Genomic DNA, 62973 nt, shown 5'->3' with positions numbered 1-62973 from the left:
TGTCCCAGAGGTTCAGGACTACCAGCCACCCTGCACATATGGTACTGGTTTTATTGATATATGAATAAGATTAAACATGACACCTGTGTCAAGTGAATCCCTAGGTACTATTTAACTAACACTTAAAGCAGCTGCTTTTGAAGGATTACCTTCAGGTGCAGGCCACCCAGGCAGAACAATATCATCACCCTAAGCACTTTCCCAGTTGTTGACAAATGGGAATTCTTGCCTTATAGCAAGCATAATCACACTGTATTAGGAAAAGCCAAACACTGGTGCATTTAGGGCCTGGATTCTTTTTCTCCCCGTGAGAAGGCTACAGAGAAGGCAGCCTGGAGTGACTATTCGTAGTCAGCAGGGCAGCTAAGTAAAACACAGCAGATTGCTTCCTTTCACTCCTGCACTCTTCCATCTGGGCTCTTGGGGCAGTAATTCTTTTTACGGGCATTCGGAGAAGGAACATGTTCCAGCTTTGATATAATCCAATGTTGTGGCAATAAACTGAGCTCTACAGCAATCAGAGGGCTAGTTTATTTTCAACCATTGCACAGGGCACACAGAAAAGGGAGGCAAGTTTGGGGTCTCTTTAAGAGCTCTGGTGCCTGAGAACATTTACCAGGTTTGTTCTTACCAGCACTGCAACCAGGGATAAAAGTTTAAGCTAAGTGTATAAGAAAGACAGCAAAGAGAGAGGGAATAGACACTGTACTATATATCCAATTATGTTTTAAAGCGGCTAACCTCATCACCTTGCCAACAAAGGTCCGCACAGTCAAAACTATGGTTTTTCTAGTAGTGATGTATGGAAGTGAGAGCTGGACCATAAAGGAGGCTGACCGCTGAAGAACTGATGCTTTTGAATTGTGGTGCTGGAGGAGACTCTTGAGAGTCTCCTGGACTGCAAGGAGAACAAACCTATCCATTCTGCAGGAAATCAACCCTGAGTGCTCACTGGAAGGACAGATCCTGAAGCTGAGGCTCCAATACTTTGGCCATCTCATGAGGAGGGAGGACTCCCTGGAAAAGACCCTGATGTTGGGAAAGAGTGAAGGCAAGAGGAGAAGGGGGCGACAGAGGACAATATGGATGGACATGAACTTGACCAAACTCCGGGAGACAGTGGAAGACAGGAGGGCCTGGCGTGCTCTGGTCCATGGGGTCACGAAGAGTCGGACATGACTTAATGACTAAACAACAACAGAGTAGTCAGTTGACTAGATGGGTGGGGTATAAATTAAGTAAGTAAGTAAGTAAGTAAGTAAGTAAGTAAGTAAGTAAGTAAGTAAGTAAGTAAGTAAGTAGGTAGGTAGGTAGGTAGGTAGGTAGGTAGGTAGGTAGGTAGGTAGGTAGGTAGGTAGGTAGGTAGGTAGGTAGGTAGGTAGGTAGGTAGGTAGGTAGGTAGGTAGGTAGGTAAATATTTTCCAGATGTGCTATGAATGCTTACCCTTTTTTAAAAAAAGCATTCTTCAAATATTTAATACCTGTATACAGCACATGTTTGGTTTTTATGAAATATTTGGGATCTAACATATAGTGTTTGTATAGCTGACATGCAGTGGTGGATCAGTGCTTGTCAAAACTTTTTATCATGAGTGGAAAATGTCTCCATTACAATGCCTGCCATGGACATATTGTGTACGTATTACAGCAGACTCTGAGGCATGTGTGGATGGATGGATGGATGGATATTCACTTCACATAGGGCATAGCACCAGCAGCAACACACCCATGTGGCTATGACTCTTCTCTTTAATCCCTCCAAGTTTGGTGAAGATTGGTTTCTCCCAAGCCAGCTGCTAAAGGGCACTTTCCTGGAGGGGACTCACTTTTTGAGTGTATAACTCAGATGTCTGAAACCCAATCTTCACCTGGAGGGATTTTAGAGAAGAGTCGGAGGATTTATCTGTGCAATTTTCATATCTCTAAGTGTCGGGGAGGGGGGGCATTTTATAGCCAAACAAATTGACAAATCAAAAATTACTAAAAATTCATTCGTTTGTATTCATTGGGGCATTGATTTGTACAAATATGAACTGCTGAATTAGGAATTTTGGGGGGGAAATGTTGATTCATTTTTAAATTCATGCCCATCTCTACTCCTGACCATTGGCAGGTAGGGCTCTCGGAACCTATAGTCCAAAACAACTGGGAAGAGCACCACTTGTCCACTCCATGACTAGATGAACTAGTGATGTGACCCAGTATGTGTACCACGTACGCAACATCTTACGGCATTTACAATCTGAAATCAAGTCATTTGACACATTTGTTTGGTGGAAGTAGCTAGAGTAATCCTAGGAGATGCCATCCAAAAAGAACTTTGACCACACGCTGTTATTATATTGCAACACTTCCTTCATCATCACCTCCTCTTTTTTCTTTTAGCCTGCCCTTGTTGCTGCCTGTACTGAACGCTGATGCAGAAAAATGATGGTGACATCAGGTTTATAAAGGCACCGCCTCCAAGTGTCAACACTGACAGACATCAAAAAGGGAGGGCAATGAGCTGTGCATCCTAATGTCCCAAGCCTTGGTAGATTATTATTTATAAGTTAACGATGCCTGAACAACATAGGGAGACAAGTCTCTCACCTTATCTCTCTCACTTTTCAAGGCGCAGGCTCTCTTTGTTCAGATTTTATAATAAATGGATGTGTTTGGTGTGTTGTATTGTTCCCCACCCCCACCCTACTCCATCTTCTGTTGGATATTCCTGGACAAACACTTCCAGACAAAGCCTTAAAGCAATGTTAGCAGAGCTGCACTGTCACACAAGGATGGTTATTTTCCAGGGCGGGGAGGGGGGAGGAATATAAAGCTTCTTATAGATTCCCCCTTTCCAATATTTAAGAGGTCTTTACGGGATCTCCCTTTTCTTGTGGCAGTTTTTGGAAGCCATGGAATAGGTGGGGAGATGATTTAAAGCCAGAAAATTGTCAATGTGGATCTCAGTTCAAGTCCCAGGCCCAGTGATCATTTTATGGCTTTAAATCATTTGCTCTCCTGTTCTGTGGCTCCCAAAGATTGCCCCAAGATGGAGTCCTAATATCCTCCAAGTCTTGTGGGGGGATCTTAAAAGTTTTTATCACCACTAAACAATTGCAGCATGGCCACAGATGATGACAGCACCCTTATTGTGCAGTGCCTAGTTGCCCAACAAGAGTCCAGCCGTCATGTAGATAGATAGATAGATAGATAGATAGATAGATAGATAGATAGATAGATAGAGAGAGAGAGAGAGAGAGAGAGAGAGAGAGAGAGAGAGAGAGAGAGAGAGAGAGAGAGAGAGAGAGAGAGAGAGAGAGATCCTGGATTATAATCCTCTTCTCCAGACTGAAATCCATGAAAACCCACTGTGAAATACATTTTTCAGTTTTTACTTTACTTTTAGCTTTTATTGGTGAAATTGGCTAACACAACTGCCTCTCTGAAAATGTCAGACAGTGCTTTGGCATCTGCTTTCTTTCAGTCCCACCACCTCCAGAGAAATGTTAGTGAGGATATACCTTTTAGTGGCCATTCCCAGACTGCAGAACTCCTTGCCACTGGAGATTAGGTTGGCCTTGATAGCCTTCTCTTGGCACGGGACCTTCCTGTTTAGGCAGGACCATGGCGATGAATTGATGGCTAAGAACAGAGCCTTTAAAGGACATGTTGCATTTTCTGCTGTAATTATTTTTAACCAAGAAGTGTTTAAAGGTACTGTATTTTAGTATAATTGTTTTAATTATGTTTTAATTTGTACAATGTATTTAATAAAAACATGTACTTGCTTTTTTAATTATACTGAAAACTGTCTTGGGTCCTGATTTTTGGAAGAGGAGCACAAATCAAATAGCTAAATAAAATCATGATTAAGTACTCTGGTGAGTTCCTCTGGTGACAGTAAAATCACACAGAAGGCAAAGAAAAGTTCTGCTCAGGAGTTTGGAATCCATTTCTAACCACTATGGACAGAAGGGAGTGCTTTAGCCACTCCCCCCCTTCCATTTCTGGCTATGTGATTAGTCAGGAATGGAGACTCTCCTTATGAGTCAGAATCTTTACCTTCCAGGGTCCCAACTCACACGGGAGTATCCACAGTTCACAGAGCATTCCCTCTTCAGATTCTTATCTGGAAGTGTGCTGGACCTAGAAACGGAGAAGGAGGGCTCCTTTCTATCCAGATTCACTTACACCTGAATAGCACAGGTTGTGCATTCTCCAGGCCCACCATCCAAGAAGTGGTATCTTGAAAAAAACCCCACTAATATTCCTTTATTGGGAAGTTGGGGAAACTATCACTCCTATGCTGATTGAGAGATGTGGTGAGTAGACCTGGGAGCTTCATGTTTGTATCCTGGGGGATACGAATATGAAGCTCAGGAGCCACAGAGGTCCATTCTCACACACATACACACCCAGAACCAGCCCGGTCCACTCACTGGGCTTTTCACAGCTCATGCATCCAACAGTGATGACATCACGCCAATCATGGATGTAGTTCCACCTGTGCTGCCCCACCCCTCCCCACAGCCAACCGCTCCAGAGAGGAGGTGGGAAGATGAGTTTCCCCACTCAGCTGCTGAGCGGTCGGCTGAGGGGAGATGCAGGGAAGCACCAGCAGGACATCCATGACCGGCGTAATGTCACTGCCCTTGGACGCATGAACTATGAGGAGCCTGATGGGTGGACTGGACTGGTTCTGGGAGGAGGAAATGGACTTCTGTGGCACCTGTGGTGCCAAACTTCATATTTGTATCCCCCGGGATACAAATACGAAGCTCTCCTGTCTAGTTATCATCCTACAACTAATCTATCAAAGCTCTGTGCCAGACTAATTAGATCTTTAATTTGATCAAACTAATTCCTTTGTTCTTATGCTAAAAGCACAGGCTTTGTTGTGTGAACTTTCTTAAGGCTTTTAATTTTCTTTTACTTCTATTAAGCAAAAGGAAATGAAAGGGAATGGCATTTATAGGGCACAGGGTATCTTTATCCAAGAACCATTTCAACATTATGTGATTTTTTTTTTTTTAAAAAAGGAATCACCTGCTAAAATTGCCACTTGTACAGCTCTTAAGTGCAGTTTTGTGCTGGTAATACACTGGTTTCTAATTAAAGGTTTGTTGTTGTTGTTTTAATCCCTGTCCCCAGTTTCCTCCTTCAATGCTATATATTTGTCGGTTAAAAAATCTCCGTAATTCACAGTGAAAAACATACTGTGGAAAGAATTTTCAGATCATTACCAGTTTTCTGAGAACACTGCCTGTTATTAACTTGCTGGAAGGACATTAAAGAGGCAGTGGGGATAAATAAGTACTATGCCTTTCAACCAGTGTGCTTAACACATGGCTTTAATCTTCTTAATCCATCCAGAATTTAAGGAACAACAACATCAACAAGGCAAATGCCTTCCTGGAGAGACTACACATCTGAACTACATGGTAATTGCAATCTAGTTTCAAATTGGGCGCCATATTGCCCTGAGGTTCTATACAGGGAAGTTTACCAGCAGTTCCTCAGTACTCTTATTGCAGTACTTTGGAGCAGAAATCCAGAACTCCACTTAACTAATTCAGCAATTGGGCCTTCAAACTCAGAAGCTCTCTCACCTATCACACTTTGAAATACCACACCTAGAAGTAAGGCACATTGCCATCTGAAAATTAGGAGTTAAGACCATTCCGTCAAGTATCTAAAATTATGAAATTGTGATTTTCTTCTAGGATACTGTTCTTCTAGTTAATAGGAGAGATTCTAGATTTCACAGGAGCCAATGAAAACATTTTGTTTCCTTCTCAAACATGGCCAGAATCCTTTGCAGTATCATGAGAATTTTGTGCCAGACAGCAAACAGTACTTTGGCAGATTTGTTGATATGATTTTTCACTGTGAAGGTAAAAGGTTTGAAAATAATTCATGGAACGGTCAAGGTAAGGTTCTCATCTCTTGTGAAGGTTTCATGCCTTGAAATCACCCTGTGAGGAAAGAGAGAGAGAAGTCACTTAAAGTGTCCCTGAGAATGTTACAAAGGATTTGTCCCAAAGGGGAATCTAATCATACCCAACCTGGGTAGTACCATCGGTGAGCTATGAGATTCATTTTGATAGGTGTCATGTTACACTTGTATGTACGGACTCCAATTTAAAAGGCATTGATTATGATATTGGCAGGGGCGCATTCTGTTTATATTCCTTGCCTCCTAATTTCATGTGGGATAGTCTGAGTAGGAAAACTATGACATCCAGGCCCAACCGAAAGAACTCCTCTGCCTCTGCTTTCTGAGAGCACTGAGCACATATATCCCATGAGTCATTATTGTCGAAGGCTCCTATGAGCTGGCCTGTTCCATTGATCTGCTCTTGTTCCATACTCATTTTGAGACTCATAAAAATAGACCCTGAGGAACAACAGCAAAGCTGAGGGAGTTTAATTTCTTTACTATGACAGGTGGAATTATGATTGAGGCTTACAGGCCTCCTTTCCAAAGAGAAGAATTTCACCCACAGCATGCCTCCTATGATCTCCATGGGTTTTGACTGTTATGCCAGCTTTGAAGGCATGCTGATAATCCCCAGTGGCTGTTCAGGATGCATAACTGGGGGAGAGGACTCTTTCTCAACATGAGTCAAAGAGAGCCGTTCATTAAAACTGATAAATGACACTTCTCCTTTCCACTTCTCAATATTTCCAGTGCAGAGAATGGTGATCAAAGCGCAAGAAATTAGGGTGTTGACTTGGGATAATTAGTTCCCTTCTTAATGTGTGCCTCCAAAGGGATCCTGGGTTGTCCTCCCTGTCATGTGAACATGTACTCGACATTAGCAGATAGTAATGTCCCCCCCCCCCGACCCATTTGATGTCTTGAGGTATATTTACTGGCTCTTAAAACTCAGGAACTCCCTCTGTGGTTAGAAATCTGAAGTAACAGGAGGTAGGGAACAACACCCTTTAATTTGACTAGCTTGGAAAATTCTAGTGCGGAGACAATAATAATAAAAAACTGAAGATAAAACACCAGTCATCTTGGAATGGTGGCTGGTGCGTTTGGCGAACGGCAAATGTCTAACAGTGGTAGGTAGGTAAGCAAATGTTAAAAGAAAATTAGTATGTCACACTTTGTGCTTATGATAATGCTATGTTCTTTTGTTGCCGTTTTTCATGCTGGGCATATTAATGCCTTCCAGGTAAGGAGATGCAACAGAGAAAATTAATAGAAAGACAGAGCTTTAGAGAAGGCCTGATGGAGCTGCAAAAATGCCCTGTAAACAGTGAGTTTTATAAATGCCATGCAAAGGGATAGCACAGCAACCCTTACCGTCCCATCTGAAGACTGCATGGTGGGAGAGATGACAGCTTTTGTCTCGGGAGACTGAAGCTAGCAATAGGCAACTGGATGAAGTAGGAAGAAAACATAGAGATCATTACATTAAGGCTCTGCAGTGACTGAGATCACTTCTCAGAAAGTCAGAAGTAGACAATACGTATAAGAGTTGCAATATAAATTGCAACCACACTGACAATCCTTTGATAATAATATTAAGAAGCAATTGACCAGGTGTCAGTTGGAGGCAGGGGTCAGATTGGGACCACTGTGGGCAAGAAAAGTTAGTGTCTCCTATTTTCCATGGCAATGTATTCATCACTCCCTGTACATACTCTGGTGCTTCCCAGCCTTGGGTCCCCAGAGATTCTTGGACTAAAACTCCCAGAAGCCTTCAGCACTAGCTGTGCTGGCCAGGATTTCTGGGAGTTGTAGTCCAAGAGCATATGGGGACCCAATGTTGGGAACTACAGCTTTAGAACGCAGGTGTTCAAAATGCAGCTGTTACTAAGCCTCAGCTTTCTCCAGGCTACGGTGACTATGCTACCCAGTTTGCTAGGTTTTACCTAGATTTTAAGCCTGGCCCCCAGTGCTTGTTTAGACCATCTTCTGGCCTGGATTCCAATCTTGTTTTGAAAAAGCAATCTCTAGCCCTCATAGAACCAAAAGTATAGGTGAAGCATGCAATTAGCATGTTGGCCGACTGTTATGCAAGCGTCAAACTTTTAACGTGGTTAACCAATGAGTGAAGCCATCTGTGGTTTGACAGAATTTCACAGAAATATGAATAAAGAATCAATCCTTTGCTGGTAAATGTTGAAGAAAGCCTGGAACAAGCTGCTTTGCAGATAGCTATAATCTTTCACAGAGCCACTTGCAAATGGCACATAGAAAGAAATTAAGGCACCAGAATGAATGCTGGTTGGAAGATTATGGAAGGTGGAGTCCAAAGTCGGAACTCATCCAAGTTCTGTATTAGGTATCTTATTGCCCTTTGAGAAAAAGCAAGTTCCATTTAATCTTCTACGGACTTCTGGGAGTTTAGCTGGAAATTTAGCAGCTTCTGCTGCTGCTGCTTCTTCTTCTGCTTCTTCCTCCTCCTCCTTTTCCTGCTACTATCATCATCATCATTAGCTTGCTGAACTTATGGGTTGCTATGGATTTTAAATTTGTGGGGAAATGTTTAAAAATGTATGGAAATTATAACCCCCCCCCCCTTTTGAAAAACTAACTGAGCTTTGTATTTGTTTTGGGGTGACTCTTTGAATTGTTTGCTCTGATATACACTGCACTATTTATTCATTTTTATTTATTTAAAGTGTTTTACCCTGCCTTTCTCCTTAAAAAGGATCCAAGGGGGCTTACATCATTAAAAGGGAATATATGTAAAGCTAAAAACTGTAAGTATACAAATACCGGAAAGGGTCAAATACCACACTGCAACATGGTAAGAAAAAACAACACCAAAAACACATTCAAAGGCACAATAATCCATGTAACAAGCGCACTCTGGCAGCCAGTCACTGAGGAAAGTTAAATGGCTCTTACACCTCTGTAAATATGTGTAAGGGATTGATGCATCTGCTCTCAGAACTCCCAACCACCAAGGCCCGTGAACATTGTGGCTGAAGAAGTATGGATGGTGTAGCTGAAAGAGTAAATTTTCCAAGCTCTGCTGTGAATTTCATTCCCTGCGACTATATAACCCACCGGAGTGAAACAAAACAGCAGCTTGTGGCAGTGGATTTATATTGAGAAGTGTAAGCAAAATATGAGAAATGCCACACTGGGCTGGTACTTGCTTATGTGCAGCGCTGCTGTGAGGGAATGAAGAGTTGGGGAATACAGGGGGAAAGGAACTGAGGGGAAGAAGAAAGAAAAAGAGGATAATTTTTACACATGTGGGATTCAGACATGGCAAAGTAAGAATATATTCTAGTCATACTGAAATGTTCAGACTCTTATCTCTGTCCAAATGGTACTTTTTATATCAGTAACACAATTAATGGTAAGAAATGATAGCCATCACATCAGCATATCACAGGATGCATAGCAAAATGTCTTTCTTTCTTTCTTTCTTTCTTTCTTTCTTGCTTGCTTGCTTGCTTGCTTGCTTGCTTGCTTTCTTGCTTTCTTGCTTTCTTGCTTTCTTGCTTTCTTGCTTTCTTGCTTGCTTGCTTGCTTTCTTTCTTTCTTTCTTGCACATTTAGACCTTTTTGGTGTTTTGCCCAGCTCCTAATCTTTATGCATGTGGTATTATCAGTTATGTAAGTATGTCACACAGGCAAGCTTTCTCCTCATGTGTTATGCTACTCTTTTACAGATGACTCAAGAACAGCCAACCATGCACGATCAGGCCTGATTTGCATGGGCTGCAACACTGCCTGAAGCCTCCCCAAGGAATCATCCATCTTCTTGGCAGAGTTATGTACAATCTCCCCACTACTCAGTGGACTACATCAGGGTATGGCAGTTGGGGAACTCCATCATTTTCTCTGCCTCAAGTGAGCTCATTACAGGCACAGTGGTTGTTTCACTTCAATCCACACATCCCAGGCTTGTCCCTGCCTGATTCCAACATGTCTCCTTTCAATGTTGCTACAGTGGACTACTGTCTTGCAGATATATAGAGGGATGAGGCAGAAGGATCTCCTGATCTGCTACTCACAATGCAAGGCAGTCTTTCTTGCTGTTGCTTTTATACCTCTTACCCAGTTCAGACAGTTGCAGAGTCTGGAACAACAGAGATTTGCAAATTAGCTATGGCAGAATAAATTCTAATTTCTGTCGTAGAATAACTCCTTTTTAAAAAGATATTGGGGAAAGGGTGCATTGTCACTGTTAGGTATACAGTACACCAAGGTATCCATCTATACTACAATAGTACTATGGAGGGACACTTGAAGTATCTGATTTTTTTAGCATTCCTATAGGAATTGGTCCAATCAATCTTTTCTGGACTAGGTTGGACACTGAAACTTAATCATTAGAGCTGTGCATCAGATTCTGAAAATTCCCAAATCACTACCTGAATTGGCTTTATTCAGACTGGAGTGAACAATGTTGTTCTGGAGTGAACAATATTGAATCTGCAGATTGCCTTATGTCTGGAGCATAAATTCAAGTAGATGGAGAACAAATTGCTTCAAACCTTTTTTATATTTCATTTCATTTCATTTTTTAAAGGAAACTTTAAAGGTTGTCTGAAGTGTGGCTGGTTATTTTCTTCTCTTTAGGTCAGGCTTGTCCAACCTGTGGCCCGTGGGCTGCATGCGGCCCAGGTCGGCTCGTAATGAGGCCCAGTGCAATTTTTTATTTTAAAAGAAATTCCAAAGTTTAAAGTTACACTGCTGCCGCTTGCGGCTGGAATGCGGCCGTGGCATGTCACAACAGTGGGAGGGAGGGAGGGAGGGAAGGAGCGGGAGAGGAGGGGAGGGGGGGCTGCGTGACTGCATTGTGCCGTCCCCGTCAATAAAGCCACTGGAGTCAAAGCTGGCAGCCTCTGCTGTCTGAGATAGCAGCTGATGGTAAATGCGCTGCGGAGGACAGCTAGGGCTGCCCCCCCATGCAGCCCAAACCAAATTTATGTGCGGCCCAAACCAAATTATCATCTTCTAATGTGGCCCAGGGGAGGTGAAAGGTTGGACACCCCTGCTTTAGGTTCTACCGTGTCTCCAGATTTCATATATGTCAGCTCTGTAACAAATAGGGGTGCATGTCAAAGCCCCAGACTGACTTCCAGATCAGATAAGGGGGAGGAGACAGTTGTCTCAGGCAATGGATGCTGATGGGCACAGACAGGCCACATTAAATCCTCCGCACCCCTCAACTGCCCTGCTGCCTTCAGTTCCAGGCAGAGAGTACCATCCCATCGTTTCTTTTGGTGAAAGGCTTCTTGGCTTTTGTACATTAAATGGGGTGGGTGAGTACCATCCTGTCCTTGGGCTCAGCTGATAGAGGTTTTGGACCAATTGTGTGCAGCTCTAATGACAGGTAGGAGACTCGGAGAGAGGCAAAGCCAAGGTCTCCTCATGCCTTCCTGTATAGTAATGTACAGCCCTTCTCAGCCAATGGCAGTTGAGACACATGTGCATCAATAATTTCTTCCAGGCTCTGGGTCCTTTTTTTAAAAGCCAGAAAATTAACAGAGTTGGGGATACTAGGTTGAGTGGTTTCCACCCAGACCCCTTAATAGTCAAGTGTCCTGCTGCTTATATAGTGTTTAAAGCACTCTTTGGGCAGTTTGCAATTTAATTATGCAGGCTACACATTGACCCCTGCCAGCAAGCTGGATACTCAGTTTCCTGACCTCGAAAGGATAGAAGGCTGAGTCAACCTTGAGCTAAGTACTGGAGCTCCTCAGGATCAAACTCTGGTTGTGAGCAGAGTCTTGACTGCAGTACTGCAGTTTAGCCACTCCGCCACGGAGCTCCTACAATAGTAACAATGAGCCTTTGCCTCTCTGCAATTCTCTGCGAGCAGAATTTATGCAGAGGTTCCCCACAGGCATTAAATAAAGTGCTCTCTAAGCCAGGGCCTTTTCACTGGTTAAAATCTTCCTGTAAGGGTTACTCATTGATTAATTCAGCACCAGTCCTAGCAAAAAAAAAAAAAAAAAAAAAAAAACTCCTGTGTTTTGTCCTTGTGTATTCATCTGATTTAGTTGCTTCTTGATGAGTAAGTTGTGTCATTTGTTAATTGCCCTTTGAATAACATCCCTTAATTTTTGCAATTTCTGTTGCTGTGGAAAAACAACGAATTATTTATTTTCTCTTCTCTCCAAAATCTCTCCAATTTTTATAAAGACAGAAAGCAATTATGCTTCTCTGTATGATGGCCCCAAAACATTCTTCTGCTTGAGCCACAGCCCCTCAGTCCCAAAGTACCCTGGAACAGTAATTCTGGTAAGATTTTAAGAATATCTTTAAACTGCCTTTCTCCTTTACTAACAGTGAAAATGTAATAACAATAATAACAACAATAATAACAACAATAACAATAACAATAACAATAACAATAACAACAACAACAACAACAACAATAACAATAATAATAATAATAATAATAATAATAATAATAATAATAATAATAATAATAATAATAATAATAATAATAATAATAATAATAATAATAATAATAATAGTAGTAGTAGTAGTAGTAGTAGTAGTAATAGTAATAATAGTAATAATAGTAATAGTAATAGTAATAGTAATAGTAATAGTAATAGTAATAGTAATAGTAATAGTAATAGTAATAGTAATAAAATAAAATAAAATAAAATAAAATAAAATAAAATGTCTGTTTTTTCATGGATGATACCTAACATATATGTTGCCTGAGGTAGCCACCTCTCTCTCCATGGTAGGGCTAGACTGCTGATGTGGGAGAAATGTAAAGGTATAGGCAAAGTCTAATCTTCTGAGGGCAAAGATAATACATCATTAGAAGGAATTCCTTAAGTGCTGAAATTGGCTTAGTGTCACAAGAGGAACCTGTAACAGCTCCTGGAGATTGCACATTAGTTTGCTTGGTTTTGTGATTAGTCATTGGAACAGAAGTGCAAAGTTCATTTGTAACTGTCGAGCTCAGAAATGAAGATCTACCTGCATCATGTCTCTGGAACTTTAGTGGATTTCAGTTTGTAATGATGGGCAGTCTACAACACATAGTTTGACCGTGAGCAAAACTTGGGAATGTTGAAGTTCTGGGACAATAATTCCAACTTTATAATCTGATATGATTGCTACATGTGCTATTTGGATGCTTCCAGATAAATAATTGCTAGTTGTTCAGACATCGGTCAGTTTTATTGTCTATAATTTTTGGGTTATAACTTAATAAGTTCCTATCAAGAAAATTCCTATCAGATAAATTCCTCACATATACAGGTCTTATCAATATCTTTGCTCTGACAGGGTAGTATGGACAACAACCACAAAAAAACCCTACTTCGTTAGATAATAATGCATGTTGTTGTTGTTTAGTCGTTAAGTCGTGTCCGACTCTTCGTGACCCCATGGACCAGAGCACGCCAGGCCCTCCTGTCTTCCACTGCCTCCCGGAGTTGGGTCAAATTCATGTTGGTTGTTTCGATGGCATTGTCCATCCATCTCGTCCTCTGTCGTCTCCTTCTCCTTTTGTCTTCACACTTTCCCACCATCTGGGTCTTTTCCAAGGAGTCCTCTCTTCTCATGAGATGGCCAAAGTATTGGAGCCTCAGCTTCAGGATCTGTTCCAGTAAGCACTCAGGGTTGATGTCCTTCACAATGAATAGGTTTGTTCTCCTTGCACTCCAGGGGACTCTTAAGAGCCTCCTCTAGCACCACAATTCAAAAGCATCAATTCTTCGTTGGTCAGCTTTCTTTATGGTCCAGCTGTCGCTTCCATACGTCACTACAGAAAAAAATCATAGCTTTGACTATTTGGACTTTTGTCAGCAAGGTGATGTCTCTGCTTTTTAAGATGCTCTCGAGGTTTGTCATCACTTTCTTCCCAAGAAGCAGGCGTCTTTTAATTTTGTGGCTGCTGTCACCATCTGCTGTGATCATGGATATACACATATAATTTACAAATTTTCCAACCAACATTTCTTCCAACCCAAACAGAAGTAGTTTTTTACTGCCACACAGATATGTAGCACAGAAGAATTCATTATGAAAACTACATCTACATATATGTTGAGATACTGGATAATTTGCATGCTGCCATCTGAACAAGAAGAAGGCATGAACTGGAAGCTTAATTCTGCACATAACTTCTTCAAATTAAAATGAGTCAGAGAATTAAAACAATGGAATTGAAGAAGAGCCATAAGCACACGCAGAGAAAAATCACTCCTTATTAATCCTATTTGGTGAATAATTTCACATTTTAGTTGGCATCCTGTGAATATAATTAATCTCTAGTGTTGGTTTTTTATATACAGTACCTGAATGAGAGGGTCAAGCATGACATAGTGAGCAGAGGGACAGGCTAGGACTCGGGAGGCCTGGCTGTGAATCCCCACTCAGCCCTGGAAGCTCATGGTGTGGGATAGAACTGGTAAAGCCACACCTTAAATATTTCACTAACCTTGAAAAGCCTTTTCTTTTTTTTTTGTTCATTGTAAGTCGGTGATGGCACAGTGCAACAATGTGAATTCTAAATGGGGTTTAACAGGTTGATTTGTTCTCTCCGCATTTCTAAATATTACTGGTTGTTGCATGCAATTAGGCAGTTGTGATTCTAGAATTATATTGCTCGTTGAAATTTTATGATCAGCTCATTATCAGCAGGAGCATTAGTTCAGCAACATCCATACTGCTTCTTTCATGATGGCCACCACTTCTACAAACAAACAAACAAAGATGTAGTATCTGACTACCCACTTACGTTGCCACTTACGACCATCTTGTAATGGCTGAGATTCGTAGGGGCCACTCTGGTAGAAGAAAGGCTCAGAGGACTGAACTAATGCTGAACTGATTTCATGAAAAAGGATTTGCTGGCAACAAAACATAAAAAGAAGGGGGAGAGAAAGGCCAGCAAGAGAGAGAGAAAACGGGCCAGCTATTCAGAACAGGAATAAACCCAACAAACCATTCTTTCTTTTTCTTTTTGCCAATCACGACCAATGAAAAGACATGTGTAGCTATTCTTTCTATGTATTCATGAAGGCTTTTGCTGGGATCTAATGGTTGTTGTGGGTTTTTCAGGCTCTTTGGCCGTGTTCTGAAGGCTGTTCTTCCTAACGTTTCGCCAGTCTCTGTGGCCAGAGCAGAGAGTGCTGTCCTCTGAAGATGACGGCCACAGAGACTGGCGAAACGTTAGGAAGAACAACCTTCAGAACATGGCCAAAGAGCCCGAAAAACCCACAACAACTATTCTTTCTATCTTTGCTTATTAGGTTTCTGGGGCTAAGAAGAAAAGATGGGAGAAACAGGAAGGAGAAAACAGGAGGGCTACCAAATGGAAAATCTCAAAATGAGGCAAGGTAATTGCACAATAAAAGCCCCATCAAGAAGCACCTCTGGTTATCCATACAACCTTATGTGCTCGTGCTGCATAATCAGGGCTTGGCTAGATCTTTGATTACGTCTCCAGCTAGTGTATGTGTGTGTGTGTGGGGTGAACGGATAGGGCTCTTCCTTCATGGATTAGCTGGTGTGATAAATTTTTTTAGCTTTTTGACTGCAATGTAGTATCCTTCAACCATATTTTCTTTAAAAAAAACCACAGAGACATAAATGTCTTTTAGTACCTGTCATTTACTCTGTAATCTAGGAAATTCTTCAGTGTAACCCTTCAGGATCCAATTGGATGTCAGTGACAATATTGAGAAATAACTTGAATACATTTTCCTGGAAAGGTGAGTCCAGTATTTTTAGTAGTCAGGGCTGCAGGCTAGAAGCAAGAGGCTTCACAACAGTCCAAATTCTTGCACATGATCTTAATACAGTGGGGTCTTGACTTGAGAACTTAATCCGTATTGGAAGGCGGTTCTCAAGTCAAAAAGTCTGTAAGTCAAGTCTCCATTGACGTACAGTGCATTGAAAACCGATTAATCCCGTAACAGGCCGTTTTTGTTCCATTTTGATTCTTTTCTGGTCTGTAAGTCAAATCTCAGTCTGCAAGTCAAACCTAAATTTTGCGGCCAGAGAAGTCTGTAACTCAAAAAGTCTGTAAGTCAAGCTGTCTGTAAGTCAAGGGTCCACTGTATTTTAACATTCTAACATGCATTATAATATTGTAACATTTAGATAGCAGGCCATGACTTTCCAATTCCAGCAGACATTTAATTTTAATTGGTTATTTTAACTATTCGTTCTATCATTGGCTTTCTAATATTTTTAGTGGAATCAGTTGTATTATTCTTTTGCATTGGTTATTGGTTTGAGATTTTATGATTGTAAACTCTGAGATAGATAGATAGATAGATAGATAGATAGATAGATAGATAGATAGATAGATAGATAGATAGATAGATAGATAGATAGATAGATAGATAGATAGATAGATAGATAGATAGATAGATAGATAGATCTTATTTAATATTCAAAACTACCATTAATGCTTCTAAAAGAATAGCAAATAATGGTTGATGCTTTTTGAAGGCTTCTTCTTTTTAAAAAAGTTTTACACTATTAGCCTATGCAGGTCAGCTGAAAAGTATGTCTCACTGAGTTCAGCAAGACTTACTCTTGGGTAAAACGTGTATAGAACTGCAGCCTTGTTTACAAAAGTAGAACACATTCACCTATAGATTTGTGGGCACAGATAACTGGGATTTTGATACTACATTTTTTTTTCTGTTGTGTAATCAAACTGAAAGCTGAAATCAATATTTTCTTCATACCTGACCTTTCCAGAGAAATTATTTATTGGTGGAGAGCTCTAGAGACAACTCATTCCCAATAGAAAGACTCATCAGCTTGATCGCTCTTTAATTAATCATCTTGCACTGCAACAGTGAACTTTGTTAAGATTGGGAGGCACTAGCATAGGTGTAAAACCGCACCATCAAAATGCAGATCGATGTGCCTGATTGCCAATGTGCAAGAGATTGATAAAGAGGAGATGTGTGGGGACAAAAGGCTCTTAACAGTTTATTACTTTCCTTTCCCTTGTCATGTCTCATCAGCCATCCTAATAGGTCGTAATCCTCCACAAGTAACACAGCTATCACTCCCCTAGGAGTGGGCCATGGTTCAAGGAACGGCTCTCAGGGACCTCTTAGTGCAAATGAGAATGTGCAGTAGCTGGTCTGAGTGCAAGAAATGGACTGTTGACGTATGTTTATTTTTAATAACCATCTACCAATGGTTTCAGGCAGCTGGAAACATATTATCAGAGCCATTATGTGTTGACGTTGTGTCAGGGATAATGTGACACCCTGTCATAAAGTTTTGCTGGGGGGAAGGAGGATATTTGCAAGCTGTAGGCCCAAGCAAAGCAAGTTTTATCTATGTTACTTTTAACTATGCGATTATAATGACATTTAGAGACCCACCCATTTCAACTACCTAAGCAGGTAGCAACCTATTAATTGTCCTATCTTCTTCCTCCCTGTATTAGAGAACTTGAACAAAAGGTCTTATATAGACTTAGACTTGGGCAAGGCTCCAAAAGAAGACCATGCCAAAGTGGAGGGGCAGCCACCGAGCAGGTCTCTCTGTTGCTTTGAATTCATGCATATTAGATGTAAAATGTATCCACCTATTTTCAAAATCTTAGACAATGGGGTACTTTAGCATACGCTGATCATGTACTAATCTATAATTTAAGGCTGCATTGTAACAGGCTGCTCTGTTGAGGTTCTTTGATTTAAAAATGCAGGGAGATAAATTAATTAGGAGGGGTGCCTTTAATAAATACTGTCAGTGTTCTTGCTTATATTATTTTATATATTCTATACATATCTCTATGTGCTTTCCTGCAGACTTTTAATAAAATATCCTGGTTGAACTCGGTTGATTTTAAAACTTGCACTGTCCCATAAGATGGCACCACATTGACTTCTAAAGAAGGTAATAAAAACTGTGTTTGGACTAGAACTCAGAGAAGTTACTTTTTGACTGTATGTCCCAGAATCTCCCATCCAGCATGATAAGTAGACATACTAGCTGGGGGATTCTGGGGGGATGTATTTGCAAGGAGGGAATTTCCCTCAGCTCCAGCTGGGCTTGGCAAGATCAGCCTGGAGGTGAAAAGACCAATTACACTGCAGCCCATCCAAGCAAGCTAGTCCCATTTGGAGCTTTACAGCCCATCCTTGAATTGGCCTTTGATGGCAGTTGGAAGGTAGTGCAGACGAAAGGCTGTTCACTTCTCTCCCAAAATTCTTGTGTTGATCAGCAACAAGGTTCTTTTGTTGATCAGCAAACAATGTCTGCTTCAGATGGGTACAAAGTCGTTTGGGTGTGGAGTTTGTTGTGATTCATCTGTACCTTTAGTTTTCCTAGCACGGTGCAATCTACAAGCCACTGAGCATAACCCATGATTAGAAGGGACAGTATTTTGTTGATCACCAGGGTTTTTTTTTTAGCTCTAATATCTTGATGCCAGCACTTGAACACCTGCTTCACAACTTGGCTGAGCAATGATGATCTTGTACTTTTGGCATTAAATGGCCCAAAGTCAGAAAACAAGTGCCTGCCCACATTATTTTTTAAAGCAGCTGTTCAAACATGTGTATGGTTTGATAGCTGTTCCCCTGCAAATGACTACTTGGTAATCTAATTGTTGCAGTTTTCTAGTATGGAGTGCAGGATCAAGCAAAAAAAAAAAATCTATAATACTAGAGCCCCATGGTGCAGGAGTTAAACTGCATTAACGCAGTCAAGCCTCTGTTCACCATCTGAGTTCAATCCTGACAGGTTCAGGTAGCCGGCTCAAGGTTGACTCAGCCTTCCATCCTTCCAAGGTCAGTAGAAAGAATACCCAGCTGGCTGGGGCAGGGCAAAGTCTTGTTTGCACAATTATGTTGTAAAACACCCAGAGAGTTGTCTAGCACTATGGGGCAGGATATAAGTCAAAACAGCAACAACAGTTTATGGTCTCAAATTGCACCTTCCTCCAACTTGTTCACAATAAAGGTTCCTTTTTAACCTTATCGTCTTATCACATTTGATAAAACCTTGGAATTCCACAAACAGCCAGAGGAAAGGAATAGACCTCCCTGACACTGAATTTAAGAAGGAAACAAAGCTACAGAGAAGTGTGACCCTTTGGTCTTGTTTCTCTGTAGTGCTACGGTTGAAAAACTCTATAGAGCCAAACCGAAAACTGACACAGTTCACCCTTTGCTGTTAATTCTACATTTCGCTTTCAGCCCGGGCTTTTATTGTCTGCTCATAAATGGACTGAGACCACCCATCTGTTTGCAGGAATCTCGGTTTAATTCCATCTTGTGTGAAATAACATGACACAACATGGGAGATGGGAAATGTTTTCTAGAAGTGACTAATACGTATATCAGTTCTTTATTTATTTGGATGAGCAAGGCTACCTGGTTTCAACACAACCTGCTTTATAGTAAAGCAAGCTTATGATCACAGACTTGAAAAGGTAACATTAGGAGGCAAAAGGTGGAATGAAGACCATCAAGAGCAGTAAATATAGTCTGAAGAATTTTTAAGTGTCAATTCTGAAATGCTTGCTTCTTTATAAAACCCTGGATCTATTTAATTTAATGATCAACCCAATCAAATTGAGCCTTTTGCCTTCCTAATCTCTATTGTATTATTGTTGTTGGCTGTAAAAAAAAAAAAACTTTCAATAAATTAATGTCATCTCTAGCAAGCCGTCTCCTTTGAGAATAACCAGGGCTTTGAACTGCTGCTTCTACAGTACCAGGTTGATGTTCAGAGGCATTCCTTTGAGCCTATAGCCTCTTATCTCTGGTTTTGACACCTTAGGCAGCTTGTCACCATCCCTGCCCGCTACTCTTTGGAGCCTGTGTGTTGTCTGGTGGGAGTGAGAGCAGCAGCTTCTTGGAGATTAAATGTCTCCATGCTCACCTTAAGAAATGCCAATCATGCCATGTTGTTTCCACTGATATGCTTGTCACTATATTCGGGGGTGGATGGGGAGGAAAGAAAGAGACAGGTTCCCTGCCTATTACAGCAGTGCCGGCTTAATATGTCTCTATATACAGTACTCAGACAGTGTGCATCCAAAAAGCCAGGTCAGTGGAAGCTACATAGAAGGAGGTATCCAAACAATATTAAATGGACATTATTCTCTCTCTCTTTTATTTTTAATTACACCCCTTGGTATATGGAAACAGCAGTCAATACATTTTCATATGCAAGCCCCAGGAAGGTTATATATCTGACACAATTACGTAGTTTTACATCTCTGGGGATCAATCTAGGTATGTTGAAAGAGAAATTGACTCCTTTATATGCTTCCAGGGAGGTAGCTTCTACCACCAATAAATCAATGTTCTTCCACAGCAAGCTGCACTGTAGTCGACTATCCAAATTATTGGTGGTATTTCCCTTTTTTCTTTACGGCCATTCTATTGGCAAGCATGACACCCTTGTCGTGGGCTAAGAAAAAACTCTAGTACATATATATTGTACTAGAACTATAAACTGGAAGACTTAGCTGGGGGAAATCATGGTTCTTAAATAGTAAGGGCTGGGGGGGGCTGTTGTTTGTTTGATTTATATACCACCCCATTAGTGCAAAAGCACTATTCTGGATCATTTGACAATAAGATAAAAACATATATCGTATTACATGATCAATAGACAGAAGGTAAAAAAAACTGTTGGCTGTTGTTGTTATTGTTTTTAAAGAAATACCCTGTACCGTTTTAGCACTATAATCCTCTTTCAAAAGAAAACCACCAGTAAAAATAGTGCCTGCCTGTCTGAAGATTATGGCAGTCCTGGCCACCACCAGCAGCCCCACCCCCCATTTTTAAAGGAAGGTTTTCTGTAACCCAAAGCATCACTGCAGAGTTATAGTCAGGTTCAGTGGGCCATTATATCGATTCTTCTTAAAAGTAACTTCCCAAATCTTGTTCTAGGGTGTCCTCTCCCTGACACAGACTGCTATCCTCAGTCCCTGACAGGGCTTTAATTCACTTTCTGGCTGTCACAAGTGTAAGAAATTATGCAGATCAGGGTGCTCATGAAGTGGTGAGAGATTTATGCTATCCCTGAGCTCTTGGTCCCTGCCTGCGGACTCTACTATTAGGCAAGAGTTCCATGAATAGTAAATCTGTCCACACATTTTAAAGCCGAAGAGGCAACAGATCTCTACTTACAAGGTTCATGGGTGCTCTCTAGCTTGAATGTAAATGATCAAGCAACCAGAACGGATACGTGCTTGTTTCAGCCGCCAGCAGTTTACTGTGGGGTTCTCACAGTGAGAAGAGGAAAGGGACAAGTGGTTAGATCCTCTGGGTGTGAACTGGTGTTCCACACTGTAGCCAGAAATTAGCTGTTGGAACTATCATGATTGCACATCATGATGTGCAATTTGAGAAACCTAGCCTGGCGTAGTGACAGGTAGATTTAATGTTGTTACTAATTTACTGAAAGTACAGGAAACCTGGCTGTGGGGAAAATAATGCAGATGGCTTGTAACTCCAGGGGACAATGGGAAAGCAAGGAAGCCATATTAATATATTTAGGGCACATTCCTTTACTAGAGTTATTCCAGCAAAGGGTTTTTACAATTTGGCAGAAGACCCAGTACACTTGTGGAATATCAGATATGTCACTGCAGTTACAAATATGTCAATGGTACTCAAAAGTGCTAAACTCTAGACCGAACTCTGCTTCTTCCCTGAAATATCAGCAGAACACAGGCTGGTAGAACAGCTGTGGAACTTCTGGAATGGGGTGGAACAATCCACAGGGAACATTTGGGAGGAGCACTCACTGAGCATGTCTAATAGAGATGATTTTTTTTTTCTGTTACCATAAACAGAAAAACATGAAAGAGGTTCTTACTTTTGCTCACATGCTTGTTCATTGATTCCCGATAGAGAGCTTCTTAAGAGAGAACCTAATGCTTCAGGTCAACAACAGAGAGGAGCCCCAACAGGAGTTTTTATATGTGTGTGTATATATGTTTCCCTCTTTTGTTTACTGTTTCTTGCACCCTTTGTCTGTTAAATCAGTTAGGAAATCTTCCATCTAATAGCATAATGAGGGCTGCTGACAATAGCCAATCAGAATGGCTAGCGGGGAAGGAAAGAGAATTTGAAGTGTAGAAGGGCCTAGATTGGTTGGAACCCGATGGGAGTTTCCATTTCTCAGAGTGCCTTTATATGTATATAAAGTCACCCCGAGGCACTCTTCGACCTGGCAGAGAAGCTTGTCGTCCCACCTCCTGCCAGAAGTGGCTCGGTGATTGCGATCTCCAGAGCAATAGGACGGAAGCACGGACTCCGCAGCATTAGCGCATCATTGAGTGGACCGCATGGGGCCAAACCCTTGTTATCTCCACCTGTGCGGGGGTATTCATATACAAATATCCCCATCTCTAATATATACTTATTGATCTTAGCCTTAGTATTGCCTATTAATAGTATAAGATGCCTGTGTATTCATTGTTTGTAATTTTAAATATCCTCTTTTAATGATGCTAACCATCGTTATATACTCATTGTTTTCAACTTTAAAATTGTCTTTCATTGTTGTAAGTCACCTTGGGTCCTTTTGAAGTGAAAAGGTGGGGTGAAAATATCTTAAATAAAATATTATAAAGAAATACAGTGGTGCCTCGCTTTACGATTGCCCCGAATTATGACAAATCCGCTTTACAATGATCTTTTTGTGATAGCAAAATGATGGTCTAAATGGGGGAATTTTGCTTCGAGATGATCGGTTCCCTGCTTCGGGAACCCATTCTTCGCAAAACGATGATTTTTAAACAGTTGATCGGCAGTTTCAAAATGGCCACCGGGTAACTAAAATAGCTCCCCACTGTGTTTAGGGACGGATTCCCTAAACAGGCAGCGAAAATGGCTGCTGTATGGAGGATCTTCGCTCGTTGGTGAGTTTTAAGCCCATTGGAACACATTGAAATGTTTTCAGTGCATTTCAGTGGGCTTTTTTTTATCGCTTTACGATGTTTTCGCTTAAAGGCGATTTTCCTGGAAAGGATTATCATCGTTAAGTGAGGCACCACTGTACTACAAACCCAGGCAAAGGTAGGACTAGTACCCTTTAAAGTTGTTCTTGATTCTGGATGGGATATTTATCAATTATTTAGCTCTATTCTCTGAAACCTTCCAAGTGAATATGCTTAGGATAGGAACCCTCTTCCTACACTTAAAGTAGAGTAACAAATAATTGCATCATATTTAGAAGCAGCTGTTTAAATGGCTGGCATTAAAGTAGCAAGAAAATGTGGTAGCAATTTATGCCTGGTCATAACAGAAAGCCGCTATTTTGGCTTCATAAAAATGTAGTTACAAAATATTGTAACGTGCAGGCTGCAATGATTTTTACAATCCCTCGTAAAAATAATACTGACGCATTTTGTCGTGATCAGCAACCAGTGTGTTTTCCCAAAGGCTTTGGGACAGAGGAAAGAATCCCCAGCTTTGTTGTTTCTGCAGAAGACGGCATCCTGACACACAAAGCAGCCTCAAATTGCAGGCTACATTCACCCTAATTGCAGGACGGCTCACCTTTAATGTCCTGCCAGAAGACAAATTGGAACATCTCGAGGTGGAACTCCCAGCAAGCCGGGAAAGAGGTTTAAAGTTCTGCACCACATCAAAAATTGCAGATGAGATGGGTGAATTCCCTAGCTTCTCACTAACTGGCCTTAGGAGGCGAACAGATGTGATCTGTGATGCTATACAAAGGATGCTATACAGGCAATTGGCAAGGGGAAATGCATCTTCAACCTCGATTAAATGTACAGGCACATGCATACAAACTCTCTCTCTCTCTCTCTCTCTCTCTCTCTTTCTTTGTGATCTCTATCGATGTCCGCCCCAGCACCACAGAATGTCTTGTCTAGATTGTAAAACCCATTCCAACATTCTGAAATTTGACGACAGGTTTACAAACTCTCATTGGGAAGCAATGTAACAGAAAGGGGAAGATGCAGGGGTGGTATATCTAGCTGTGATCTGGGAGCAAGCCACAGGAGGGCAAACACAGTGTTACTTGCAGTTGTGGTTTTAATACCACTTTCCCTCCAGGGTGGGGCACTTCCTTGAACCTTCTGCACATGCTAATCTGAAGATACCTTGCTTGCCTTAAAAAGATAGGTCATATGTATGGCAAGCAAATATATACTCACTTATACCTGGGCTGCAGAAGGTGGCTCTTGGATTTGAAGACAACTGCAACAACAAGACACTGTTGGATAGACAAAGGAGCCCAGGGTTAAAATTCCTGTTCTGCCATGAAATTTAGTGGACAGCCATGAGCAAGCTGGTCCCTGTCAGCTTAAGGTATCTTATCAGAATGTTGTGGAAGTAAAGTTATTGAGACAGACTGGTGATCTTCAGTCAGAGTCCAAACGAAACTACATAAAACTGAAGGGGAAAAAATCACTTCTGTAGAAAATACTTGTGCCAAACCAAATAATCACTTTTTAAAACATATTTTTCCAGGAAAAAAAATTAAGCAATGGCAAAATTGTATTTCGATTTTTAACATTCAGGTGTTTTTTTTAAAAAAAAAATATTTTTTTTAATATATTGCTGCCTGTTTTCCTGAGAGCTAAGATGTTTCATGGGCAGTGTGACATGGGTTTGGCTTTTCTGGGAGCAAAATTGCCTTATGGTGTTTTTGAAATATTTGTTGTTGTTGTTGTTTTGTATTTTGGGTTTGTTTGGGTTTTTTTGCAAACAGAAGAGTAAAAGCATGAGTGGAGGGCAGCAGTATCTGCAGTCTAAATAGTTATAAGCACGTGCCATTAAGCCAGTTCCAACTTATGATCAGGCAGCTCTTCTTGGGGATAAAGAGTACACAGAAATAGTTGACTATTCTCTCCTTCAGGGGGTTCTCTGAGCTTGCCCAAGGCCACATTGCCTGGCTCTTCCCCTAGGAGGGACAGTTAGGATCAAACTGCAGGTATTCAACACACAGAGCTACCTAGCCGGCTTATCTGGAGTCTTGCCAGGTATCAATCGAAGACCTCATATCACATCTCCCAAAGAGAACCACGGCTCATCCCTCAGTGCTTTCAGAATTCCGCTCACAACGTCTGTGCTCTCCATTTCTTCTCAGTTGAATGAAGCCCAACTTTCTCCTCACGCTGACATAGACACATGTATGACCACATTTACCCATTTTGTCTGACAAAAGGAATGGCCCACTGGATAGGAGACTATTTCTCTAATAAATGTGTTTCAGTCAAAGATTTGCTTTAGGGCAGAGGTTGGGAACCAGCACTCACCAGATGCTGATGGACCACATCTTCTATCATGCCTGACCATTGACAAGTTGTCTGAGGCCATTGGAGGCTGGAGTCCAACATATCTCAAGTTATGGCTGTTCCTTACCCCTGACCTGGGTTTAGGACAAATGCCTTTTTAAACCTGGCTCCCACTGGTGCCCCTCAATCTGTCTCCCATCCATCTTTCCTATGTTAAGGGTATGTTTACTGCACAGCTTTTCATAGACCATCCTAATAAATCCCACTTTCATTTTGCTTGTGTAAGCAATATAGAGCAAGATTTATTAGCACTTTAACCCTTCCATACCATTATCCTGAGACATTGAGGCTAACCAGAAATGCTATGAGAACCTCAACTCAGGCAGTAATTAAACACTTTTTAAAGACGTGCCACAGCTGTCAGAAGAAAAGTAATTTGGCATCACGCCAGCTATCAGCATTATTATGTTGTCAACAGCAGTATTTTCTCTCTTTGTCTTTAGGCCCCTGTTAACTACTCTACCTTCATTAATAACTGTGTTATTTAGAAGTTTCCAGTTGCAAAGAATGAAATTGTTTGTTCTTCTTCCAATAACAAAGATACAGTTAAACTATACTACAACTGGAACATAATGAGGGTTTACTCTTTTTTTCAGTACAACTTGAACTTGTTACAAGTTTTATAATAACCAGGATTGGGGGATTTTTCTGAGAGTCAACATAAATAAACCTGCTTTTTCTGTAAAAAGCTTCACTAAATGGTGAAGGAGGAACAATACCTGGTTCGTGTGCTTATTTGTGTTGGGCCTTATTCTGTTGCCTCGTGCTCTTTTGTGGGCAACAATGAAATAATTGGGAACAGTGTGGGTTTTGAACCATACACCACTGGCTTCTGGAACTGATCAATCTTCCAAGTAATTAAGAAGCAATTCCAAGATGGGTTGGCTTTTCTACATGGAACTCCAACCTATCATTGTAAATTGTTCCCCCACAAATGAACTGTAGCCTTGGGATGGGAGGAGGAGTATTCTGTCCCTGTCTCACTGACCCCCATGAAAGCAAGAAATTTTTCCAGTTTTGATAAGGAAGTTCCTATAAACATGTTGGGAAAATGTAGGCCCATGAAGCACTCTAAAACAAAAGTACAGACAGACAACGGCTTGGCTGGATGCAGTGCCAGTGAAAAGGGGACAACACTGCAGAGTGGTAATCAAAAGCAGGTCTTTCAGAACCCTGGACAGAGCCTGGGGAATAGGCAAAGTATTCCAACAAGAATTGGACCTCAGCCAATGGAGCCCTTTAGGGCAGGGCTTCACCAATGAGACTTGTAAATACCAAAATAAAAAAGGTCGGTCTGTTCCAAATTAGCTCCCCAAAATGATTTACTCCCTTGTGGAAGCCCGGACCACTGATAAGGGGCAGCATTCACAGCTAGAGCCAAGCAGCATAATTTCTGGCCAGATGCCATGGTGGTGTTGGCAAGCTGGCTCTGTGGAATCCAAGGCCTTTGAAATCAAGGGTGCTGCTCCCCTCATTGGAACTTATTTTGAGGGCTGCTATCTCTGTGAGTCCAGTTTGGGAGTCCCAGATCTTGGAATCTCAGGCTCAGAAGGCTGGAGTTCAATGTCACGGCCAAGTCTCAGTGCCTCTGCAGTCTGCATCATTGTTTTCTTTCCTTCTGTGTATCTTATATTATTAAATGTCACAACTGTGGAAGTTCGTTTGGAAGGTAAGAAGGAGACTGTATGATGTATTTCCCTTTTTGTTAATCTTGAACCTGGCTCCTGCGGTTGGGTCGCCAAGAGTTTAGTCTAGACCAGTGTGGAGCTCTATTCAAATGCAGAAGTTCTTCTGCCTTGGGATATCTGCTGGCAGTGGCTGAATTATTCAGTTGCCAGGGTGGCAGGCTCAACCCACTCTTCTCTCAGCATTGGCTTCATCTGCAGTGCTTCACTTTCCCTCACAATTCTGGAGCTGATTAACAAGAGTTCGGTGCTATGGGGTGACATTCAAAGACACCATTGAAACAATGGTTAAATCTGATCCCTGCTTGTAGTGACCTCCTCCATTAAGAAGCTTCTTCCCCTCTATATGGCCTCCATCCTCAGCTCTGTCTCTTGGTCGTAATGACTGAATCTAGCAGTTAAGTTACAAATACAGTAGATCTCCTGAATCAATGAAACTTACATAGATGTTGACTCAAAAAATCCTCACTAATTCAGTAGGCTTACTCTAGTTCCAGTCTGCCACTAAACTTTGGTCACTGAGTGCCAACATGCTGGGGGGGGGAGTGGTGAGTGGATGTTTTCCTATAGTAGGGACAGTATATGGTGTTCCAGATGTACTGGGATCTGTATTGGTGGACTGCTGTTTACACAAACCTTCACCGCTGGCTGTGCAAGCTAAGTGGATGGGAAGTTGTAGGCTGACAACACTTGAAGGGCCTCATGCTCCCTACCACTAATGTGGAAAGAGAGGACATTGGCTTTCAGTCATCTTAGGAAAAAAAACTTCCAAAAAAATCCCCATTGATTGACTATGCACATCTCAGACAAAAACTCTGCACTCCTTACAAAATATCACTGGCATTCTTGTATTCTCTCCATGCTGAAAGAAGAGGAAGGGTACAACGAGAGCAATAGCATGGGGGCTGAGAAGACAAACACTAGATTTTTGGTGCTGCTGGTGAAAGCTTCAGTAAGCCTTTCTTCAATGGGTTGAACATTGAAAGCATACAACATAGAGATAGCTGGAGAGTCAGGGGACTTGGAATAGTCTGGAATCCTAGTTAAGAAGATATGAATGACCAAGATCTGGTTTTCAGCTTTGGCTGTAATGAGATCTAGACTATAGAATGTCTGAAGGCTTTTTGAGACAGACAAGAATAAATAGAAGAAAATAGATCTTTGAATATGAGATGTCACAGAGAAGAGCGCACCTATTTTTCTTTCCCACCCTATGGTCTTCAGGGACAGTTATGGAGCACCATATCAGACAAGACTCTACCTGCAAGCTGAAGGGCTATGCCAAGACACAGATGTCCTACTATATCAGGAAGGAGACCTCACACAGACACCATGGAATGTAGGCAGCTAGAGTTTTGTTCATTGCTTTACTGAACACAAATTAGAAGCATGTTTATATTTCTGTGTGAGTTTGGCTGCTTCTGCAAGAGCAAAGAAATAAAATAATATGGAACAAATGATAATGTGGTGGTGGGGGAAATAAAGCCATGAAACACACAATACACATTCAATCACATGGGGGAAATGAAAGCAATTTAGTAACTATTGTAAGGAAAATTCCCTTAATATCAACTATGAGAAAACCAAAATTATGGTTTTCAACAGAAGACCTCAGGCTCATAAATGGTCAATGGATGGGAGAATATTAGAACAGGTAACTCATTATAAATATTTGGGCATGATGTTCCACCAGTCAGGTTCCTGGGCAGCTCAGATTGACTTTGTAAAACAGAAATTAGAAAAAGCTATGTTATATATACTTAGATTCTATAGAACTAAAGGAGGGCATTTGGTCCCACCCATCTGTGAAATTTACGAAATCAAGCTACTTTTCCAGATCCTGTAGGGCAGTGGTTCTTAACCTTTGTTACTCAGATGCTTTTGAACTGCAACTCCCAGAAACACCAGCCAGCACAGCTGGTGGTGAAGGCTTCTGGGAGTTGCAGTCCAAAACTCCTGAGTAACCCAAGGTTAAGAACCAGTGCTGTAGGGCACTGAAATATGGGGAACTGCAAACCTAACCTCCCTAGAAGTAATCCAAAATAAATTTGCTTGATTACTCCTGGCAGTCCCCCCTTCAACCCCCTCAGCAATTCTTAGATTAGAACTGGTACTAATATCAATAATGACATTAGTCTATAAGTTAATAATTAATTACTAGCTGAAAATTTTCTTCATCACTCAGTCAGAATTTTTAATAGCATCAAATGGGGAGATGAATTTTGGATCGTGGAAACTTTTTGCACTGCAACTAGTTGCTAAACTCGGATTCTCTGAAGAGTATTTGAGACACCTTGGCCCTCCCGCTGCAAAACATTTACTGAAACAGTGATTGTCTGACCACTGGGTTCAAACTGATTTAGGTTTGTTAAGCACCCTAAAAATGGCCCCTTTATATAAGAACATTTTACCCTTGCCTTTAATTCTTCCATCTTATTTTGCTGATTTAATGAGTTTTGATTATAGAAAAGCTTTTACTTGGGCACGTTTTGATATGTTACCATTAGCCTATTTATTTATTTATTTATTTATTTATTTATTTATTTATTTATTTATTTATTTATTTATTTATTTATTTATTTATTTATTTATTTATTTATTTATTTATTTATACCCCGCCCATCTGGTCTAAAAGACCACTCTAGGCGGCTTATTATTAGGACAATATACACAAATTCCATATCACTAGAGTTTGCTCTTGTGATCAAAAATCAGTGGAGAATTTGGCACATGTAGTGCTCTACTGTCCACTATTAGAGACCTATTGCAAAATACTTCTCAACCCTATTTTGCAAAAATATTCTAGTAATTCTGAACAAGAAAAGCTCAAGATTCTGGTTTCCGACAGAGACAAATTTGTCACTTTCCGAATGGCACAGTTTATCTCTACATTGTTAAAAATGAAATCTGTATCCCTCACCTCTCTCAATTAAGTTAATACTTAAGTAAATGTATCTTTGGGGTTATTCCCCTCGCGATAAGTGCTTGCCACTGGCATTGGCTAACGTCTTCCATCTGTGTTTAGCCTCTCCTTAGATGTTAAAACTTTGTGCCGTAATAGAAATCAACTTGATTTGATTCTAAATGGCTTTTAATATTGTATTGTACTATATTGAAATGGACTATATAATATTGTTTATATTGTTTTATCTTATGTATGTTGCAATGGCCTGTGTGCCATGCAATAAACTTATTTTGCTTGCTTGCTTGCTCGCTTTACTGCCTCAGATTGGGATTGGTTTTATTAAAACAAAATGGAGTGCCAACAGCAAAAGAGGTGGCTCAGCAGTAAAAGCCAACTGCAAATAGTTCCAATCTGCTTGACTTAAATAAGCAAGCACAACTTGGCAGAGCCATGTAATTGAAAACAATTGTGAGAGGGTTTGCTTTGGAGAGCTGTGCCATCCTTGATTAAATAACACATTTCTTGGTACATGCTGCTTGTAAGCAATGGAAACAATTGTTGGCTCCAAAGCATGTGCAAACAGTTGGCTTGCCGCAATGCATGTAATTCGGTAGTTTCATCTCTGTGTTCTGACCCATTGTGTTAATCCCCAAGAATGAGAGGAACAAGCCAAGCAAGTGGTGGATCGATCTCTGTGCATAAGAGACTATAAGCATGCTATCATTTCCAAGATCTCTTTTCTGCTTCAGAATGAAATTGGTCCTTCCAATCTCATTCTGAGGGTCCTTCATACTTTTCACTTTCAGGGAATACTTCCTGAATCAACTTGTCCAGCAGGAAATCCTGGAGTGCCTGCTGTTCTACCAATGGGTATGTCAGCATGGGGACAGAATCCCAAAGGAGGTGGATGTTTGCATGTAGTATTCTCATTCCCTAACCTGAGCCAGGTTTGCTCCATCAGCTTTTTAGCTGGGAGGGCGGTGGGGGGGGGACAACTGAGGGAGTACATCCTGGGGAAAGGAGGAATAGCCTGGCAGAGTCCACAGGGCCAGATTGGGAGGCCTGGAGGAGCACCATTCAGCCATAGGCTAGACATTCCCCATCTGCGCTATGCAAAGAAGCCTTCAAATCTGAAAGGCGGGGGGCACTGCAGATATGAATTGCCCTGGCATCTATGGACAGCTGCTCTCACTGGGTGGTAAACTACCCAGCTGCTGTTCACATCTTCTTCATTGACTCCACTGACCCACTTGATATATTTATTTTATTTGTTTCTATATATGCCTCATTAAAAAAAAGGAATTGAATGTGGCTTACTGAAAGGCATGAAAAATGAACAAACAATCAAACCAGACTAAGAAAATAATTTAACCCTGGGGCGGGGGAGGGGGAAAGAACATCATAAGCCTATTATTAAGCCCCCAAAATTGCAAAGAATAAGAGTAAGAAGGGGGGGGGGGACCAGCCACAACACACTCATCAAGAAAGGACAGGGGGAAATATATATATATTCAGTGCAAGTCCCTCCTAATCATCCTGAGGGGGTGCTGCTTCCACATCTTTTCTCCCACCAGCCTAGCACAGGAAACCCTTACTCTTATTTCCACCGGAAAATAAGACTGGGGATTTCCTTGCTCTGCACTGAAAAAAAAAAGACAGTCTTTCTCCAGCACAGAGCAGCTTTTTATCTGCAGTCAGGATTTTAAAATATATTAATGTTTAAGTGCTCTTTAAAGCCATTTAAAGCTGTCTTAGGTCCTCTTGGGGAAAAAGGCAGGGTATGCATAAAATAAAATAAAAGATCTTTACATTCTCATTTGGAACTGTAAGGTAAAGATATGGGAATTGGATAAATGTTTTAGAAGTCTACTTCTGTGGCTTCCATCTACATGGAACTGAGCCGTGGTGTGGATATCTGAGAGCTATCAGAGAGTTACTTCCTCCCAAGCGGACCTGCATAGAATGTGCTCTGTTTTGTACATTTGGGGGGAAAATATCCACATTGGTCAGGATTATATCACTTCTTTGACTCCATCTCGGCCCCATCTGCTCTATTCTTGTTGCTCCTCGCTGTGCCCTGCTAAGTACTAGAACGTGGCCTCACCAAGTCTTTTCAGCAACTGGAATTCATCCTGTAACTGAAATAATTTTCCCTTATTTTACTCAAACGCCTAAAATAGGTGTGGGCAACAGCTCCCCAGAGAGCTCCACCCACTCCCAAATATTTAAGAATTTTTTATGGTCCAGGAAGCCCCCTCCATATCCTGCAAACAATGTATTTGTTTAAAAACTGGTGATCAGAGAGCACCCTGTGGGTTTTATGTGGAATGTGTGTGAAAACATATTTTTTAAAAAAAAAATGTTTCAGAGGGTCATAGCATGAGTGCATCCCTCCAGGGCTGTAGGGGTGGTCATGCAGAGCCCTGGATTTCTGGAGGTTGCCCATTCCGTGCCCCAAACCATATAATGTTGGGGCTTGATGAATCTCAATAGAGAGGGCACTTCACAGGATCAGTACTACTGATTTTTTTAAAAAAAGGTTTTTATCCTTGTGGCTTCTTCTTGAGCCTCAGACAGCATGGAGGGAAGGGAGGGGGTCCCAATGATGAAGAGGGCATGCAGGAAGGAACATGTGAAATAAGGTGGCCCTTCAAGTAACTGTACCACAGCCTTGTCCTCCTATGTGGACAGAAGAGATAAAGTTTCCTCCTCTAGATGATCCTGGCTGAGCAATGAGGCCCCGTCTCCCAGGTGAGGTCTATCCCTCAGTCCTGACTTCTTTCCTGGCCATACCCCCTGGTTGGTCCTTTGGTTCTGACTCATTCCTCACTGACAGCCTTGTCCCATGGCTGTTGGCTCTTAGGTTCTGCCCCCTCCCCTCGTACTACTGCCCACCAACCCAGTCTTGATGCAGAAATATGACGAGCAGCCACTCCTGCTAATGACTATCCTAGCTTGTCCAAAGGCTTTCATAGTTTAATTATGGCCAGTGAGTTCCTTGTTGCAGGCTCTTCTGCCTCAGGTGCATTGTGCAGAAATCAGGGACTATCTGTTGCCTCTCAGATTTTACCACATTCAGTACTTACCTATGTACTGTATATCCTTGGCAGGGCCATATTTTGCTAACAGGGGCCAAGGATCAGAGGTTGTCCCTTTCTTGCTTCCTAGAAGGTATTTAGACTGCCAGATGAATGGCAGCAATAGAATAGCATCCTTCACCATGAAACTTGAGAGCAACAGGCTAATTTGAGGAGACAAAACAGGGCATGTTGCGCGCACACCTCTGCCACTGAAGAGAGGGGAATGGCTAGGAGGCTGATAAAGGACAAACATGGGTGTAAACACAGCTGAGAGCAGGGTGGTTGTGGACGTGGAAACCCATGTCTCCACATCTGTTCCAAACCAAACCTGCATATTCCTGACCTAAAGAGGATAGGGCCCATACTAAAGTAGAACACAAGAGGGGGGGCTTAAAAATGCCTTCTTCAGTGCCTTTGCTTTGTATGGCAGTAACAACAGATGGGCTCGAGGTAAATCTGTTCACTACAGGCTTGTACCGGGAGTAGAAATCAGTCAGAATGCTATGGAAGATGAACACATGCAATGCATACCATAAACTGCACTTAAGAACAGGGAGACTTCTAACATTGCCTACAAAAGGCATCCACTTATGGTAGCCAGTGCCACTTAAAGCACCAAGTGGCAGCAAGGGCCGCTTAGTAAGCAGAGGTAAATTCAGTTGTCCGGTGTTGTATTCACATTCTCTTAGTATGCAGTGTTGGCCCATAACTGGTCTGTTCCTACTTAGCTGTGCCTGCATCTCCTCTTGTGTTCTGACTGAATCTACCAGTTTCAGAAATCAGTCTGACTGCTGCATTTTGGACCTGCTGAAGTTTCTATACAACCTCATGTAAAGAGTATTATTGTAGTCCATTTCTGAGATTACCAATGTGTGAACCACACACTGGCACCTAAAATAGGCACAGAGAAGACTATGCAAATTCCATCCTATGACTCCAAGAAATTTGGGGGGGGGGGAGGAGAGGGAGCAAGCAGGGGGAGGCAAAGTGATCATGAATTCCTATTCTCTGGTCTCGCTGAAAATGTGGTTCACAGACTGATTTCTGAAACTGGTATCAGTGAACCACCATATTGATGGCATTGGTGCAGGGTTATGTGGGGTTCTAAGTTTTATTCTGTAAACTGCTCAGAGCAGTGCTCCACTAAAGAGGCAATATATACATCAAATAAGTTAATAAAGAAAGAAATTGGCCATCCCTAGGCTAGGTTGAAATGCTGCTTAAAATAAGCTCATCGTTTTGTTCTGCAAAGTCTATCTCCGCAATTTACACAAATCAAAGAGCATATTTATTATTTCTTTTAATCGTGGCTAGTGCTATGGCAGGTCTTTCTTCATCCCTCCCAAACTGAACATATCATCTCCTTGATCTCTTTAAAAGAGAAGCTTCACCCATGACAGAGAATTAATTTGCTTCTCAGAGCCAAAATCAAGGTTTGCAGACATAACTGTCCTTACAGTGAAAATTAATACTTGCCTGGAACAGAGTATCCAGCAGATCTAATTCATTTGTTCTGAATACATTTGTGAACTAGTTGTTATGAAAAAGACAAACTTAATGTTAGTGATTATTGGAGATAGAGCTGTCATATAATGTTCCACATGACTGCCAGATTTATGCTGAGTGGCTTGAATAGCAAAAGGGGGAAATATAAGACTATTTTTTAAAGGAACCTATGATTTTTCATCTAGGGAGAAATACTTTTTTTTCCTCAAGCAGCATGGTGAAGAAAATCATGACAAAACTGAAAATACGAGGTTGAAAATCTTTGTGGCATAAGCAGTGAGGAAACCAATCCTTTTCCCTGCCTGAAGCTCATTTGCATACCTAGAAACTGTAAGTCTGATGTTCAATGGATTGCTGCTGGGTGTTCTATATTGGCAATACGGGGGGGGGAGGGGAGGATCCATCAAAGAATGCTCTTGTCTTAAACTATGCGCTATGTTCAATACATTGCATGTTGTTTAAGATCCCTGTTTTCTTTCCACTAAAGTGAGCCTGTGTAATCCTAAAATAGATTGGGGCTATTAGAATAGGAGAACACTTGGGGGGAGAACACTTCTGAAGGGTGCCAAGACTATTTCCTGGCTTTTTGCCTGTCTCTATTTATTTATTTATTTATTTATTTATTTGTTTGTTTGTTTGTTTGTTTGTTTGTTTGTTTGTTTGTTTGTTTGTTTCATTTTATTTTATTTTATTTTATTTTATTTATATCCCGCCTATCTGGTTGGGTCAGGACCACTCTAGGCAGCTAACAAATACATTAATACTCCAATACATTAATCAATCAGTCAGAGACAGAGAGATCCAATAGATATTTGTTTATTTTCAGCTGAAAGCAAGCAAATAGTCGCAAACTTCACTCGCAGAAACATGCGGAGAAGAAGCGAGCCGCGCTCATTACAGAATATACTTTTATAAGCTGTTAAATGAATAAGGGGAGGCAAAGGACAGGAGCAGGAGGAGGAAAGGAGGGTTTGCAGAAGTCATCCTTCCCAGTCCCGGGTGGTTAGATTCCCATGTTCCTTATCACTGACCAAGGACACATTCTCAGCTAGACTAGTTAGTTACAAGAAACAGTAATCCAGGCAGCCTCCCTCCTATGTCTATTCTTCTCTGCTAAGCAGAAACCTTGATACATTAGGTTTACACATTTATGTAGCAAAGCAATTTACCGAAAGCAAGGTGGCTGTGGTTAGGCTAAGTCTGACATATGCATCTTAGTCTAACCATAGCCACTTTGCTTTCTGTAAATTGCTTTGCTACATAAATGCGTACATCAAAAGGACTTTCTGACCCATGCGATTGCACCAAAAGACAGTTGGCGCTAGAGATGGAGACGAAGCGCCAAAATGGGGCTTTGTCTTGGTTCATGGGTCATCAAACTTGTGGGTCATCAAACTCAAGTTTGATGACCCACAACCCACGAACTGCTCCCCAGTGGCCCAATGAGGAAATAGACCGCCCATGGGGCGATCTAAATAAATAAATAAAGCCCCGGTCCCTACTTCCTAGGCCACGTAGCCTAGGAGGAGGAGGAAAGCCATCCCCCAGCCCTGCTGCCTTTGCAAAGCCAGTGTGGCCGGAGGATGGCTTGAGTTCCCCTTTCCTTCTCTTCTTATGCAAGCTGCCCAAAGGGAAAATCCCTCTCTGATTATGCTCCCAAGGAACAGCTGATCCATGGAGGCATAAGCAGAGACAGATGAAGGGACAACTATAAAAGGGTTATATACGGTTTGTTTTTTTTTTGACTTATATACCGCCCCATAGTGCTACAAGCACTCTCCGGGAGGATTACAATTTAATTATACAGGCTACACATTGCCCCCCCAGCAAGCTGGGTACTCATTTTACCGACCTCGGAAGGATGGAAGGCTGAGTCAACCTTGAGCCGGCTACCTGGGATTTGAACCCCAGGTCGTGAGCACAGTTTTAGCTGCAGTACAGCGTTTTTAACCACTGCGCCACGAGGCTTCATATTTGTCGGGGTCTCTGGAGCAATGAATATCTGATGTATCAGGGATGTTTGCTGAATATCCCAATTCCTTTTTATATTTGTCCCCATATCCTAAGAACAGTTTAGCATCCTGAATAGCTCCTTTAAAGATCAGGCTAAAACACACAGTGGATTTACCACTCCAGTGAAATTACAGGTATGGGTGGCTACTGCCTGTGCAAGAATGATCAGCTGACCAGATACACATCCTTGCAACAGGGAATCACCTCAAACAGAAGCAGAACCTTCTTCTGCAAAGGTTGCAGGTGATTACAGTCAGTCACTGTAAACCAGCATTCTTTTGTTATCTGCTTGCATGCTGCTGGTTGCCCTTTGTCATAGGTTTCTTTTTGCAATGTAAAGTAAATATAACTGAAGCTCCATCTGATGCAAAGGCAGAATTTGAACAAGTTCCGTAGATCAAAGAATGTTCAAAGGTACATCCAATTACATCTCCAATACAGAAAGGTTGCTTTATCTGATATCCTGCCATACAGGGGATTACCAGGTTGTAGCATGTTGTGTCTTTTGAATCTTCTCTGGTCAAATGACAACAAAGAATCTGCTGCATTTTGACAGCAATAATGCTGTTAGTGAAAAGGGAAGATTAGCATAGGGTTCAAAATGAAACAAGCAAAATATAAAGAAGATTGGGGGGGTGCTATTTTCACAATTAACATTTCCTTGTGTAGCTTCTGATGTGCTCAAGTGATGGGAATGGCGTGTGATTCAAACGACGTTCAGAAATGTTTTTCCAAGTGGCTGGCTGTGATCTTTCTGCAGACGACCGAAACACTTTCATAGCTATGAATCTGGAAATGAACCATGCAAAAAGAGATTACAGCTTCAGGATTCATCACATGCGATGGGTGAAAAATGAGATGGCTGTGCCTGCTGGAATGAAGTGAGCACGGAGGGGAAATCAGGAAACATGGACCTGAGAAGCCACTGTTTTGCTGGAGAGAGAAGATGCCATATCCAGATGCTGGCCTGAGATGCTGGGTAAAATTACCAAACAGTTGAAGTGAGAAGGATCTTGAGTTTAATAGGCCTTAGTCACAGTCTTTCCCCTGCGTTTTGACCGTATTGTTTTCTCAGCACTGAGCTCGTTGGCTGTATTCCCAAACTTCAGTAAAAGATCTCTAACATCAGTCACTCTTTCAAACTTTATCACTGTGATAAAGACCAAATAATGCTATCTTTGTACCGAACACAACTCCAAGTCTACAATTATAGTAAGATTGAAGATTCCAGTTTTGAACAAACAGAGGTGTCTTTGTGCTTAAACTTTGAAATTCCTATAAAGGTACCTGAGTTGGCTTTTTTTTTTTTTTTTTTTTTTTGTTAATCTGGTACAATATCATGAAAAGATATTGATTTCATTAAGAAGTTTATTTCAGTTTTACCACCAATATTTCTGCTTTCGTAGACCTTGGACTGCATACAGTCTCACACCTTTGGAACTCTCCAAGACTCCCCTTAGCCTGCCTTAAGGGAATCCATCCTGCCCTTTGCAAAGATGGCAGCTGCAGCTTCCCTACTTTAAATGAAGCCACAGCCGCCATCTTTGCAAATGGCAGCCAGTCTCGCTTTTTACATGTATGACTGGGAGGCCAGAAGCAGACCTCAGCAGCTGTGATTAAGGTAAGGGGGTGTCGGTGGGGGTGGGGGAGGGCTGTGGTAGGGAAAAGAAGGGGGTAGGCTGTGGGGTTGGGTGGCTGTGGGGGTGTGTGGCTGCCTTTCTGCTGCTGATCAGCTGATCGGTGGCTGACAAATGGTTGTTTTTGAGGGTTTTTTAAAATATGAAGGACAAATAAAAACGGGTCAATATTCGTCCCTTCATATTTGTGGGGGTCTCTGGAACCCACAAATATGAAGGGACGGATATTTAATGAATCATTGGCTATTTTCGTCAAAACAGCCAATCCGTTTTTATATTCGTCCCCATCTCTAGCCCTGTCAAAATGCTTCTCAAGTGGTCTTTACATGCCTGCAAAAAGTAGTACTGTATTTGAAAGTAGCTAGCTGTTACTGGTTATATTTTTGTTTCAGTTTGTTCAGTTACTTTTTCAATGTAACTTCAATACAGCTTTTGGACTCAGAAACTACAGCTCACTACATTATTGGTCACTCCTTACTTCCAACCATGCCAGCTCAGTATCAAGTCTCCCTGTGTGATCATGAGGGTTCTTCATCTACAGAGCAAACTCCTGACTTAAGGCATTCACCACCCATTCCTTGGATTGTGACATAGCTGGGCAGCAGGAACACAATGAAGGGAACTAGGGGTGTGTGCTTTTGTTCTCCTTTTATTACATAAGAACACCTGAAAGTTTATGCATCATCCTGGATATATATATCTCACAAGAGATAGCACATACAGGTATTCAGCATACAAATTCATGTACAGTATTTCTTACCCACATAATTTTAAAGTGTAACTTGGCTTCATATCTGATAATCAGAGCTGATAAATATTTTGTTCTGAGTCAAACCAGCAACTTAAAAACTACTATAGATGATTCCTTAAACGGCTTCTAAACATTTTACCACACTGACTTACTACAGTCCAGAGGGGATAATCTTGTTAGAATGCATATACTGTGCCAGAACAATTGTAGGTTTACAACCAGAAGGAAACGGTTTATTTATTACCCTTCCTTAAGGGGTTCGTGATACATGGGCAGGGATCAAACAGTGGCATGAGGGTTGTGCGCTCCCTTTGTACAAGCAGTAGGACATTTTCCATGCAGAAGGAAACATCCAATAGTTTTTTTTTTCCACAAGTGGTTTTGGCCATTGTGCAAAGATCTGCTGGTGCAATGAGCCAGCTAACATAGTCAGCTACACAAACACATTTACACACACAATAAGCTCTTAATGCATGCAGAACTGCCAACGGCACCAACTACACACCTCTCTCTTCCCACTCTAACCCACATCCTAAGCATATTTACTCTAAAATAGCTGAAGAAACTGGAACAAAAATGTGATAATATTTTCTAGTGACTTTCAAACAGTACTTTTTGTGAACATCTAAAGGCTAGTAGGGTAGGCTGAAAGAAAGCAACCTGCTCAAATCTACAGGACAAACCTCATATCCAAGTCAGGATTTGAACACGGATCTTCCTGATCTAAGTCCAGAAGCTCTAGCCCTGGACAACTTTGGCAACCTGTGGCCCTTCAGATGTTGCCGGGCTACAAGTCTCATCATCTCTCGCTAGTAGTGAGGGATGCTAGAACTTCAGAAACTCCCAAGAATTGAAATCATGAACAATAGCATGAGAAAGGTGTTTTTTTTTCTTTTTTTAAAAAACATCTTCCAGAATCCTTCAGCCACCATGGCCACTAACTATACTGGCTGTGAGATTCTAAGTAATATAGCCCACACACAATCCCAGATGGCAAAGCACTTTGGAAAAATGTTCTGAATTTCCCAAGCTTAGAATCTCTACCCTGCTGTGCTGAGCCACTTCCTGCTCAGTGCCCTTCTGCACTGCTTCTGTTTAATTCTAGTAAAACTCCTGGAGAGCACTCACAAAGAATGGTGAATGCCTGAGCTGACTGCCTCTACTCTGCCTAGTGATGCATCCTCATATAGTGTTTCGGCAGCCCGGTTCTTTGTTCCCTGTGCCCCTAAGGGAATTTCCTCCTCATCCCACTCACCACAGTTTCTCTGGCTAACAGACTTTCTCCCTTTCCAACCACAGCAGTGAGGAAGATCAGCGTGTGAGGCCTCATCCATGAAAGTACAGTGGTGCCTCGCTAGACAGTTACCCCGCATGATAGTTTTTTCGCTAGACTTTGACCTTTTGCAATTGCTATAGCAATTCGCAAAACAGTGATTCCTGTGGGGGAATTTCGCTGGACAATGTTTGGTCCCTGCTTCATGAACCAATTTTCGCTAGACAACGAATTTGACAGCTCCCTCCATGCTCGCAAAACGGGTGTTTTCAGGACCTAAGCTTCGCAAGACAGCTATTTAAACAGCTGATCGGCGGTTCGCAAAGCGGCTTTCCTATGGCCGATCTTTGCTAGACAAAGATGATTCTTCCCCATTGAAAAGCATTAAACAGGTTTCAATGCATTCCAATGGGGAAATGCTTTTCGCTAGACGATGATTTCACTAAATAGCAATTTCAGTGGAATGGATTATCATCATCTAGCAAGGCACCACTGTATAGGCCACATGGCGCAGTGGTTAAAACGCTGTACTGCAGCTAAAACTGTGCTCACGACCTGGGGTTCAAATCCCAGGTAGCTGGCTCAAGGTTGACTCAGCCTTCCATCCTTCCGAGGTTGGTAAAATGAGTACCCAGCTTGCTGGGGGGGCAATGTGTAGCCTGTATAATTAAAAAATTGTAAACCGCCCGGAGAGTGTTTGTAGCGCTATGGGGCGGTATATAAGTCCAATAAATAAATAAATAAATAAATAAATAAATGGCTGGCTGCCTTGGAGTACCATACTGTGCACCTAAAATGGATTGGGTTGGGGTTACCCGTTGCTGATTTTGCTTGGGCAGCAAAATCTCTTGGGCTGATGCTCCTGACTAAGGGATAAAAATGACTGGAAAGGGTTGGGGTGGAGGATGCCACTTTTTTTTACACAGGGGAGAGAGCGAGAGAGAGAGAGAGAGCTATAATTTGTAACATTTTTAAGTTCAGCAGGATGTTAAGCCTTAAGAAGTTGTAGAGCAATGCTCCAGTCTTAGAGTTCCTTTCAAGAGAAGACGGTGGGGACAGAATAGAAGGAATAGTGTTGGTCTGTCGTAGGCCATCCTGCTGTCTGCTCCCTTGCGGCTAAACGGTCTGCCCTTTGAAGCGGACGTATATAAGTACAGTAGTGCTGACCTGTCATTTTCATGACAGATTTGATTTGGGACACAAGACATATCAGTACCGGATATGTGCTCCTATCTTTCCCATTTAAAGTGAGAAGCAAGCCTCTAAAATACTTATCTCCCTTCTCTGTCTAACAGAACATAAGGCCCATATTCCTGACATAAATAAGCACTTTTCAACTCCATGCATTTCAGCCTGACATTTAGGCACAAGAAAAAATCATTGTGACTTCCAGGTATGTCATATACACTACAATTCTCTGCATATGTACTTAGAAGTCAGTCACGCTGGTTTCAGTGGTGCTTACAGCTGGGTGAATGGGTACTTGGCTACAGTTTTAGACTGGCTCTTGGCTCACCCCAAATTCTTATTGGCTGACGTCCATATTTAAAACATAATTAAACAAATAAAAGGCACAGAACCCATCTTTTCAGGGTGGTTTATGAATATGTGGGAAGCAAATACCTGTGGTTTTAACCATTTGAGGTTTTAGTCTGGCCTTTCATCGTCTATTTGAGTTAATCATTTGCTGTTTCAATTATTTACATATTTCCAAATATCAAAGATGCCTGGGCAGTCTCTAAGCTTTTAGAAGGAATAATGTGTGCTCTTCTGGCATCTCTGATGACCACCAGAAATAACGAAAGGACATGAAATTGTACACATTATTAATGCAGTAATGGATTGTTCAAATCAGCATGGGCTGCTATGGGAGATTTAAAAAGAATGCTTATATAACAAGGGAAAAGCACTGCTCCTTCCAGCACTAGATACACCTGATTTAGCTTTTGAGAGAAGAAGAAAAATGCCCAAGACATTAAACCTCTTATCCTCCTCCTTATAGAGCAATATTGGAAAAACCTGTTATTTGGCAGCAAATGGGTTTATTAAGTTCTAAAGGGGACCATGTGTTTGAATGTGATAGGGAAAGAAGCATTCGTCAGCGTGCTCATTGGATCAAAAGATGAATTAATCCTTTGAAGAAACCTAGCATTTCAAATCTGCAACTTTAAACAATCTACCAGGCTACAGACAGAGCCACGGAAATGCTGCCTAATCCCTTTCATCACACTGAAAGTTGATCTCCTGTGTTCGGTTTCAGACCCAGAAAGTTGATCTGCTACTTCTGTCTTTGGGAAATAAGTGCAATCGGGGACTCTTTGTAGATGGAAATATAACTGACTTGAAGATAGCAGACATCTGGCGGTGTGCGGTAGAGGGAAGAAGCAATGTGTTACGATGATGATGAAATAAATCACAACACAGACTTCACAGGTCCACACATTGCTAGGAATGCTGGAGGAATTTGATCACTGGAAATTCCAGTGCAAACTGACCTGATCCCCTGCCCACAGGGTAATGCATACGGCAGCACACAATCATCCTTCAGATTTAGCTCTTCTCTGGAGGAAAGCTCAGAAAAATAGATCAAAATTCATTTAACAGACATATTTGAGGATAAACCTTCTCTAGAAAGGTATATAGAGATATTCATTCAAATATGCATGAAAAAAAGACATTCAAATGCATTTATTGGCAGATTTTCATTTATTTATTTAAAATACTTTTATTCCTCCTTTCTTCTTAAAAAGAACCCAAGGGGCGGGTTTTTAAATGGAGTCTTGTGCCATGTTTCTTTGAATCTAGTTTTGGTGTTGATTTTGTTCACCATTTTTAGTATGGCATTTGTTTGAATCTTTTTAATATTTGCACACGTACTGTTTTTAACTTTTTAACTTTCTCTTTGAATGACGAAAGCTACCTTGGTTCCTTTTAAAGGAGAAAGGTGGGGTAAAATAATTCAAATAAATAAATAAATATTGAGAAGTATTCATGTGGATAAAGGATAGCACCAATTTATTAATGAATAAATGTCAAATAGACACAGCTTGGAAACTGACTGATCAAACTGACCTGCATTGGACATTGATCATTGCTGCTAATCTCAGCATGTCTAAATGTAGGACTGGTTATAAAATGCATTGCTCTTTCAGAGCTGCTTCCTTCTTCCTTTAAATTTTAGGTCTAACATAGAAACCAATCCCACAAAGTGGACCACATATATCATCTCAGACACAGGCAGCATACTTTGAATTTTTGCAGTGTATAATATTATTTGCTGTGTATACATCCAATGAAAGGCCTTGTAACTGTTAGTGCATAGTTGGCTTATATCAGTTATATTTCAAGGCGAAGTGGTGTTGCCTTGAGCCCTCTACAGCCACCAGTATTTTGCCCCAGTATGTTATATTGTATTGTACACTGCCTTGAACTCCAACACCCTCCTCCCCCCAAAAAAATTGTTTCAGAGTTACAAATTGTGCTCCCTTGAGGCTTCTTTGAGCAGAATTTGATCATAACAACCTGTCACCTACTAGTTAGTAAGCCGCCTTCTCTGGCCTAAAACAGGACATGGGAGTGGAATTTTGTCATAACAGCCATGCCGGCCCTCCTGGCCCGAGACTTAGGGACACAATTTTCCATATGGGAGCAAAAATAATAATTTGGGAGGTGTTGGGAGCACAGCAGTTGTGAGCGCCTCTCTCTCTCTGGTCTAGGGAAAGGAAGATGGCTCCTGGACCCTAGGAAGTTATGCTTCTGATTTATTCGGTGGATTTGTATCCCAGTTTTCATCAGAAGTTCTATGTATAAAAATTTAAATTAACAAATTAAATAACTAATTTTAGGTGTTTTTTTTTTATTTCATTTTATTTTTTAAAAAGGCAATATCAGCTCCAGACTAAATTGATCATGATCAGTTCCCAGTGGAATTAACAGAGTTCCATTTTCACCTTTATCTTGGCATGACTAAATTAATCTGGACCCAAAGTAAGACTTCTATTAAAAGCAAAAAACATGTAAGAACAATGAGTCTGTTTATAGGAAAGAAGTACAGGGGCTGACTCTATGGTGTAAAGAAAATAATCTGATACTTAACACCAAAAAAACTAAAGAACTCATAATTGACTTTAGGAGGAGGAGAGATGTATATTTACCACTGTACATAAATGGTGAAGTGATTGAGAGGGTTAGTAGTTTTAAATTTTGGGGTATATCTATATTTCAGAGGACCTTTCATGGTCTATAAATGCTAATAAGCTGGTGAAGTACAGAGGCTGTACTTCCTGAGAGTGCTCAGGAAGATACATTTATCTCAGCATTTACTTCTGTCCTACTATTGTAGTACCACAGAGAGTGTCCTAACATATGGCATCCTCTCATGGTATGGGAGCTGCTCTGAAATGGACAAAAAGGCTTTACAGAGAATCATTAAAATTGCCCAAAATATTATTGGACTTCAGCTACCAACCTTGGACAATATCTTTGCATCCCACTGCTTGAGGAAGTTATTTAATATTCTTAGATATCCTTCCCACTCTGCTTATAACTTCTTTGAACTGATGCCTTCTGGCAGAAGATACAGAGCAATTAAAATTCAGATGACATGTTTTTGAACAGTTTTTATCCTAGAGCTATAATTGAACTCAACAAGGAACCTAAGAATCACCAGCAGTGAGTTGTTGGACTGTATTACTGTTACTTGGTCTGTTGTGTTGTATGTTCTGTGGATACTGTGTGCTCTTAGGCAGGGTTCTGAGTTTTAGGATTGTTTTGAAGGGGTGTGAGTTTTGGTCTGGTCTCTGAGTGTTCTTTGTGAATTTCGTTGTAATGTTTAATGACATTTTAAAAATTTTATATATCATATTATATATTATATAAAAGAAATCATCCTAAATGAAGCTGGAGCATGTTCTTATTCTCTGCCTGCCTCCACCACCACCTCTTCTACACCTGGAAAAGTTCCCTTTTTCAACTATAATTTCCAGAATCCTGCCATTGGCCATTCTGGTTGAGAGACGCAGGGAGTGAAGTTAATGTCTTCCAAGTTCTACCCTTCTCTCCTGGGTTCCTTCTAACAGGGAAAATGTGACATATGGCCATATGAAAGAGGAAAATCCTTCTAGAGTCGGGCCTGATGTTGATATAACACACACCTTCTCTTTCCATGTCCTTCCCACTGGGAAATGCATTTGACTTTGGGCGAGGGGGCCGAATTTTCAACAGTTTATAGTTCTATTTATTATGTTTGTTCAGTTCCATTGAACTTAAGGAGGTATGAAAAGAGAAGAATGCAAGACAAATGCAAAGTGCTACTCGACTTTACTTGCCAAACGCATTTGTTCCAAAGGAGTTTGAAAAGAAGCACACCCAGGATTAAATTAGCAATGTAGCCATTGGCAATGCCAATTCTCAATAGTTTCGTTATACTAAATGTATTCAGTCAATAAAACTGAATTGTATTGACTGAATACATTTAGTATAACAAAATGTATACTTCCCATGTACAATTTTGCTATCTGTCTTTTCTCTTGATATGAGATATGCTTTATGAATGACTTCTTTCATATCTCACCAAAGCCACATTCACCACTCTGCATTCTGCAGCCCCATTTATTCCACAGTTGTCTGATGGAAGCGATGTTACCTAGTAAAGGAACACACAGTCTATTTCTGAAGCCCATTATTCTTCCACCTACCTTCAGCTAAAAGGCTGTTTGGATTTCAGCACCCAAGCATGTGACTGTGTGGTAATGTGTCACATATTCCCACTCCGGATACCACCACAAGAATCTCAGAGAAGTGAGCCTTGCAAACTCCATTGTTGCATTCTGCTCTCCTGCCCCCACTGCAAGAATCCCTGGGAAGAAACCTCAGGGATTTGATGGTCCAGATGCCAACACATTGTTTTCTGGAGGGCAGATTAGATGCTATCAAAAGGTAGCAGCTAAGAATTATTTGTGCTCTCAGCTGGATCAATGCCACTGCTGTTTATAGCCTGCAGGCAGTCAATCCTCTTAAGTCTTTGATCCCCATGGCTTTGTTTCATTGCACTTGTCCTGAGAAGAGTCTTCAGGAAACATAACCTTCTTGTCTCCCAGACAGACAGCTGTCACTCTGCCCGGCCAAGATTACAGGACTCTGCAGAGAATGATTTCTTCTACTGCGGTTACTGGCATGAAGGATGAGCTAGCCAAAACCAACTGCATACTTTTAATCCTGAAAAAAAAGAAAGAAACTCCTCTACTTTCTCATTCCTGAGATAGTTGGTTGGAGCCCAAGATGCCACATTTAGCCACCTCAGCTTGTCTCATTGCCTTGGGTGTGCTCTGAATAGGCCCCAATAAATCTTGCAGAGTAAGGAAAAAGCAATATTCACCAGTTGCCTAGGGTCAGCTTTCTACTCTGGGAAAGTCACAAATAGGAAATCTTACTTTTTTTGGGAAATATTTCTTTCTGGAAATCCCAATCAGTGTGGTATTCTGGGGCCTGTGATCTAAAAAGTAGCTTTTCCCAATGGTTGTGAAGGTGGCTTTTACAAATATCCCTCCTCATGCCAACCTTTTCTCTCCCCCCCCTTTTTTTTATCTCATGAAAATTTGGCTTTAGAGATTTGGAGCTAACTTTGGACACATGGTGTATGTGCAAGTATATGTGCCTTATCTTGTATCTGCCATGCACCAGGCCAATGATGTTTAGCTATTTTATATGAATTGTCAAAAATATGAGTGTGGAAACGCTACAGAGCAAGGAAACTAATACAGAATTTCAGTCCAAAACGGCAAAGAAAGCAGACTACAAACAAATACTACATGCTGATAACAGCACCTCCAGGTACCACGGCTGGGGCACAGTGGGAGCTGTAGTCCAAAGTAGGAACTTGACCTATTTCTGACAGCAACCCAAACCTGCCCATGCCATGCCAGAGGGTGAGTGGAGGCTCACACTTTCAGCCATCTGATGCTAGAAGATCCTGTCCTTGGAAGTAATCTTGGGTGAATGTGTCTCCAGCTGATTCAGCCAGAGCCATGACTTTGTATAAAAAGCATGTGTTGGTCTTCTCTGAGTTATAACAGCTAGAAGGAGGAAGCTACCCTGCCATTATATTTCTATAAATAAATCATTCTCAGGACACTTGGGGGGAGAGGCACACCCATCAGGAAGAGCAACAGCAGTCCTGTTTCATCTCCGATGCAAAAGCAAGTCCAAGATGAGTATCCTAGTCTTGCTTGTCAGTCTATTTTGCAACACTTCTAACTCCTTCGAGGCCCAACAATTTGCGGAAACCTTTCAAGAGTAGCTCGCTAATTAAATGTGAGCTCTCCTCATTATAGCTAGGCACAGAAGCTTTAATTCATTGTGCTTCACAATTTGGACAGTGATACCGTGTGATGCATCTCGAATGGAATTCTCTGTATAATGAACTACATTTTTTGCATGTTCGTAACAAATGCAAGCATGAGGGAGTGCCTTATCTGCAAAAGGTGCCTTATCAGCACTCAGAGGAGGACATAGCAAGAGAATGGCATTGGTCTGGATTAATTAGTGTTTTGATTAATTAGCTTTTGACATGGGAGAAGGGAGACAACCCTGCAGGAAAGACAGAAGTAGGAGACTTCTTAAATGTCTGTCTAGTTTAAGAGATGCATGATTCTTAACAACTTCTAATCAACAACAAACTCTAACAATTGGTGGACCCTTTCTACCGATTGTAACAATTCAAAGTGGGAAGGCATGTGGGAAAGTAGTACACAGTCTTTCATGTTCAACATAGTTATGACAGTCTCCAAACCTGCCCAAGGAGCTTTGCAAAGCATGTGACTCAGTTATCAGCCATATAGGATGTGAGAAGATGGCAACAGGGAGGCAACAGAGGAGTTGGTTCAGCACCCCTCTAGACTCCTGGATGAGAATCAGACCCTTATATTATTTCTCTGAATTTTTTTTAAAAAAAATCACTGCACCAAAAGCAGGGAGTTCTCAGGATAAAATATTGTAGCCTAGTCTCTTCACCGCCCCACTCCGTTGTGCTTTTGATATCTGTAAGGATTCGGGCAGGAGAGATAGGGCTGAGACTAAACACCTGTCACTTGTGTTTAAAGAGAATCATTCCTCCTCCATCACAATTGCCAGACTCTGAATGTTACAGTCTACAAACTGTTTCAGATCTCATTTGTTGCTTGTGTGGAACAAAATTTATCATTCAAGTTCCTAAAAGGAGTTCATATCAAAGGGTGAAATGAATTAACTTCTCACTAAAAGCATCATCCTAGATCAAAACACTAACATTGTATAACTTGTAAAAGTTACTTTTTTTGGACTACAATGCCCCAGCATGTCTCCCAGGAGAGATACTGGCTGGGGATTCTTATACGAGACATAAGAGTTAATTTTTCCACATTGTTTATTTCTCAACTCCATGCTTCCAGGCTGCTCCTTAGACTTACGAGGTTTTGCCCTGCCTCCAAATGTGCCTCTGCTTTCTTAAATAATATTGTATTTAGAACTGTCCTGTTACCAGGATAATGTCTCGCTTGTTATTACTTGTTTTACATTTTTTTGACCATTTATTTATAATCTTATTGTTCCTGTGTGTTTCATTTTATGCTGTAAACTGCCCAGAATAGTGCATTGCACTAATGGGGCGGTATACAAATTAATTAATTAATTAATTAATTTTAATTAATCAATTAAAAGGGATATAGACTGTCCTCTCCAATCCTATCTAATTTGGACAGTTCATAATAACAAGGAGGAAAGAGGCATGAAACTTTCTGTCTCGTACAAAATGGACCAGGAAACAAGTGAAGCAAGAATTTGAAGTTCATTGAACTGCCAACAAGTTGTGTGCTAGAACTTGGGCAGGGTGACTTCAGGCAATATTTGGGCAGGAAGAATTACATCCCTACATACGAAAAATAACATGGTGGGGAAAAGGTTAAGCTGGAACCTTTCTCCTTCCGTGTGTGTGTGAGTGTGTGTGTTTGCCTTGTGTTTATATGTGTGTGCATCTAAATAAATACACGTATCTATGGACGATTCAATCACAGAATCACCTGTGGTCTAAGTGTGGCTTTGCCCCATAATTAGTTATTTGCGTAGATGAATAGCAATGTACCTCATGGATTAGAAGTCTCACTCTGACTTGTTCCTCGACTTATACAATACAGATACAACTTCATTTTTAGCTCAGAAATACTTACCCGCCCACAATCTATAAATGACCTCTCAGCGAGCTCTGAAATCTGAGCAGAGAGAAAATGAGTCTTTGATCTTAAGAACAATTATGTTCTGGTTACTGCTTTTAATCCTAATGACCTACCTGAGCGTAGGATGCTGTTGGAAGTGGGGCTTCTTCTTCTTCTTTTTAATGAACAAGGCCTGTTGCTTCTGTGACAGAAGCTAAACTGACCACGAAGAATGTACTTCCTCTTTTCTTTCTTTCTTTCTTCTCTCACCCCATATAAAGATATCACAGGAGAGGGGGACAGGCCGAACAAGCATGCCTGGACGGGAAATACACCCTAACAGATGTGTAATATCATTAAAGCTGGCTCTAATATAATCTAAGCCATAGTTTGGTGTATTAATGCTTTGTTTATCTTGAAGCACAGATGGATATTTTTATTAGCATTACTCTGTTGATGCAGCGTCAGGAAAGGTTAGTCCAGAGGGCAGATGTCTGTGTTATGAGAGAACATTCACTCTGAAGCCGACTAGCAGGAAAGGTGATGCCTTTCCATGAAATGTCAATTAGAGAATTAAACCTTGTAAGTGTTGGCAGCCAAGAATGACAGTGCAGACCTTAGAAGCAATTAAAACTGGTTATATATATATATATATATATATATAAATATAGCTGGTTTTAATTGCTTCTATAAGTATATGTATCATTTAAAAATGTATATATGTCATATCTCTTCTGTTCACTCCCTTCCCAGGAAAGAGGTACATTTTTAAACGATCTGGACTCTTTTCAAAGACAGCAATCCAAGCCTCCTCTTTCCCTAAGATTAATGGCTGCCATGTTTTCTGTCCTGCTAAAGAGTCAATGGAAACTATTTGTGTTAATTAGAATACTTTGAAATGAGGGAAGGGAGAGGAGGCATTGAATTTGAGGTTGCTGTTAAACTCCGTTGACAGTGGAAAGGGCACTCATGTGTATCTTTCTTTCGTTCCTTTTTAAGGACCCCTGATATTATGCAGGGATAAGCGCTAAGTCCATACTTAATGGAAAAGCAAAACAGCACGGGGGAGTAGCATTCCATATGGCTTAAGAATTTTATGGAATGATTAGCATAGGAAAGAATGAGTCAGTCTGTGCCTATATTCCAAAGGACATCTGGAAGACGTGTCAGCTTCAACTTTGATACCCTGGGTCAGATGGCTAGCCTTTTCTTTTCTTTTTTCAGATTGAGAATATAGACCTTTGGATTCAAGGGGTTCGCACCTGATTTAATTATGTTTAGAGCAGATCCATTCAAATTAATGCAACTCCAGTTGTGGCTAACTTGCGCCACTGATGTCACTGGTTTATTTGAAGCACAACTAGGCCTCATTCTCAGCCATGACTTTGTAAATGCCCTTGATGGATTCAATCTGGTTTTGTTTGATTGTTTTTTTCAATAAGGTAAGCACAGTTGAGAAGGGACGTGGTGGCGCTGTGGGCAAAACCGTAGAAGCCTATGCTGCAGGGTCAGAAGACCAGCAGTCGTAAGATCGAATACACGCAACGGAGTGAGCTCCCGTCGCTTGTCCCAGCTCCCGCCAACCTAGCAGTTAGAAAGCATGCAAATGCAAGTAGATAAATAGGGACAACCTCGGTGGGAAGGTAACAGCATTCCGTGTGTTGCTAGTTCTATTTCTATTCCTTCTGAGTTCTCTCTCTGAATGTGATCCATTTAAAAGTAGGAAAATGACCTTAAAATCCTCCAAGTGGCCCCTAAAGTAACAAGAGAAAACAGCAAGTAAATACTTTGCAAAGGGGACATCGTTGTTTTTTTTACGCCCAAGGGCCAGTGTCTCATGGATACAATTTTATTTGGAATATGCTGCTTCCATGCTTTGATTTTGACCTTAAGAAGCATGGGTTTTTCCCCCTATACAATCTAACAGAGCATCTTGCAAATATAGCACTGGCCTACAGCCAAACCACTTCTGAAATAAACATAGTCAACGTTTACTAATTCTGGGTCACTGAGAACAAAGATGATGCTTAAAATTGTTGATTGGCTCTAATTTTCAAGATATGCTTTTGGGCCAGTGTATATGACCCTTGATTTGGAATTGGTGAACGATAAGTGAATTGTAAAGGGAAGGGATTTCAATTTAAACCAGAAATGTCTAAAAAACATTTTGGCTGGACCTATGAATAAATCTATGACTTGGTTTGGACAGTACTTGCTTTTTAGGCAAAACAATGAATGATGCAATCTGAAACTGGTATTTGTCAGAATATAGAAATTTTGTAGGCCTGAACCTGAATAAATGTATTATTAACGAGCTGCCATTGTGCACAGATGTGAATATGCTGAGTCACTCTGAAGATGATGCAATGTCTGGAAATAATAAGACACCAGGTGCAGAATATGAAGTCATGTGTCTTCTGATTGGACTAGAGATGCCATGTATATGTATATAAGTGAACAGTGTCTTTGTATCATTCGCTTCTTTCTTCACCATTTGCTGCTATCCACTATGTCTGTTTGTGTAAAGAGTTCCTGCCATGCTGATGTGATGCCTGCCTGTAAATAATTGTAAATACTGTAAATACAACCGTCTTCAGGGGTGTAACTCCTTCAAAGTTGACAAATGGAAGCCCCCATCTAACCAGTTCTTAGAGGGAAGAAAAGGTTGGACTACTTTTGTTGATACGGGTTACTTGTTATACAATCCAATAAATGTTAACCCGATTTCCAAACCTTGAAAGTCTGCAGATTTATTTGAAGAAAAGCAGGAGCCCAATACTGAGCCCTCACACCCACAAATATGCTGCAACACTTGGGTAACAAATTCCCGCCAGTGGTTGAACAGGAAAAGGAAAACTATGCCTTTTGCTGTGCCAATGATTTGGAGAGAGCCAAAAGGTCATGCCAGCAATTATTACATCTGCATGGTGGCTCCAGTTGAGAAAAGTGTGTCAGAGAAGAAAAAAGTGGACTGTGCATTATCCAACATTCCCATCAGCTGTACTCCCAGTACCCCATGGAGAAGGATTGTCAGTTGCTGATGCACCAGAATCATTGTCAATTGAGTCAGACAAGGAAGAGGAAAAGGATGAAACCTCTGGCCCTGAACCATCAATGTCACAGGACCAACATTTCCTCTCCTCCTCCTCTCAACCACACCTCATAACACAAGGTGACCTGAATTACCTTGTCAGGGATTTGGAACTACCCAAGAGTAAGGCAGAGCTGTTGTAGTGTAACAGCTGTGAAGACGCCTGTAGTGGAATCTCCTGGCAGGTGATATTAGGGTTTCCAAGTTCCATGACTGTCAAAAGGATCTTGTCCCATTCTTCTTCATGGAGGATGATCTTGCAGCCTGCAACAGGATTGATGGCAATCCTCAACATCATTCACAATTTAGATGAGTGAAGATTGTTCATTGAGTCACCGAAGAAAAGCCTTAAAGCCGTTTTGCTGCATAATGGTAATGTTTTGCCATCAATTCCAGTTAGTCATGCAATCCATATGAAAGAAACATATGAAAACATGAAATAACTTTTGAAGTGCATAAACTATAACTGAAATCAGCGGCAGCTTTGTGATGATTTGAAGGTTGTTGCTCTCTTGCTTGGCCTGCAAACTAGATACACAAATTACTGCTATTTTTTTTCTGCAAATGGAATAGTCATGCAAGAGATTCCCACTATATGAAGATAGATTGGCCACTCTGACAGTCATTGGCACGTAGAAGGAAAGGGGTTCAGTATCCACTGCTTGTTGAATCAAGGAAGATTCTTGGTTTTTTTTCACCCACTTTGTCAAAGTGTCATGGAGATAAACATGGAAGAAAGTGACTTGATGGGAATGGCAGTTGGTGAAGAGAATCACATTGCCATGTGACAAAAATCAGGTCTGAAGTATAAGAATAATTGAATTATTGAAACCTAACTGAATTATTTTTGACCAAACTCGGGGAGGCAGTGGAAGACAGGAGGGCCTGGTGTGCTCTGGTCCATGGGGTCATGAAGAGTCAGACACGACTTAAATACTAAACAACAACAACTGAATTATTAGAAATCAGATGGACAAATAAAACCACTTATTTTATTTTTATTAATTCTCCATGGAATTCAAAATTTACAATTCAAACTAATCAATGTGAAATCTTCAAATGTATCAAAATAATCAGATCAGGAGAAAAAATTGTTGATGTGCTAAAGGTTTAAGGTCCAGGTGAAGAACTAATCCATCTTTAATTCCACTATGGTTGTTAAACTTAAGAATTGGAATCTAGCCAGACTGGCCCCTCTCTCTTGTCCTTCTGTCACCTGGCAAAGACATTCCTCTTCAGGCAGGCTTTTAAGTGATTAGTATCTAGGGAACACTCTAGATATTTTAAAATGTTTTTCAACCTGTTTTCAAAATTGTTTGTAATCTTGACTTTTTAAATATATAGCTTTGTATGGTGTTTTTAGCTTGTTATTATTGTACGGTTTTAATTGTTGTGGGCCACCTTTGGGTCCCCTATGGTGAGAAAGGCAGCACATACTGGTAAATAAATAAATAAATAAATAAATAAATAAATAAATAAATAAATAAATAAATAAATAAATAAATAAATGAATGAATGAATGAATGAATGAATGAATGAATGAATGAATGAATGAATGAATGAATGAATGAATGAAGCAATGCAAGATGCACCAAGCGAGGAGACAATAAAAATGTTGCTTCCTTTTTCCTTTTATTGTTTTTCATTCAGATGTGCTCATCAAAGCAACACTAGCATCAAAATATTTGTTCAAGCAAGGGATAGCATCTAGCATTGGATTCTTATACTAGTATGAATTTCTTCTGTTCCAACACACATACATACAGTATACATACAGAGCTCTACTTATTAACAGGTAGGGATTGGAGCTAGTTTTGTTCATATGCTTTAGATCAATTTGGATTGTCCATTCTGAAGCCATTATAAAGGTATGGTTCATCCATTGGTGACACTTTTTGTAATTTATGGCAGTGGTCCCCAACCTTTTTAATACCAGGTTTTAATGACCGGTTTTGCTGAAGACCATTCTTCCAAGGACCGGGGGGGGGCTGCCGCCACCAGTGTCGATGAATGGGAATGTTGGGGGGGTCCATCCATAGATGGAGTTACTTGTTAGGCAGTAGTATGTTATGCCATAATTTAAAGTGCCTCTGAGGAATCCCAAATAAAGATCAGCTGTGCTAGTAGGTCTTTCCTGACATTTTCTTAGTCACATCCTACAGCAGAAGCCATGGTCCACAGAGAGCTTTCGAAGCATCAGAGGGATCTCATTTTTAAAAAAGTATCAGTCAGAAGAAGGATATAAAAGAATTTCCAAGGCATTAGATATGCCATTGAACACAGTCATCATCAAGTGGAGAAAATATTGCACAGCAGCGACATTACCAAGAACTGGACATCCCTGCAAAATTAATGAAAAGACTAGAAGAAATTGGTCAGGTCAGGGAGGCTGCCAAGAGGCCTACAGCAACATTAAAGGAGCTGCAGGAATATTTGGCAAGTCCTGGCTGTGTGGTACATGTGACAACAATCTCCCATATTTTTCATATGCGGGATAGGGTGGCAAGATGGAAGCCTTTTCTTATGAAGAAAAACATCCAAGCCTGACTAAATTTTTCAAAAACACATCTGAAGTCTCCCAAAAGCATGTGGGGAAAAGTGTTATGGTTTGATGAAACCAAGGTTGAATTTTTTGACCATAATTCCAAAAGATCTGTGTGGTGCAAAAACAACACTGCGCATCACCAAAAGAACACTATACCCACAGTGAAGCATGGTGGTGGCAGCATCATGATTTGGGGCTGTTTTTCTTCAGCTGGGACAGGGACCTTAAGCTAGGGGGAATTATGAACAGTTCCAAATACCAGTCAATATTGGCACAAAACCTTCAGGCTTCTGCTAGGAAGCTGAACATGAGGAACTTCATCTTTCAGCATGACAATGGCCCAAAGCATACATCCAAATCAACAAAGGAATGGCTTCACCAGAAGAAGATGAACGTTTTGGAATAGCCCAGCCAGAGCCCAAACCTGAATCCAATTGAATGTCTGTGGGGTGATCTGGAGAGGGCTGTGCACAGGAGGCGCCCTTGCCATCTGACAGATTTGGAGCGTTTTTGCAAGAAGAGTGGGCAAATATTGCCAAAACAAGATATGCCATACTGATAGACTCAAACCTAAAAAGGCTGAGTGCTGTAATAAAATCAAAAGGTGCTTCGACAAAGTATTAGTTTAAGGGTGTGCACACATATGCAACCATATGATTTCAGTTTTTTATCTTTACTTCCCTCCACCTAAAAGATTTCAGTTTGTTGTTCGACTGAGTTGTACAGTTCATAGGTCTCATTAAAGGTAGAAAAAGTTCTGAAATGATTTAACTTTGTCTCGGTTTTTTTACATCACAGACAATTGACATTTTAACAGGGGTGTGTAAACTTTTTATATCCACCGTATTTGTTTGACCTTTTTTAGTATTTATATGTTCACTTGAGTTAGTCTTAATTTTGTTTTTTAATATTGTAAGCTGCCTTAGTTGCTTTCAAGGAGAAAGATGTGGTAAAATATTTTAAGTAAATAAATAAGTTCACATTAAGACTCATTAAGAACAGAAGCAGGCAACCTGATGCCTCTCCAGACATTTCAGACTACAATCTCCATCATTCCCAAATACTAGCCATGCTGTCTATAACCCGGACCTATTAGTTTTACAAAAGACTTGCCTTGAGAGGAGAACCATCAAAGATACATTAAAAAATCAACACCTTCACATGTTTTCAGAATGTGCACACCCAACTGCACCAGTGCCAAGTTCTATGAATGGAAGAATGCTTCCAGATTAGTTTTTTTACTGTGAATTCATTCTGCCTCAAACATTCATTTTTACTAGGGAGAGGCCAGTGTTGAGGTCTCTCATTTGTAACCCTACCCTATTTTCTCACAGTTTCTTCTGTCTCATAGCCTAGAAACACTATATTTAAGACAGAAAAATTAATACTTTGTCTTATTGCTGCTAAGCTGCTCTAAGAGGTGGCCGGATAGCTCAATGAGCTGGGTACCTCACTGAGGAACCAAAGGTTGGGAGTTCAATTCCCCACTGTGTCCCCCAAGAGAAGAGCTACTCTGTGTAGTCTCAGACAAGTTACAATATCTAAGAAAGCCCCCAGAGGAAAGGAGTATAAGCTACTTCTGATTAGTCATACCTAGAAAATCCTGGAAAGGTCACTGTAAATTAGAGTTGAGTTGATAGCATGTAGTTATTAATTATGCAGAGTAGAGAAATTGCAGTAAGGGAAATTTTCCACTCACCCCATTGCTTAGGAACAAGCACTGTTTTGACCCTCAGATATTCCTCTTGTTTCTTTGTACAACCACTCCTGCTAGATGCTAGGCATCATCATGACTCTACCGTCAGCAGCTCTAAATGATGTTGCATTGCATGCAAACCAATCTCAAAAGGTTTCAGCTTATGAGTCCTTAAACTTTCTGTATTTCTTTGCATATTTATTTTACTGTAAATGATCCATTGTAACAATCTTTACTTTTAATTTCTCCTTAGATGACCAAAAACATTCTACACTTCTATATGTTTAATCATTTTTTAAATCTTTATTCATTTTCTTCAGTACTTCTTCACTGGTCACTTCTTGATCTAAGAACTTTTTAGCATCCTATGACAGATCCATGTTTCAAATGATTCCACTTTTTAAACAGTTGCCTGAATTAAAAGTCCCTGTTTCCTCTCAGTAGAACCAAGAATACATCACAGTTTGGAATGTTCATTCTCACTGTTCATTTTAAGTTTTGGTTGCATATTTGCATTCTTCACCCTAAGGAAGACACTCTGCTCTGGGCCATCTCTGTTCTGACTTTTATTGTATGGCTATGATCTCACTGATCATTTAAGTAAATCACAAGTACTTACATGTAATCATCAGCAACTTTGAACTGCAGAACAGGAAGGGACCTTATGGATCATAGAGTCCAGCCCATGTCAAGGAGGCACAGTGGGGAATCAAACTCCCAACTTCTGGCTCGGCAACCAGAGACCTAAACAGCTGTGCTATGCCTACTTTTCACTGATTGCCTGCGGATACTGATGGACTAGAAGTCCCATCAGCCCTTGTCTGTTGACTAGGCAACTAGTTATGACTGATTGGAACTGCACTCCAACACTACCTGGAGGGCTACATCACCTATCTAGGGTCTAAGATTTATTTTAGACTCTAAAAAGGTCTTATTTTGCATCAAGAAAGAGAAACAGGGTTATAAGTTTAGGAGGGAAAACCAGCTAATTGAATGGGCTCACGTGCACATATAAAATGGCACTTCTCCATTGCAAGCAGTTCCCTCCAAATAAGCAACAAAACACCTGGGGGCTTGACATGGCTTGGGGACTGAAAGCAGCTCAGGCCCTTGTTTCTGCCCTCCATCCCGACAAGACTGCTACTCACTGGCATTATAAAAGGTATCCAGCACGGCTATCTTGCCAAAGTCCAACTCGCCAAAGTTGATGGTGGCGAGCTGGGCTCCTTCGGCCTCGCAAGCGGGCACCAGGCACAGCAGGGTCCCGGCTTCAGGGCTTCATGCCCCAGCGCCACCTTTGGGGTGTCGTTGAGCACCTAGATGGCCCGCAGCAAGCACTGGTGCAAGACGGGGCAACTGCCTGCCTCCCCACCGCCCCTGGCTCTTGCACCTGCAGCAGCCTCAGAGCCGCTTCTTCTTGCTCACTGGCCAGTATGGTAGGGCTGTTATTGACACCGCCGCCGCTCCCGGGGTGCTCCATAAGGACCGGGTGTGGGCGATGCCCGCAGCAAAAGCAAGGGCAAGGACGGGTGGTTCTGCTCCCTCCATCTGCGGGTCAGTCTCTGTGGAGAGTTGAGCAAAACCACAAACTTCCCCAGCGCCCTGCCTGACACCTCCAGGCAGGCAACCAGGAAGGTGGGAGGGCAGGGAAAGCCAGGCGATTGGGCACACGTGTTTTCGAAGGGGAGAAGGCGGCAACGGGGCCTATGCCAGGGAATGGAAAGCCAGGTGATCGGGCAGGCAGGGTGTGTGTGTGTGTGTGTGTGTGTGTGTGTGTGTGTGTGTGTGTGTGTGTGTGTGTGTGTGTGTGTGTGTGTGTGTTTTGGAAGGGGAGGAGGCGGGCGGGGGGCAGAGATCCATGTCTGCAGCCCAGTTAAAGGAAGCCCACGGACCGGCACTGGGGGTTGGGGACCCCTGATTTATGGCATTAATGGGAAACATCAGAATTGTTGTGAAATGTTTATAAACATCTGTTATGATGGCAGAAGAAGTAGGGGTGAGAGAGGAGGGGCCTTCAGTTATGGAACAGTTCTGGAAGTTTATGGAATGTCACTGAGAAACAGAAAAATTGTGTGAATTTTGTTGCATAGCGTATTTCTGGAGAATTCTTCAAGGTAAAACATGCTGCTATCTTTCCTACATTGCTCTCATCAGATGACTGCTAATTATATTTATGCTCTGATAGAATTTGCTACTTGTGTATGGATAGGTGAAGTCTGTGCTTCGTCATCTTGGCATTTCCTCCCCTCAAAGATGAATGAAAAATCATCAGGAGCATGGAGCTAGGAGCAAGAAAGATAAATAACGCCAGGAAGCTGATCGCTGCCCGTCTGTCATAAAATTTCATTAGTTCTGACAGCCTGTACAACATAAGCAATGAATGAATACTAACTATACTTCCTCCCTGTCTGCTTTCATATTTCACTCCTATCACTTAGCCCACAGAAAGCATCAGGCTAGGCTGGCCTGGGAGGAAAGAGCTGCCAGAGTATTCACACACTAAATTATAGTCATCCTTGTTAGAATTATCTGTGAAGCAGGGGGAAAGAAGGTGGAAGCAGTTAGATTTAATATACAGACCTTCTCCAGCTTATCCTTGATGAGCTCTGCAGCAAGAGACAAGTGCGGACATGGAAATATTCTCTCTGCATACCTGAATATCCATGGATGTTCTGTCATCACATGGCCAAAGTAAAACAGTTTTACTCTTAAACATGCAAAGGCTCTTGCTTATGGGTCTCTCTCTTTGCCAGGAACCAACTGACATCCACTTCACGACATAGTCAAACCTGTTGTACAGATTAGGACAACATCCTTAAGCCTTTAAAATAGATGTTTGAAAACAATTTCATCCCTTGGATAAAACACGCATCCAGAATCCAGAGAGGGCAGTGAAGATGCTGGAGAAACAGATGGAGTGGGAAAGCTCGAAACAGAGGTAGAATTAATCCTCTCTAGTTTGGGGGAATGTTGGTTATTCCTTTTTAGCATAGTATGAGGTAGAAAACAACAACACAGAAAATGTGGAGAGATCAGCCCAGTCTCATCACTGCGCCCCACCCCTCTGGTTTCTTTTCCCCACAAATTAGGCTTCTAATTACATCACTCTAGAAGCATTTTAAGTAGAAAAGGGTATCTTTACTTACAGTTACAATTTGTTGTTACAGTCAGAAGGAAAATGGGGGAAAATTGAGTTTCCAGCATGTGGAAAGACACCCATGCTTCTAGTTTGGCCAGAGATCAGAAAGAGAAGGCTATTCACAATGAAGACAATGGACGCAAGCGAACAAACAGAAAGAAGGGGGTGGGGACTTGCTTCAAATGCCAAAGGTAAGAAAAGAACATTACCAATCAAGTTAGTGACAAAGAACAATCACATTAGGTTATGAAACCCCCTCCCACTGATGCCCAGTGTTAGTGCATGCATGTTTGCTATTACCCCAACACCTAAATGCATCTCCACTGAACAATTTCCCTCTTCCTCTAGTTGGTCATCTCTAAAAATAGGTGATGTGTGTCATTTTCTTCTCAGCAGCACCTTTTACAAAAACATTCTTGATAAATTTTAGTTCTCTTGAAATCATACTCATGAAACTGTACCCCAACTCCCAGCACATTTTTGTCCAAACTCTACTGTTCACTTAAAATTCTTCCATCTGTTGGGAATTTGGTCAGTCCCTTTTATAGTTAGCAGACTACCAGATACAAACATCAACTGCACTGAGAAGGCATGAGAGAATAGCTTTAATAGCCCACCCCTTTTCACAGTGACTAGCACTTCATATGTTAAGAATAACTCAGAAATCATTTTAAGTGAAAAAAGGTATCTTTACTTACAGTTGTAGTCTAAAGGTATAGTCAGTTGAAAATTAGGAAAAATTGAGTCTCCACACATGGAAGAGACCCTACATGCTTCCTACATGCTCAGAGGCCAGTAAAGATGAGAAACTAGTAAACAAAGCATGCGAAGGAAACAAACAGGAAGAGGCGAGGGGCAAGCCAGAGGTGAGGAAAAGAACTTTGCCAATAGGTTAGGGGGAAGGGAGCATCTTTTTAGGCCCTCTTCCTCCTGATGGCCAGCATAAGAAAGCATGCAAGATGTGATCTCCACACCATCAAGAATTACACTTTAGACAAACATAATTTTGTGTTGCTCATCTGCTCTCTCATATTCTGTTTGATGTAATTAGGATGAAATGCATGAAGTCTGTTATCTCCCACATGAAATGCAATATTGTGACTGCATTAATTGCTCAGGCTGGTTCTACTGATGAAGGGGATCACAAACCAACATTTTCTCAAGGGACATTTTATACACTTCCTTTACATTTAAACATGCATGCTCTCCATAAGCTAGGCTTGAAAGATAGATTAATGTGCTGCAATAGATAAACTTTTCATTTCTATAAGAACTTGCTTTCTTCTGAAGTTCTTCTTCAGTGGTGACTCATTGCATGTGGAACCTTGGGGTTTGTTAACAGCAGCAACCACAACAGGCTCATTTGATTGTGTAGTGATTTTTAAAACTTTTCAACGGCAGTCCTGCACAAACATTTAGGTGCATATTAAGGATAGTTGGACTTGCCCTTGCAGCATCTGCTTTGATGTTCAGAATTCTCTTCTTTTGCATCATTATCCAATCCACATATACAGTGGCCATCTCCAGAAATACAGAAAAGCCACTTCCTATAATATAATTAGAGACCATTGGGTGAGTATGTATGCATCAAATAGTACAAGACAAGAGTCAGAGACATATGTCCTTCCTGTCTAATTGTGATCTAGTTTAAGGATCATTGGGATGCAGTGTTGTACTCCATTTGGACTATTGTGTCTCTTCTGAAGAATTCCCTGTTAAGGTGGCGGAGCTGTCCAGTAGGGCAAGAAGCAAGGTTTAAGATAGGAGTGCTGAAACAACAGCAGAACTGTCTGGCCAGGTAACAAAAATCTCAGATTAAAGGTCTAATCCGAAAATGTGCAGAACTAGCACCATGTTGGCAACAACCAAGCAGTTTTATAACTGCCCCTGTTGTCTAATCCAAAGCATGCATCCTTTCTTGATTCCTTTTCCCACAAAGGGCCCGTGGATGTGAGGTCTTATGCTGCCAGGTACAGGTAGATTTAGGGCAGACTCATTGCAATCTGTGCTCCCAGAGATTCAGAGGTGACCATACAGCTTCTGGAGCTGGACGTGGGTTACTAGTTAGGAAGCATCTCATCTCTCAGTTCAGTGGCCTTCCAAGGTAGCAGTCTCAGGATATTTGTTGGGGTTGATATAATTTTTTGGCTCCTTATATATCCTGGGCCAGAGTGTGATGAAACCCTGGATTTGTGTTGGCCTTGGTAGGGCAGTAGCAAGACAGGCCATAGAACTTGGCGGTTTCAGTTCAAATCCTTTTCCTCTACAAGGTCTTTGAGCTGATGGTTGTTGTGGGTTTTTCGGGCTCTTTGGCCATGTTCTGAAGGTTGTTCTTCCTGACGTTTTGCCAGTCTCTGTGGCTGGCATCTTCAGAGGACAGCACTCTTTGAGCTGAGCCTACCTCCCAAGATTGTTGGAAAAAAAATATAGATAGCTTCAGTGCCTGAATGTACCCGAAGGTGTGGGTTTGTGGGCTGAGAGCTGTTTGATGCTTCTACATTATTAACATCTTTGGAGGAGACAGTGAACAAAACAAAAAAATTGCCATCCAGTGCCTCCCATTGTCAGTTGTTGAAAACCATCTCATAATTTTCTTCTGCTGTTGTTGCTGTTCCGTTTCTCATTTGTACAAATCCTGAAGTGTTTTCTATCTTAAACAATAGAACAAGCCAATAAAAAACAAACAAAAGTACACTGTGTAAGAGTACTACATAGCTCATGGTTCAATAGCTAAAATGGCATTTGCAATAAACTTCTAAAACATACGTGCATTGAGGCTTGACACACTGCTGGAGTGAGCTCATTCCATAGTGCGGACACCACTGCGCAGAAATAGCGCTTTCTGAATCTATGCCGAACAGAAACCATGAGGCCATGATACAGACAACAAGGTCTGTGGCTACCCACCGAAGTTAGGGGGTTGTTGCCAATTCTGCCTCCATCGGTGGGGCAAGGAAAAATACGACTTTAAGACAAGACTTCGACTCAGCTTCACCCAGATTAAAATCCCATGAGTCACACCTTGAACTCACCAACTTCTTTTCTCTGTGCACCCTTCTCTCTCTCCCTCCCTCCCTCCCTCCCTCTCTCCCTCTCTCTCTCTGTATGTGTCTTAATCTTGATATTCATTAACCTTATCCAAAGAGTACAACTCCCAGAATCTATCAGCCAGCAAGTCTCCCAATCAATCAACAGTTGGTGCCTTCCCCCTATCCATTAAATCGTAGCATAATACAAAACAGGGAGATTTCTGAACTCAT

The 62973-nt window shown here is 41.2% G+C and overlaps 1 long non-coding RNA gene across 1 annotated transcript; it reads right to left on the bottom strand.

The window, feature by feature from the left end:
- Positions 1-4874: 4874 nt before the first annotated feature.
- LOC140704540 (uncharacterized) lies at positions 4875-57257 on the bottom strand. Its single transcript, XR_012083778.2, has 4 exons — positions 49377-57257; positions 45754-46273; positions 7301-10039; positions 4875-5960 (listed from the first exon to the last, which is right to left on the bottom strand). It is a non-coding gene; the product is annotated as an uncharacterized LOC140704540 (long non-coding RNA).
- Between the last annotated feature and the right edge of the window lie 5716 nt (positions 57258-62973).

This window comes from Pogona vitticeps, chromosome 2 (genome assembly GCF_051106095.1).
Source record: "Pogona vitticeps strain Pit_001003342236 chromosome 2, PviZW2.1, whole genome shotgun sequence".
Lineage (NCBI taxonomy): Eukaryota > Metazoa > Chordata > Lepidosauria > Squamata > Agamidae > Pogona > Pogona vitticeps.
Note: the sequence above shows the minus strand (reverse complement) of the source record. Positions and strands in the feature narration are given on the sequence as shown.